Source organism: Triticum aestivum, chromosome 7B (genome assembly GCF_018294505.1).
Source record: "Triticum aestivum cultivar Chinese Spring chromosome 7B, IWGSC CS RefSeq v2.1, whole genome shotgun sequence".
Classification (NCBI taxonomy): domain Eukaryota; kingdom Viridiplantae; phylum Streptophyta; class Magnoliopsida; order Poales; family Poaceae; genus Triticum; species Triticum aestivum.
In genome coordinates this window covers 668,486,496-668,558,584 of record NC_057813.1, presented here as the reverse complement: position 1 = coordinate 668,558,584, position 72,089 = coordinate 668,486,496, and the positions used below count along the sequence as shown (strand labels likewise).

Below are 72,089 nucleotides of genomic sequence, written 5' to 3'. Positions count from 1 at the left end.
ATCATGTGGTGCTTCGAAACGACGAACTTTCGCAACGGTGCACAGTTAGGGGGAACACTTTCTTGAAATTTTAATGAGGGATCATCTTATTTACTACCGTCGTTCTAAGCAAATAAGATGCATAAACATGATAAACATCACATGCAATCAAAAATAGTGACATGATATGGCCAATATCATTTTGCTCCTTTTGATCTCCATCTTCGGGGCTCCATGATCATCATCGTCACCGGCATGACACCATGATCTCCATCATCGTGTCTTCATGAAGTTGTCTCGCCAACTATTACTTCTACTACTATGGCTACCGGTTAGCAATAAATTAAAGTAATTACATGGCGTTGTTTAATGACACGAAGGTCATACAATAAATTAAGACAACTCCTATGGCTCCTGCCGGTTGTCATACTCATCGACATGCAAGTCGTGATTCCTATTACAAGAACATGATCAATCTCATACATCACATTCATCATTCTTGGCCATATCACATCACATAGCATACCCTGCAAAAACAAGTTAGACGTCCTCTAATTGTTGTTTGCATGTTTTACGTGGCTGCTATGGGTTTCTAGCAAGAACGTTTCTTACCTACGCAAAACCACAACATGATATGCCAATTGCTATTTACCCTTCATAAGGACCCTTTTCATCGAATCCGTTCCGACTAAAGTGGGAGAGACTGGCACCCGCTAGCCACCTTATGCACCAAGTGCATGTCAGTCGGTGGAACCTGTCTCACGTAAGAGTACGTGTAAGGTCGGTCCGGGCCGCTTCATCCCACAATACCGTCGAAACAAGATTGGACTAGTAACGGTAAGCATATTGAACAAAATCAACACCCACAACTACTTTGTGTTCTACTCGTGCAAAGAATCTACGGAATAGACCTAGCTCATGATGCCACTGTTGGGGAACGTAGCAGAAATTCAAAAATTTCCTACGTGTCACCAAGATCTATCTATGGAGAAACCAGCAACGAGGGGAAGGAGAGTGCATCTACATACCCTTGTAGATCGCTAAGCGGAAGCGTTCAAGAGAACGGGGTTGAAGGAGTCGTACTCGTCGTGATCCAAATCACCGGAGATCCTAGTGCCGAACGGACGGCACCTCCGCGTTCAACACACGTACAGCCCGGTGACGTCTCCCATGCCTTGATCCAGCAAGGAGAGAGGGAGAGGTTGAGGAAGACTCCATCCAGCAGCAGCACAATGGCGTGGTGGTGGTGGAGGAGCGTGGCAATCCTGTAGGGCTTCGCCAAGCACCGCGGGAGAGGAGAAGGGAGAGAGGTAGGGCTGCGCCAGGGAGAGGTCAAAACTCATGTGTTGGCAGCCCTCAAGACCTCAACTATATATAGGGGAGAGGGAGGGGGGTGCGCCCCCTCTAGGGTTTCCACCCCAAGGGGTGCGGCAGCCCCAATCCCATCTAAGGGTGGCGGCCAAGGGGGGGGAGAGGGGAAACTTGCCCCCCAAGTTAGGTGGAAGCACCCCCTCCCCAAACCCTAGGCGCCTTGGGCCGTTGTGGGGGGGGGGGGGCGCACCAGCCCACCTGGGGCTGGTCCCCTCCCACACTTGGCCCATGCAGCCCTCCGGGGATGGTGGCCCCACTTGGTGGACCCCCGAGACCCTCCCGGTGGTCCCGGTACGTTACCGATAAAACCCGAAACTTTTCCGGTGACCAAAACAAGACTTCCCATATAAAAATCTTTACCTCCGGACCATTCCGGAACTCCTCGTGACGTCCGGGATCTCATCCGGGACTCCGAACAACATTCAGTAACCACATACAAACTTCCTTTATAACCCTAGCATCATCGAACCTTAAGTGTGTAGACCCTACGGGTTCGGGAACCATGCAGACATGACCGAGACGTTCTTCGGTCAATAACCAACAGCGGGATCTGGATACCCATGTTGGCTCCCACATGTTCCACGATGATCTCATCGGATGAACCACGATGTCAAGGACTCAATCAATCCCGTATACAATTCCCTTTGTCTAGCGGTATTGTACTTGCCCGAGATTCGATCGTCGGTATGCCGATACCTTGTTCAATCTCATTACCGGCAAGTCTCTTTACTCGTTCTGTAACACATCATCCCGCGATCAACTCTTTGATCACATTGTGCACATTATGATGATATCCTACCGAGTGGGCCCAGAGATACCTCTCCGTTTACACGGAGTGACAAATCCCAGTCTCGATTTGTGCCAACCCAACAGACACTTTCGGAGATACCTGTAATGCACCTTTATAGCCACCCAGTTACGTTGTGACGTTTGGTACACCCAAAGCATTCCTACGGTATCCGGGAGTTCCACAATCTCATGGTCTAAGGAAAAGATACTTGACATTAGAAAAGCTTTAGCATACGAACTACACAATCTTTTGTGCTAGGCTTAGGATTGGGTCTTGTCCATCACATCATTCTCCTAATGATGTGATCCCGTTATCAATGACATCCAATGTCCATGGTCAGGAAACCGTAACCATCTATTGATCAACGAGCTAGTCAACTAGAGGCTTACTAGGGACATGGTGTTGTCTATGTATCCACACATGTATCTGAGTTTCCTATCAATACAATTATAGCATGGATAATAAACGATTATCATGAACAAGGAAATATAATAATAACTTATTTATTATTGCCTCTAGGGCATATTTCCAACATAGTCTTCTATAATTGCTAACACCCACGTAGTACTTGTGGTTATGGAGTTTTAGACGGACACTGAGAAAGATAGGGGCTTATTGTGTTGCCTCCCTACGTATTCACCTTTAGGTGATGTCAACAATAATAGCCCATGCTAACGAACATCCAATTGGATATGTATATCATGATCTTTCAAACACGAAGAGCTTGCCAAAGGATAAAATGAAAAAGGGAAAGGTGGAGACCACCTTGACTCAAGCGCAAAAGAAAAGCATAAAGTAAGAACATGAAGTAAAATATAGGCCCTTCGCAGAGGGAATCAGAGGTTGTTATGCGCTTTTAGGGTTGATGCATAAAATCTTAATGCAAAAGAACGTCACTTTATATTGCCCCTTGTATGTGGACCTTTATTATGCAGTCCGTCGCTTTTATTACTTCCACAACAAGTTCGTACAAAGCTTATTTTCTCCGCACTAATAAGTCATACATAATTTAGAGAACAATTTTTATTGCTTGCACCGATGACAACTTACTTGAAGGATCTTACTCAATCCATAGGTAGGTATGGTGGACTCTCATGGCAAAACTGGGTTTAAGGGTAATTGGAAGCACAGGTAGTATCTCTACTTGCTGCAAGGAATTTGGTTAGCATGAGGGGGAAAGGCAAGCTCAACATGTTCGGTAGGTCAATGACAACATACTTTAACTGAGATGTGAGAAAACATAAACTATTACGTTGTCTTCCTTGTCCATCGTCAACTCTTTTAGCATGTCATACTTAATGAGTGCTCACAATAATAAAAGATGTCCAAGATAGTGTATTTATATGTGAACCTCTCTTCCCTTATCACTTCCTATTAATTGCAACGATGACCAAGGCTACGTTCATCAACTCCCAACAATTTTTATGCCTCATAATTTCTATGTGTGAAGTTATCACTATCCATAATATCAATATGAACTCTTTTATTCTTTTTATTCTTTCTATTTTTTCTCAAAATCATGGCAACAAAGCAAAGCCCTTAACTTCAACACTAAAATTTATTATAGATAACTCGCGGACTCGAATACAAAAAGAGATCACAATGCAGAACTCAAACTACTTGATAACAAAACTTCAATCTACTAGATCAAGATACTACTAAAAGGATCGAACTAAATAAAGCGGTAAAGATAGGAGTGTGATGGTGATACGATACCGGGGCACCTCCCCCAAGCTTGGCAGTTGCCAAGGGGAGTGCACATACCCATGTGATTATGTCCTCGGAGGTGGTGAAGTAGGAGTTGTTGATGATGTAGGCTTGTCCTCCGTCTTCCAAGGCATAGGCTCTCCATCATAAAAGGATGATCGAGTCTCCGGGATCCTTAAATCTGCAGCCAAACTCATCCTCTTGAATCTATATTCATACTCACAGTTCTGGTTCTGCAGGTCATAGATCTGGGCTTGGAGGTGCTCGATTTTCTCTTGAAGCTTGAAGATGGTATCCCCAATGACTTTGGCATCCAGCTTGTGGTTATTGGTGAACTCCGTGATCATCATCTGGTTAGCGTTGAGTCCACGCTCCACCATCCCTTGGCACTTGAAAACTTGCTGCTTCACGGCTTCGAGCTTTGTCTCCACACTCCCGATACGCCTTGGTCCCTCCACATCGTGGATGTGCAGCACCCCCTCACGCATCTCAATGGTTTGAGGGTGTTGCAGCACCTCCGCAAGATAGGGGTTGATAACCCTCTCGAAAAACTTGTCCTTGGGAGCGCTTGGAGATGACATGATGCTCTTAGATCTGAAACAGAAACAACTCGAAACGAAAACAGAGGATATTTGCGTGATACGGTGGTCAAAACCTTTGGGAGTATATATAATGAATTTTTACCGACCAAAATACGTAACGTGCAAGAAAACAGAGTCCGGGAGGCACACGAGGTGCTCACGAGACAGGCAGGCGCGCCCTACAGGGGGGGGGGGTGTAACACCCTCAGTGTCATGCTACAGTAATCCCCTGTTAATGGTGCCATGTCACCATGCTTACTGAGCTAATTATCACTTGATGAAAATCAAAGTCAAATTCAAATTCAAATTATGAGGGGAATTCAAAATTTCTCAAACATGAAAACAAAAATGTTCATCATGTGCCAAATATTCCACAAGTAATATTGGTGGTGAACCAACATTTTTGCAAAGGGTTTAAGTGGCCTAAACTACTTAAAACAGTGACCTAAGCAATAAATTAAATGCCCTTTTTAATTTATAAAATTGGCAACTATTCCAAAAGCCTCCCAACCTTTTTGAGGCAGTGCACTTTAATTCTTTGAAATTGTTTTGGCCAGTGGCATAATTTTGCAAAGTCAATTGTGGCTAAAAGAAAATGCAAAAGCTGCTGGAAAAGAAAAAGAAAAACAACAAAAAGAAAAAAAAGAAAAGGAGAAGTAGAGGGGAGAGTGTAACGCCCCAGATTCAATGCGCCAGGTGTCTGCCAGTTATTCGCCGTCGTTGACATGTCATTTGCTTGCGTGTTGCATTTTATCATGTTATCATGTGCATTTCATTTTGCATACGTGTTCGTCTCATGCATCCGAGCCTTTTCCCCGTTGTCCGTTTTGCAATCCGGTACTCCTATGCCCTCCGGCGTTCCCCTTTTGTCTCCTGTTGTGTGTGGGTGCTAAACGTTCTCGGAATGGACCGAGTCTTGCCAAGCGTCCTTGGTATAGCACCGGTAGACCGTCTGTCAAGTTTCGTGCCATTTGGAGGTCGTTTGGTACTCCAACGGTTAATCGGGTAACCGTAAAGCCCCTCTCTCTTTGCAGCCCAACACCTCTTCCAAACTGGCCCAAAACCCATCTAACTCCCCTCCATGCTCTCGGTCGTTCGATCACAATCGTGTGGGCGAAAACCGCTCCTCATTTGGACTCTCCTAGCTCCCTCTACCTATAAATATGTGGCCTCCCCCGAAAATCCGCGCAGATCAAACCCTACCCTAATTTCCCTCCGCGCGCACCGGACATGTCCGTCCCTGGCCGGACGCGTCCGCCGCCGCGCCCCGTCCAATCGGAGGCCGCCACGTGGCGCGCCGCCGCTTCCCCCGCCGCGTCCCGCCCCACCGCCGCCTCGGCCCTGCCGGCCGCTGCCGGTCCGGTCCTCACCGAGCGCCGCCTCGCCTCCAGCCGGCCTCCTCGCCACCGGCCACCGCATCGCCGTGCCGCACCCGACCTCCGGTCGGCCTCCCCGGCCATCTCCCATGCCTCCTCCGACCTCCTCCTCGCCGGAGATCCTCGCCGGAACCGCCCCGCCTCACCGGAGAGAAGATGGATCAGATCCACCAGGAGATGAAGCAAACGGGATCCGTGCCGTTCCGGATCCCTCCGTCCCGGGTTGACATTTCCCGGAGGTAAAAACGTCTTAAGTCCCCAGATCTGTCTTATTTTCATGCCATGTTCGACCTGTTGTATCTCTGCATCCGTAGCTCGGTTTCATGCGTGTAATATGTCAAATTGTTCGTCTCGACGAGTACATCATTTCATTCCATTGCATCATTTGCATTTGAGTTCATCTAGATGCCCGAATCATCGTTGTAAGAGTGCTTCATGATGTTTTCTGCTGTCTGTTAACAGAACGAGCTCTTTTGTCATTTTTGCCATGATTGATGTGTGCATCCTATGAGGTTGATGTCTACATGTGTTTTGAACTATGCCATGTCTTCTTTACAGAGGTGCTTACCATGTATTTTTCTGATCAATGTGGTGACTAGCACAAGCATGCAAACTAGGCATTGTGATGTTACTGATTTTAGTCCCTGTTCTGCTGTTATTTTCATGCCATGTAAACATGTTGCTACAGAGAGATCCATGCATATTTTGAGATACTTCAGTAAGGGTGTTTTGAACATATGGTTATTGTCTATCCATTCATGCCCTTTGTTGCAATTATGGAGTAGCCTAGCATGTCATTTGCATGCTCTACTTTTGCTTCAAAATGTTTCCTGGCAGATTGTTTACATGTTATTCAATTTGGCCAAGCTTGTTGTAGTTGATCCTTGCATGCTATGGACTTGTTCTTGCCTTGGTTGGTTACACAAACATGTCTTCTTGATGATGATATGCTTATATTGTCATGCAATGACTTGTGGTGAGTGAATCGAGCTTGTTAAGTAGGGTACTTGATGTTGCTGCTTTGCTAGGCTGAATCTATTATTTCGTGATGCTATGTAAACATGTTGCTACTAATCATTCTATGCATAATCTGGAGATGTCCACTAAATATGTTTTGTTCTACATGTCATCCCCTATCCATCCATGCCCCTGGTTTCAATTATAGGTTGCTGTAGCTTGTTGTAATCTTGCTCTAAAGTTGCTTCATAATGTTGCTGTCAGCCTGTTTACATTAAGTTCAGTTGTTTCCATGTGTTTTCCTAGTGATCCATGCACCCTATGAACTTGATCTTGCCATGATTAGCTTCACAAATATGCCTTCTTACTGTTGGTTGCCTTGACATGCCATGTTTTTCTCCGTAGTGAGTGGTACAAGGTCATCTACATGCCTTCATAATTCTGTTTCTGCCATGTTTGAATCTGTATTATAACTTGCTATGTTTACGTGGGTGCCATCATATTTTCTGATCCTTTTTGGCTTATGGTCAGTAAGGGACTTTTGATCTATGCAATTAGTAGATTCATGGCATGCCTTTGTTTGCCATGTTAAGTTCCTGTAACATGTTGTTTGATAGCTCTAAACATTGCATCGTGATGTTATTTTCTGCAAAGTCTGAAATTGTTATAACTTGCAATCTTACCATGTGTGTTTGAGCATGTTCTAGTGATTTCTGGAGATAGTTCAGTGTTCATGTTTTGACATGCTTTACCTGTATATCATGTCCATGCCTTTTGTTATTATGTTGAGATGCTGTAGCATGTTATTTTGGTGCTTGCAATATGCCTAGTTGCTGTTTTGGACAGCTTGTCCTTTAAACTTGTTTCATGTGTGTGTGTTGAACCGTTGCTCCGTTTTGAGTATGCTCTATATGAAACTTGCTTGGAATTGCATGTAGTTTCATATTATCATGTTGCATCCTTGTTTTGAGGTGTTTGCTTGATGTTTGGGTGCATTTTGCATCTATGCCATGTTTGACTTGTTTTGCTCATATCTTCTAGGCCGTAGCTCCGAACTAAATGAACTTTATATGTAACTTGACTAGAATCTCGTGTAGATCATCTTTGTGCATCTTAACTTGCTATTTAACTACTTGAACATAAGGTTTATTCAGATCTGGACCAATTTCGAAATATGCATATGAGGACTTACCGGAATTGTTATATGTTGTTCCCAGCCTCATTTAAACTTGTCTTGATGTGTTGCTCTGGTTTGCATCATCTCTTGCCATGAGTAGCTTCATGTAGCATTGTCATGCATCATGCTTGTTGTGCATCATGTCTTGTTCATGTGTGGTGTGTTTACCATGTTGTGTGCTTCTTCTTGTTATTTCCTGTTTCGTTGCGATCGTGAGGATTCGTTCGTCTACGCTTGGTTCAGCTTCATCCGTTCGTCTTCTTCATGGACTCGTTCTTCTTCCTTGCGGGATTTCAGGCAAGATGACCGCTACCCTGGATCTCACTACTATCATTGCTATGCTAGTTGCTTCGTTCTATCGCTATGCTGCGTTACCTATCTGTTGCTCTTCAAGCCATCCCAAATTGCCATGAACCTCTAACCTTTGACACCTTTCCTACGCAAACCATTGTTTGGCTATGTTACCGCTTTGCTCAGCCCCTCTTATAGCGTTGCTAGTTGCAGGTGAAGTTGAAGATTTCTCCATGGCGGACATGATTTTGTTGGGATATCACAATATCTCTTATATTATTAATGCATCTATATACTTGGTAAAGGGTGGAAGACTCGGCCTTTTGCCTAGTGTTTTGTTCCACTCTTGCCACCCTAGTTTCCGTCATACCGGTGTTATATTCCCGGATTTTTGTGTTCCTTACGCGGTCGGGTGATTTATGGGACCCCCTCGACAGTTCGCTTTGAATAAAACTCCTCCAGCAAGGCCCAACCTTGGTTTTACCATTTGCCTCACCACCACCTACCCTTTCCCTTGGGTCGGCCAACCCGAGGGTCATCTTTATTTTAGCCCCCCCGGGCCAGTGCTTGTCTAAGTGTTGGTCTGAACTGAGCAGCCTACGGGGCCACCTCGGGGCAACTCGAGGGCTGGTTTTACTCGTAGCTTGACTTATCCGGTGTTGCCCTGAGAACGAGATATGTGCAGCTCCTATCGGGATTGTCGGCGCATCGGGCGGCTTTGCTGGTCTTGTTTTACTATTGTCGAAATGTCTTGTAAACCGGGATTCTGAGTCTGACCGGGTCTTCCTGGGAGAAGGTCTATTCCTTCGTTGATCGCGAGAGCTTGTCATGGGCTAAGTTGGGACACCCCTGCAGGGTATAATCTTTCGAAAGCCGTGCCTGCGGTTATAGGCAGATGGGAATTTTGTTAATGTCCGGTTGTAGATAACTTGACACCAGATCCGAATTAAAACGCATCAACCGCGTGTGTAGCCGTGATGGTCTCTTCTCGGCGGAGTCCGGGAAGTGAACACGGTTTTCTGGGTTATGTTTGATGTAAGTAGGAGTTCAGGATCACTTCTTGATCATTGCTAGCTTCACGACCGTTCCGTTTGCTCTTTTCTCGCTCTTATTTACGTATGTTAGCCACCATACTTGCTTAGTCGCTGCTGCAGCCTTACCACTTTACCCTTCCTTTCCCTTTAAGCTTTGCTAGTCTTGATACCCATGGTAATGGGATTGCTGAGTCCTCGTGGCTCACAGATTACTACAACAATAGTTGCAGGTACAGGTTATGCGATGATCATGACGCGAGAGCGATGCTTGCTTGCGTTGAGTTCTTCTTCTGCTTCTTCAATCAGGGGATAGGTTCCAGGTCGGCAGCCTGGGCTAGCAGGGTGGATGTCGTTTGAGTTTCTGTTTGTGTTTCATCCGTAGTCGGATGATGCTCTGATGTATTGTGATGTTGTATTCATGTGGCATTGTATGCCTCTTGTATGTATCCCTACCTATTATGTAATGTTGATGTAATGATATCCACCTTGCAAAAGCATTTCAATATGCGGGTCTATCCTTGGTGGGATCATCGAGTTCCTTTTGGATAGGGTCGCATATTGGGCGTGACAGAGAGAGAGGCCCTCTGCCTCACTCAGGCTTCAGCTCACCCGAGCCAGCTGGCCCAACAGGCCGGCTCACACCCCCTGGGTCGTCTCTCTCCCCTCCCCCTGTTCAACCGACCGAGGGCGCGCGCCCGTGCGTCGCCGCCGGACCACCTCGCCGTCGACGGGAGAGGATAAGGCCGCCCCGACGCTTCGGCCCCCTCGCCTCCCACTCGCCCACTTGCCCCCCTCTCTCTCTCTCGCCCACGCGCTCGCTCCGCCCCTCCTCTCCTCCAGATCCGTAGCCCGAGCGCAGTCGCCGCTGCCCTCCGTTGTTGTCGCGGCCACCGGCAGCCCCGCGTCCGCTGACCCTGTTGGTGAGCTCTGCCGGGGTCGACTACATCGACTGGTGGCCTCAGCTGGAGCGGGGAGGCACCGCAACCGCCATTCGTCCTCGTCCCCATCTCCAGCCACCGCGACGTCATCGTTGCTCCACCAACACCCCTGCTGCTCCTAAGCCGTCAAGGGCCTATGTGTGAGCCGCGCGGTGAGCTCCTCCGTCTCCTGCTCCCCTCCTTTCAGCCTCTTCGCGCGCCATAGCTAGCTGTCGCCGCATCCGTGGTCTGCTCGCCCCCGATGAGCTTGTGGCCGTCACTGTGGTCGACGTCGCCGTCGCCTGAGCCCACTGTCGAACTCCTGGAGTTCCTAGGAGCCCAACACGCATGCGCACGCTCCCTCCTGTGCCTCCTAGCGCCATCCCTGATGAGCGCCCGAACGCATCGCCGCGGAGCTCGCCGCCGGCAAGACTCCGGAGACCAAATAGTCACGGGCCAGTGCCCAGCACGCTCACCGCACCGCGTAGGCCTTGTCTAGCCGATTGGTTTGCCCGCAAACGCACCCCAGCCCCGGTCCCGACAATGACCGAAGTCCTGCGTCCGCCCCGCTCGACGCCGTCGTCGTTGCAGCCCGCCCCCGCCCGAGCTAAGGTCGTAGTTGGATGCGCCGCTCCTCCCTCGTCCGAACGAGCCCGACCGCGCTCGAAATGTCCCCCTGTGGCATTTTTCCGGCGAAGTCCGGTGAGCCCCGCCACTGTTTTGGTCGCCGACAGTGATACCCCGCCGCCGCCGATGTGGCACACCTGGGGCCCGCCTCTGGGTCACTGCCTGTGGGCCCCCTGGCCCCAGTTGACCATGTTGACCGTGGTCAACTGTGCTGACTGGGCACACAGTGTCACTGACACGCGGGCCCCACCGCATATTTTGTTAAATAAACGTTTTTACAAATAAAAATAATTAGTTAAGCTAAATAGTCACTGACATGTGGGGCCCAGCAGCTAATTAACCAGGTTTAATTAAAATAACCCACTGTTAGCCCTCTGTGTATGAAAGGTAGGACCCACTGGTCAGTTTGACCAGTCAGCCAGTCTGTTGACCTGCTGATGTCATGTTCACACTCTGCTGACGTCATAATTCATTTTCTGTTAATTTAAATAATTCCAAAAAATGGTTTAATCTTTGAAAATTCATAACAAATAAACCGTAACTCGGATGAAAATGTTTTCTACATGAAAGTTGCTCAGAAAAACGTGACGAATCCGGATACGCGGTCCGTTTACCTGTCAGATACCTCTAACTATCTGAACATGGAACATTCCCCCTCCGGTCATCGGTCTGACACAGCTTCGGAACCGGGAAAATATTCCCGGTTGAATTCCCCCTTCACCTTTATCGTGTAGCCATACGTTAGGTCACACCCGACACATCATTTTGCCACGTTATGCTTTGTGATGCTATGTTTGCTTTATATTTACTGTTTCTTCCCCCTCTTCTCTCCGATAGACCCCGAGACCGATGCTGCCCCTGTGATCGACTACGTCGACGATGACCCCTCCGTGCCAGAGCAACCAGGCAAGCCCCCCCTTTGATCATCCCGATATCGCCCATTCCATTCTCTTATGCTTGCATTAGATTTTACTACTGTTATTGATTGCTCCTATTCTGATGCATAGCCTGCTTTTGTACCGACTTATTGTTACCTTACCTGCTTATCCTAAACTGCTTAGTATAGGTTGGTTAGTGAGCCATCAGTGACCCCCCACCTTATCCTTGTTGCCCTTGCTTCATCATTGAAGACCCGATCAACGGGATCGAAGACCAGGCCCCGGCACCGCACATCACTTTCCCCTTAGTTGCTCGACACTACTGGGTTACTATCGAGTGCCGAGGGTGAGACCTCTACAGCACTTCTGATGTTAACCCTGTAGTGTAGCTATTCGGTCTTGGTCATCGAGGGTGATTTCCTCTTTAACCACTTTTGATACGACTCTGTCGTGCAACCACTCAAGTGTGAACCTCGAGGGTGGTCCCTCTTACGTTCACCTTGATGATTACATCGAGTAGAATTCACCGGGGGTGATTCCTCGGGTTTTCCCCTTGATGTTTGGACACACGGTTACTATGGTTACTATGACTTTACACTAAACCATGTTACTAAAGACGGGTTGACCCTGAGGGGTACCCGCGCGAGCATAATTGCGAGTGATGTGGAGTCGGGTTGACCTGGAAGGTGCCCAAGAGATAATTACGAGGCATTCTTAGCCCTTGCCACAAGTCCTCGAGATGGGGCAACGGGGTCACATCTTTCGTGAGTCTCTGCTTGTTACCGTGCGTTCCTAATCCACTACGATTTGGATATTTGATCCAAGGGGCCTCTGGCCTGATAGCACTAACCATCACGTGGGCATAGTATGGGCGTTCTGCGTCGTATACATCAGCCGAAGCTTAATAGACGTTAGCGACTGAGCGGCGCGCGCCGGGTTGGACTGTGTAAGCACCTGCCTTGTTGAAGGAGGTAGCTAGGTCTGCTCACCGGCCGCCCACGCAACGTGCAGGAGTTCCCGGGGAGATGGCCCATGACCTCTGGGGGCATAGGTTTAGTCCAGCGTGGTGACCTCTCTATTATGCCTAGGTCGGGTTGCGTCGTATTGTTTGGCCGAGGCCGGGCATGACCCAGGAAAGTGTGTCCGGCCGGAGTTAATCGAGCGTGGTGGGTAAGTTGGTGCACCCCTGCAGGGAAGAAAACATCTATCGATAGCCTGTCCTATGGTAACGGACACTTGGAGTTGTATCCTGATTGATACAACTAGAACTAGATACTTGTGATGAGAATTGGATGGTGATGAGAATTGGATTGTGATGACAATTGGATAGTATGGCTCTGGGATTGCTTTCTCGCAGGGAGTCGAGAAAGGATCTCTGGCCGAGGTTGATAACACTACTACTACTTTACCTTATGCTACTCTACTCCCTCCTGTTTGCTGCAAGATGGTGGTTTCCAGAAGATGCTAGCCTTCGATAGGACTAGGCCTTCTCTCTATTCGGGCATTTCTGCAGCCCAGTCCACATATACAACCTTTCTTTGATAATGTTGCATATGTAGTGTAGATCCTTGCTTGCGAGTACTTTGGATGAGTACTCATGGTTGCTTTGCTACCCCTTTTCCCCTTTCTTTCTTCTTCCTGGTTGTTGCAACCAGATGGTGGAGTCCAGGAGCCAGATGCCACCTTTGACGACTGCTACTACACCGAGGGCGTCTACTACCACGTGACGGAGGCCGCCGATGACCAGGAGTAGTTAGGAGGCTCCCAGGCAGGAGGCCTTGCCTTTTCGATCGTAGATGCTTTTGTGCTAGCCTTCTTAAGGCAAACTTGTTTAACTTATGTCTGTACTTAGATATTGTTGCTTCCGCTGACTCGTTTGTATTCAAGCTGATGTATTCGAGCTCTCGAGGCCCCTGGCTTGTAATATAAAGCTTGTATTATTTTAATTTGTGTCTAGAGTTGTGTTGTGATATCTTCCCATGAGTCCTTGATCTTGATCGTACACATTTGCGTGTATGATTAGTGTATGATTGAATCGAGGGCCTCACAGGGGGGCGCCCTCCACTCTCGTGGGAGCCTTGTGTCCCTTTCGGACTACTTCTTTCTTCCTAAAATTCTTAAGTATTCCAAAACTGATAAAAAATGCCATTGGAGTTGTTTTGGAGTCGGTTTACTTACCGTACCAGATACCTATGCCTTTTCGGAGTTTGGAACATTCTGGAAAGTGTCCCTTATGTATTCCTTAGGGGTTACGGTTTCAATAATATTAGTTTCAACATTGATAGGATTACCTGAAATATAGTGTTTAATTCTTTGACCGTTTACCACACTCGGATTTGTGCCTTCGAAGTTGTTGATTTTTATGGCACCAGAACGATAGACCTCCTTGATAACGTAGGGACCTTCCCATTTTGAGAGAAGTTTTCCTGCAAAAAATCTTAAGCAAGAGTTGAATAATAACACATAATATCCTACGTTAAACTCACGCTTTTGTAACCTCTTATCATGCCAGCGTTTGACTTTTTTCTTTGAAAAGCTTGGCATTCTCATAGGCTTGGGTTCTCCACTCATCAAGTGAGCTAATATCAAACAACCTCTTCTCACCGGCAAGCTTGAAGTCATGATTGAGCTCTTTAATAGCCCAATATGCTTTATGTTCAAGTTCAAGAGGCAAATGACATGCTTTTCCATAAACCATCTTATACGGAGACATACCCATAGGATTTTTGTATGCAGTTCTATAGGCCCATAATGCATCATCAAGTTTTTTGGACCAACTCTTTCGAGATCTATTAACAATCTTTTGCAAAATTAATTTGAGCTCTCTATTTCTCAACTCTACTTGACCACTAGACTGTGGATGATAAGGAGATGCTATTCTATGGTTGACATCATACTTAGCAAGCATCTTACGGAAAGCACCATGAATAAAATGTGAACCACCATCAGTCATAAGATATCTAGGGACTCCAAACCTCGGAAAAATAACTTCTTTAAGCATTTTAATAGAAGTTTTATGATCAGCACTACTAGTTGGAATAGCTTCTACCCACTTAGTAACATAATCAACATCAACTAAAATATGTGTATAACCATTAGAGGCAGGAAAAGGTCCCATGTAATCAAAGCCCCAAACATCAACTGGTTCAATAACAAGAGAATAATTCATAGGCATTTCTTGACGTCTACTAATGTTACCTATTCTTTGACATTCATCACAAGATAAGGCAAACTTACAAGCATCTTTGAAGAGAGTAGGACAATAAAAACCAGATTGTAGTACCTTGTGTGCAGTTCTATCTCCAGTGTGGTGTCCTCCATATGATTCAGAGTGACACTTATGTAGAGTCTGTTCCTGTTCATGCTCAGGCACACAACGTCTAATAACACCATCTACTCCTTCTTTATAAAGGTGTGGATCATCCTAGAAGTAATGTCTTAAATCATAAAAGAACTTTTTCTTTTGCTGGTATGTGAAACTAGGCGGTAAATATTTAGCAACAATGTAATTAGCATAATCAGCATACCAAGGAGCAGTACGAGAAGCATTGACGACTGCTAATTGTTCATCAGGAAAGCTATCATTAATAGGCAGTGGGTCATCAAGAAAATTCTCTAACCTAGACAAGTTATCAGCAACGGGGTTCTCAGCTCCTTTTCTATCAATAATATGCAAGTCAAATTCTTGGAGCAAGAGAACCCATCTAATGAGTCTAGGCTTAGCATCTTTCTTTTCCATAAGATATTTAATAGCAGCATGATCAGTGTGAATAGTAACTTTGGAATCAACAATATAAGGTCTAAACTTATCACATGCAAACACAACTACTAAGAATTCTTTTTTAGTGGTAGCATAATCTCTCTAGGCAGTATCAAGAGTCTTACTAGCATACTGGATAACATTCAATTTCTTATCAACTCTTTGCCCTAAAACAACACCTACAACACAGTCACTAGCATCGCACATAATTTCAAAAGGTAAATTCCAATCAGGTGGCCGAACAATAGGTGCAGTGATCAAAGCTTTCTTAAGCACTTCAAACGCTTCTACACAATCATCATCAAAGACAAAAGGAATATCTTTTTGCAATAAATTAGTCAGAGGCCTAGAGATTTTAGAAAAGTCCCTAATGAACCTCCTATAAAAACCTACATGACCAAGGAAACTTATTATATCTTTTATGTCCTTGGGATAGCATCAACTTTGGCTTTATCAACTTCAATACCTCTCTCGGAGATCTTGTGCCCCAAGACAATGCCTTCATTAACCATAAAGTGACACTTTTCCCAATTCAGGACGAGACTAGTGTCTTCGCATCTCTACAAAACTCGATCAAGGTTGCTCAAACAATCATCAAAAGAGGATCCATAGACAGAGAAGTCATCCATGAATACCTCACAAATCTTTTCAAAAAAAATCAGAGAATATAGCCATCATGCATCTTTGAAAGGTAGCAGGTGCATTACATAAACCAAAAGGCATACGTCTATAAGCAAAAGTACCAAAAGGGCAAGTAAAAGTAGTTTTAGATTGATCCTTCGCTGACACAGGTATATGAGAGAAACCAGAATAACCATCTAGAAAGCAAAAATGTGTGTGTTTGGATAGCCTTTCTAGCATTTGATCAATGAAAGGTAAAGGGTAATGATCTTTCTTGGTAGCTTTATTTAACTTATGGAAATCAATTACCATCCTATAACCTATAATAATTCTTTGCGGGATCAACTCATCTTTATCATTAGGAACGACGGTAATACCTCCCTTTTTAGGGACACAATGGACAGGGCTTATCCATTCACTATCAGCAACGGGATAAATAATACATGCCTCAAGGAGCTTTAGCTCCTTTCTTACCACTTCCTTCATCTTGGGATTTAATCGTCTTTGAGGATCTCTAACTGGTTTGGCATCTTTCTCCACTAAAATCTTGTGTTGACATAATGTGGGACTAATGCCCTTAAGATCATCCAGAGTATATCCAATAGCTGCTCGGTGCTTCTTCAGAGTTTTCAATAATCTTCCTTCTTCTTTCTATGAAAGGTTAGCACTAATAATAACAGGATATATTTCTTTTTCATGAAGATAAGCATACTTAAGATTATCAGGTAATGGTTTGAGTTCAAACACGGGATCACCCATGGGTGGAGGGGGATCCCCAATAATTTCAACGTGAAGGTTATGTTTCAGCATAGGTTCCTGTTTAAGGAACACCTCATCTATTTCTTCCCTTTCCTTCATAAACATATCGTTTTCATGGTCTAGTAAATATTGTTCTAACGGATCAGTTGGAGGAACAACAATGGAAGCAAGACCAATAATCTCATCCTTGCTAGGTGGTTCCCTTTCACGAGGTTGTCTACTAAACTTACGAAATTAAACTCATGAGACATACCATTTATGCCAACAGTGACAATATTCTTTTCGCAATTAATCTTAGCACTAGCAGTATTCAAGAAGGGTCTACCAAAAATAATGGGACAAAAATCATCTTGTGGGGAACCAAGAACAAGGAAATCAGCAGGGTATTTAACCTTCCCACACAAAACTTCAACATCTCTAACAATCCCAATAGGTTTAATGGTGTCCCTATTAGCAAGCTTAATAGTAACATCAATGTCTTCTAATTCAACGGGTGCAATGTCGTGCATAATTTCTTTATAAAGAACATAAGGTATCGCACTAGCACTAGCACCCATATCGCATAAGCCATGATAACAATGATCTCCTATTTTAACAGAAATAACAGGCATGCCTACGACATGTCTATGTGTCTTAGTATCAGGTCTAGCAATATTAGCAGTCTCACCCAAGAAAGAAATGACATGCCCATCTAAGTCCTCATCCAAGAGATCTTTAACCATAGCAATACTAGGTTCAACATTAATTTGCTCAGGAGGTGTATAAGTCCTAGTATTACTCTTACGAACAACAGTCGAAGCTTTAGCATGATCCTTTATCCTAACAGGGAAAGGAGGTTTTTCAACATAAGAAGTAGGAACAATAGGATCACTATAGGTAATAGTCTTTTCTTCGACTGTAATAGGTGCAACTACTTTCAATTCAACAGGAGGATTATATTTAAACCACTTCTCTTTAGGGAGATCAACCTGAGTAGCAAAAGATTCACAAAAAGTAGCTACTATCTCAGAGTCAAGTCCATACTTAGTGCTAAATCCACGAAAAGCATTGGTATCCATAAAAGATTTAACACAATCGAACTTAGGTGTCATACCTGACTCCTTACCATCGTCAGAACCCCAATCTTCAGAGTTGCGTTTAATCTTTTCCAATAAGTCCCATTTGAAATCAATAGTCTTCAGCATATAAGAACCAGCACAGGAAGTATCGAGCAGGTTGCGATTATCAAGAGAAAGCCGAGCATAAAAATTCTGAATAATCATTTCCCGAGAGAGCTCATGATTGGGGCATGAATATAACATTGACTTAAGCCTCCCCCAAGCTTGAGCGATGCTTTCTCCTTCGCGAGGCCAGAAATTATATATGTAATTGCAATCACGATGAACAAGATGCATAGGATAGAACTTCTGGTGAAATTCCAACTTCAATTGCTTATAATTCCAAGATCTCGTATCATCACATAGCTTATACCATGTCGATGCATCTCCCTTAAAAGATAAAGGGAAGACCTTCCTTTTGACAACATCATCGGGAATACCTGCAAGCTTAAATAATCCACAAACTTCATCCACAAAGATAAGGTGTAAATCGGGATGCAATGTTCCATCTCCTGCAAATGGATTAGCTAGCAGTTTCTCTATCATACCCGAAGGAATCTCAAAGTAAATATTTTCATAAAGTTCAGTAGGTTGAGGAGCAACTCTTTGCTCTTCTGGTTGGGGTGAAGATACCTCAAACAAGACCTTCAAAGGATTAGTTTCCATAGTGACAAGTAACAGAAAATTTCAGCACACTATATAAATGTTTCCTTACCAAGTTCCACTCACCAAAAGCGCCACACTCCCCAGCAACGGCGCCAGAAAAGAGTCTTCATGACCCACAAGTGTAGGGGATCTATCACAGTCCTTTCGATAAGTAAGAGTGTCGAACCCAACGAGGAGCAGAAGGAAATGATAAGCGGTTTTCAGTAAGGTTTTCTGCAAGCACTAAAATTGTAGGTGATAGATAGTTTTATGATAAGATAAATAGTAACGAGTAACAAGTAAATAAAGTAAATAAGGTGCAGCAAGGTGGGCCAATCTTTTATGTAGCAAAGGATAAGCCTGGACAACTTCTAATAATGAGAAAGGAGCTCCCGAGGACACATGGGAATTATCGTCAAGCTAGTTTTCATCACGCTCATATGATTCGCGTTCGGTACTTTGATAATTTGATATGTGGGTGGACCGGTGCTTGGGTACTGCCCTTACTTGGACAATCATCCCACTTATGATTAACCCCTATTGCAAGCATCCACAACTACAACAAAAGTATTAAGGTAAACCTAACCATAGCATGAAACATGTGGATCCAAATTAGCCCCTAACGAAGCAACGCATAAACTAGGGTTTAAGCTTCTGTCACTCTAGCAACCCATCATCTACTTATTACTTCCCTGTGCCCTCCTCTAGACCAAATAATGGTGAAGTGTCATGTAGTCGACGTTCACATGACACCACTAGAGGATAAGACAACATACATATCATCAAAATATCAAACGAATACCAAATTCACATGACTACTAATAGCAAGACTTCACCCATGTCCTCAGGAACAAACGTAACTACTCACAAAACATATTCATGTTCATAATCAGAGGTGTAATAATATGCATTAAGGATATGAACATATGATCTTCCACCAAGTAAACCAATAAGTATCAACTACAAGGAGTAATCAACACTACTAGCAACCCACAGGTACCAATTTGTGGTTTTGGATACAAGATTGGATACAAGAGATGAACTAGGGTTTGAGAGGAGATGGTGCTAGTGAAGATGTTGATGGATATTGACCCCCTCCCTATGAGAGGATCGTTGGTGATGATGTTGGTGATGATTTCCCCCTCCCGGAGGGAAGTGTCCCCGGCAGGACAACTCTGCTAGAGCCCTAGATTGGTTCCGCCAAGGTTCCGCCTCGTGGCGGCGGAGTTTCGTCCCGTAAGCTTGCCCACGATTTTTTCCAGGGTAAAAGTGATGATATAGTAGAAGATGGATTCCAGAGGCCCACCAGGGGGCCCAGGAGATAGGGGGCGCGCCCTATAGGGGGGGCGCGCCCCCTGTCTTCTGGACATGGTGTGGGCCCCTGGCCTATTTCTTTCGCTCAGAAATTCTTATAAATTCCAAAAAGTTGTTTCGTGGAGTTTCAGGACTTTTGGAGTTGTGCAGAATAGGTTTCCAACGTTTTCTCCTTTTCCAGCCAGAATTCCAGCTGCCGGCATTCCCCCTCTTCATGGTAAACCTTGTGAAATAAGAGAGAATAGCCATAAGTAATGAGATATAATGTGTAATAACAGCCCATAATGCAATAAATATTGAATAAAAGCATGATGCAAAATGGACGTATCAAACATCAATGGAGATAGCATGGTAAGATTTTCTACTATTACAACATTCATGCATCTTTTGCATAAATTTTTCTAAAACTAAACTACATTGCTAACTACAAAGTTATTTCTATGTTTTTGAACAATAAATCCCGATGGATTGTGTGCCTCGTCTGATATTGCCAAGAGGTCGCGTTGATGTTATGAGCTTACGGCCACCACGGCCAGGTCAGCCGCAGTATCTACATCACTCATGTCCATACCGTCTAAAAGCGAGGAAGCCATGATAATAAATGATTGGAAAAAATGTTTCAACCATCGTAGAGAGCTACTTGGAAGCAACATTGTGCGTAGGCCAAGACTTGGAGACAGGATGATCTCCGTTCTTCATTATGGAGAGTCCAGTTTCCTTAATGAAGAGTCAATGCCTATCTTGTTTTATGATATTTTACCTAAGAGAGGGTAGAGTAGGTCCTATGAGAGGAGTAGGTCCTAGGTAGAATGTGTTATTATATGCTATAATGTGTTAGAGTTGATGAGGAGGATGAGGAGTTGTGATTATGACTAGTGACCAACTTGTTATATATATGATGTCTCATTGACGAACATTGTTTGGTGGTGATGACTACTGGTAATGAATATGCTATTTAAACAGACTAGTTCATGATGAGTTGTTATTGTATAAAAGATATATCTGTTTAAACATGTACAATGCCAAAATATTTAAAAAACATAAATGTTAGCAGTAGCGCTGGCCTAAAAATGTGCTACTAGTACTTGAACTTACGAGTAGCGCTGGTCTAGAAACGCGCTACTACTACAAAATAGTTGTAGCGCCGTAGCAGTAGCGCTGGTTCCCGCGCTACTGGTAGCACAAAAACCAGCGCTACTGGTAAGCTTTTCTCTAGTAGTGTTGGGGGGCGCACTAGCCCATTAGGGGCTGGTTCCCTCCCATATTCAGCCCATTAAGTCGCCCGGGGCAGGTGGCCCCACCCGGTGGACCTTCGGACACCTTTCAATGGTCCCGGTACAATACCGATATCCCCCAAAACCATTCCGGCGACTGAAACTAGACTTCTCATATATAAATCTTCACCTCCGGACCATTCCGGAACTCCTCGTGACGTCCGGGATCTTATCCGGGACTCTGAATAACCTTCGGTAACCACATACAATTTCCCATAACAACTCTAACGTCACCGAACCTTAAGTGTGTAGACCCTACGGGTTCGGGAACCATGCAGACATGACCGAGACGTTCTCCGGCCAATAACCAACAGCGGGATCTGGATACCCATGTTGGCTCCCACATGTTCCACGATGATCTCATCGGATGAACAACGATGTCAGGGATTCAATCAATCCCATATACAATTCCCTTTGTCCATCGGTATGTTACTTGCCCGAGATTCGATCGTCGATATACATATACCTTGTTCAATCTCGTTACCGACAAATCTCTTTACTCATTCTGCAATGCATGATCCGGTGGTTAACTCATTAGTCACATTGAGCTCATTATGATGATGCATTACCGAGTGTGCCCAGAGATACCTCTCCATCATACGGAGTGACAAATCCCAGTATCGATTCATGCCAACCCAACAGACACTTTCGAAGATACCTGTAGTGCACCTTTATAGCCACCCAGTTACGTTGTGACGTTTGATACACCCAAAGCATTCCTACAGTATCCGGGAGTTGCACAATCTCATGGTCTAAGGAAATGATACTTGACATTAGAAAAGCTCTAGCAAACGAACTATGCGATCTTGTGCTATGCTTAGGATTGGGTCTTGTCCATCACATCATTCTCCTAATGATGTGATCCCGTTATCAATGACATCCTATGTCCATGGTCAAAAAACCATAACCATCTATTGATCAACGAGCTAGTCAACTAGAGGCTCACTAGGGACATGTTGTGGTCTATGTATTCACACATGTATTACGGTTTCCAGTTAATACAATTATAGCATGAACAATAGACATTATCATGAGAAAGGAAATATAATAATAACCATTTTATTATTGCCTCTAGGGCATATTTCCAATAGTATCCCACTTGCACTAGAGTCAATAATCTAGTTCACATCACTATGTGATTGTAATGAATCCAACACCCATGGGGTTTGATCATATGTCGCTTGTGAGAGAGGTTATTACTCAACGGGTCTGAACCTTTCAGATCCGTGTGTGCTTTACAAATCTCTATGTCATCTTTTAGATGCAGCCCACACGCTTTTTGGAGCTATTCCAAATAACTGCTCTACTATATGAATCCGGTTTACTACTCATAGTCATCCAGATTAGTGACAAAGTTTGCATCGACGTAACCTTTACGACAAACACTTTTACCACCTCCATAATCGAGAAAATTCCTTAGTCCACTAGTTACTAAGGATAACTTTGACCACTGTCCTGCGTTCCATTCCTGGATCACTCTTGTACTCCTTGACTGACTCATGGCAATGACACACTTTAGGTGTGGTACACAGCATAGCATATTGTAGAGCCTACGTCTAAAGCATAGGGGACGACCTTCATCCTTTCTCTCTCTTCTACCGTGGTCAGGTCTTGAGTCTTACTCAATACTCACACCTTATAACATAGCCAAGAACTCCTTCTTTGCCGATCTATTTTGAACTCCTTCAAAATCTTGTCACGGTATGTATTCATTTGAAAGTACTACTAAGCATTTTTGATCTATCCTTATAGATCTTGATGCTCAATGTTCAAGTAGGTTAATCCAGGTTTTCCATTGAAAAACACTTTTCAAACAACCCTATATGCTTTCCAGAAATTCTACATCATTTTCGATCAACAATATGTCAACAACATATGCTCATCAGAAATTCTATAGTGCTCCCACTCACTTCTTTGGTAATACAAGTTTCTCATAAACCTTGTATAAACCCAAAATCTTTGATCATCTCATCAAAGCGTATATTCCAACTCCGAGATGCTTACTCCAATCCTTAGAAGGATTGCTGGAGTTTTGCATACTTGTTAGCATCTTTTAGGATTGACAAAACCTTCTGGTTGTATCACATACAACCTTTCCTCAAGAAACACGTCGAGGAAACAATGTTTTGACATCCTATCTGCAGAATTTCATAAATAATGCAGTAACTACTAATATAATTCCAATAGACTCTTAGCATCACTACGAGTGAGAAAATCTCATCGCATTCAACTCCTTGAACTTGTCGAAAAACATCTTAGTGACAAGTCGAGCTTTCTTAATGGTGACACTTACCATCATTGTCTGTCTTACTTATAAAATCCGTTTGTACCCAACAGCCTTACGACCATTAAGTAGTTCTTACAAAGTCTACAGTTTGTTTTCATACATGGATCCTCTTAGATTTTATGGCCTCGAGCCATTCATCAGAATCCGGGCCCACCATCGCTTCTCTATAGCTCATAGGTTCATTATTGTCTAGCAACATGACTTCCAAGACAGGATTACCGTACCACTCTGAAGTAGTACACATCCTTGTCGACCTACGAGGTTTGGTAGTGACTTGATCTGAAGTTTCATGATCACTATCATCAACTTCCACTTCAATTGGTGTAGGTGCCACATGAACAACTTCCCTTGCCTTGCTACACACTGGTTGACGTGATGGTTCAATAACCTCATCAAGTCTCCACCATCCTCCCACTCAATTCTTTCGAGAGAAACTTTTCCCCGAGAAAGGACCCGTTTCTAGAAACAATCACTTTTGCTTCCGGAGGTATACCTGATGAGGATACAGACTTGGGGTAGGGTCATAGGCCTGACCTATAGGCCCTACCCAAGGTCACTACCCTGGAAGGTAAAAGGACCAAGAGACAACAGGACGACTCCGGTTGTACACGTCGAGTGCAATCCACTTGACGGCCACATCACTCGGAGGTCCTCCTCCCTACCGTCATTCGACCATATGGAGAGTCACTCGACCATACTGAAGACCAGGAGTCACTCAGCGCTGTAACGGTCAGGGATTCACTCCGTAGTCTTTAAGATCATTAATAGCACTTAAGGCAGACGTTACCAGTAACGCCCATACTTTATGTACATTAAGCCCTTTGTAATGGATGTCTGCGAGGGTCCTGGCGCACTCTATATAAGCCACCCTCCTCCTCTGGCACAAGGGTTCGCGCCCCCTATAATATCACACACATAATCCAATCGACCGCACCAGGGCACCGAGACGTAGAGCTGTTACTTCCACCGTGAAGGGCCTGAACTCGTAAACCTCATGTGTACACCTTCACCATAGCTGAGATCTTGCCTCTCCATACCTACCCCCCTTTCTACTGTCAGTCTTAGGACCACGACAGTTGGCGCCCACCATGGGGCAGGTATCATAGTGACTTGCTGGTGAAGTTGCAAGTTTTTCCGATCATCATCGTCATGGTTTCCGGCGGCGGATTGGCTGAGGGCCGCGAGATCCGTCTCGGCGCGCTCGTGTTCGTCGCCGACGACTCTGCGTGGCTTCAAGAAGCTCCCCTGGATGTTGAGGCACTCCCCGTCCGAGGGGCAACGCACTTCCGAGCGTGCGTTCACGACGTTCTCCTTCGGCAGCCATCGACTCAGTATCAGTCGACCCCGACGGTGTTTTCACTCCCCGTTGTTCGTCGCCGCAAGCAATCCGGTCGATCGCGGCTTCAGCGGTGGATGAAGCACGTGGTGGCTTGAAGTTCGACCACCCATCAAGTCACGACAATTGAGCCTGACGAAACTCTCCACGGCCTGTTCGACTGGCTCCGCGGAGACCGCATCCGAGTGTGATAGCAGCGACCCTGCGGCTGAAGTCTTGATGGTCAACGGACCTCACAGCCCACACGGTTTCCGCCGCGAAGGCAGCGGAGACGGAGGCGGCGATCCGTCGCGCGGCCACGAGGAATACCGACCCAAACCCCTCTCTTCGCAGCAGAGGGAAGAACTTCGTCGCTACAACATGGATGCACTCCACACGCCTATCGTTGGAGAAACCCTCGAGGCTCGAGCCTTGGAGGAGGTGCGCCTAGCTAACTTGGCTGAGCGCACTCGATTGGATAACCTTCACCATGCTCTCGACGAGCACGCTCAGGAGCAGATCCATGAGTCCAGTCGGCGACAGCTTTTTCCGCCTCCACCTAAGGTATACCGCACCCCGATTCAGAATCTCACAGCTGCGGCCTGAATAGCAGAGTCGATCCAACCTTCCCAGTCAGAAGCTGGCAGAGGGTTGATGCAGATCCGGGCCTTGCTCCGGGCAGCGGGAGAGCAAAACACAGCAGTATCTCAGTCGCGGAATAGGATTCATAGCAGACCTGTTGCAGCGGACACGGTTCAGTCGGCTCACAGCCCAAGATTGCCTCCACGGCGTGAAGGCCGTGGGCAGTATGATTATCCACTCGACCGTGACAATTGTCGTCGAGGACCCATGCCTCCTCCAGGAGTGCGTCGTATGTGCCTCGGTGAAACAATGACAGGCGCCGTCACAGTGGCGAGCGTAGAGCCTCAGTTGACCCAAGGGAACCGGGCTTCGATGCGAGGTCTATCCTCGTTCAAGGCCTGGTCGACCGGAATAGAGCACACAGAGAAGACCCTCGCAGAGATCGTCTAAGTGGCAGTAGAGTGCATGTTTCCGGTCCCGAGTGTTTTAGCAGGGCCATCAGGGCAGCAGTGATTCCTCCTAACTTCAGGTTGGCGTCCGGGGTTAGTAAGTTCACCGGCAAATCCAAGCCTAAAACCTGGCTTGAAGATTACCGAGTGGCTGTGCAGATTGGAGGCGGAAACGATGAGATAGCGATGAAGCATCTCCCTCTTATGTTGGAAGGGTCGGCCCGAGCATGGTTGACTCAGTTGACTCCGGGCAGTATACACAGTTGGGAGGAGCTATCTCGAGTGTTCGTAAGAACTTTTGAGGGCACGTGCAAGCGACCAGCAGGGTTGCCCGAGTTGCAGCATTGTGTGCAGAAGCCGAATGAGACTTTGAGGGAATTCATTCAGAGATGGACCACTTTGCATCACACCGTTGAGAATGTATCAGAGCATCAAGCAGTATGCACTTTCAAGGAAGGCGTCAAATACAGAGAGTTGGTCTTGAAATTCGGTCAGACTGGGGATATGACTCTGACTCGGATGATGGAGATAGCAACCCGGTACGCGAACAGAGAAGAAGAGGATTGACTCCGTAGCAGGAAGAGTAAACCACTCGGCCAAGAGGCCGGTGGAGGTAACTCCAGTCGGAAATAGAAGCGTAAGGCCGAACCAGCTGCACCTGGAGAGATTGCGGCAGTGAATCAAGGAAAGTTTAAGGGAAAACCTAAGGGGCCCTGGCCCCCTAAGAAGGTAAAGGATCAAGCAGGAAATGATGTGCTGGATTTGCCATGTCACATCCACACGAAGAAGGATGAGGAAGGTAATCTGATTTACTAGAAACATACCACTCGGCAATGTCGACTCATGATCCAGCAGTTCTGAGAGAAACAACCCAATGGGAAGGAGAAAGAGTCAGACAAAGATGAGGATGAAGAGGAAGATGATGGTTATCCCAAAGTCAACTCAACTCTGATGATTTTCGCTGATGTTGAGAGCAAGAGTCGATTGAAGGTCATCAACAAAGAAGTGAATATGGCCGCTCCGGCGGCAACGACCACATACCTGAGATGGTCTCAAACAGCCATCACGTTCGACCAGTCTGACCATCCTGCTCGTATAGCCACCCCTGGAAGGCAAGCACTGGTGGTCGACCCCGTGGTCGGGGGCACTCGACTGACCAAAGTACTGATGGACGGTGGCAGTGGTTTGAACATTCTTTACGCTGAAACCTTGAAGGGGATGGGCATTACTTAGCGAGAGCAACATGAGTTTTCATGGTGTTGTCCCTGGAAAGAAAGCCGAATCACTCGGCCAGATCGTCCTTGATGTGGTTTTCGGTTATTCCAAGCATTACCGTAAGGAGAAGTTGACATTTGAAGTTGTGGATTTCCAGAGTGCCTATCATGCCATCCTGGGTAGGCCAGCCTACGCACGTTTTATGCCTCAACCATGTTATGTGTGTCTCAAGCTGAAGATGCCTGGCCCCAAAGGTGTGATCACAGTTACTGGCAATTGGCAGAAGGCAGAGGAATGTTTCCAGAAAGGTTCCAAAATCGCCGGTGCATAGATGGCAGCGGTTGAATTGCAAGAGTATCAGAAGAGTGCAGATCTGAGTGATTTGCTCTGAGCCAAGAAGCCTGCTACAGACTCATTACGCCTACCTCAAGATGAAGATGCCGAGTACCAAGGGAATCCTGACAGTAGTCGGAGACTACAAGAGATCGATCGCTTGCGCGGCAGATAGCAGCCGGCTGGCCGAGTCCCTCGTGATTGCTATCGAGAAGCGGCTCCTTGACCGGGTGGTGGCACTGGCAGGCAAGAAGCCGGAAATGTCACCCACCCCCAGGAGTCGGAGGCTGAGGGCTCATTCAAGCCGGCCAAGGAAACAAAGAAAATACCCTTGGACTTGGAGCACCCGGAGAGGCACGCTGTCGTAGGCACATGCCTTGACAGCAAATAGGAAAGCGAGCTCGTCGATTTTCTCCGTGAGAATCGGGATATCTTTGCATGGTCTCCCAAAGACATGCCAGGTGTTCTGACAGATTTCGCCGAGCAAAAGCTACATGTCCGACCTGACGTCAAGCCGGTCAGGCAGCCCTTGCGCCGCCTGTCAGAAGAGAAGAGAAGAGTTGTCGGAGAAGAGATAGCCCGGCTCCTAGCAGCCGGATTCATTATGGAAGTATTCTTTCCAAAGTGGCTGGCCAACCCAGTCCTAGTGTTGAAAAAGAACAAGCAGTGGCGCATGTGCATTGACTACACCAGCCTCAACAAAGCCTGCCCCAAAGATCCCTTTGCTCTGCCAAGGATTGATCAAGTAATAGACTCCACGGCCGGATGCAAGCTATTGAGTTTCTTGGATGCATACTCCGGGTATCACCAGATAAAACTGAACCCAGCCGATAGGCTGAAGACCGCCTTCATCACGCCATTTGGAGCCTTCTGCTACCTGACCATGACGTTCGGCTTGAGAAACACCGGCGCCACATTCCAGTGTTGCATGCAGAAGTGCCTCCTCTAGGAACTCGGCAGGAATGCCCACGTATATGTGGATGATGTGGTGGTGAAGATGGAGAAGCATGGCACGCTGCTGGAGGACCTCAAGGAAACCTTTGAGAACCTACGCCGATTCCAGATCAAGCTCAACCCGGAGAAATCTGTCTTTGGAGTACCAGCTGGCCAGCTCCTCGGTTTCCTGGTCTCAGAGCGCGGCATAGAGTGCAACCCCATGAAGATCAAAGCAATTGAGATGATGAAAGTGCCCACCCGACTGCTGGACATGCAGAAATTCACCGGCTGCTTGGCGTCAGTCAGCCGTTTCATCAGTCGGTAGGGTGAGAAGGCCCTTCCCCTGTACCAACTCATGAAGAAGACCACTTTTTTCGAGTGGAACGACAAGACAGACGAAGCTTTTCTCCAGCTCAAGAAGATGTTGGCAACCCCGCCTATCCTGGCGGCTCCGACTGAGAAGGAGCCCATGCTCCTCTACATTGCAGCCACCAGCCGGGTTGTCAGCATAGTCATGGTGGTAGAGCGCAAGGAGAAGGACAAAGCATTGCCGGTCCAGAGACCGGTGTATTACTTGAGTGAAGTATTGTCCACCTCCAAACAAAACTACCCCCACTACCAGAAGATGTGTTACGGCGTGCACTTTGCCGCCAAGAAACTGAAGCCCTACTTTCAAGAGCACCCAATAACTGTTGTCTGCACAGCTCCACTTGCTGAGATCATTGGGAGCCGAGATGCTTCCGGCCGAGTGGCCAAGTGGGCTATTGACCTGGCCCCCTACACCATCTACTACCAGCCTCGCACCGCCATCAAATCACAAGTGTTGGCCGACTTCCTCGTCGATTGGGCCGAGACCCAATATTTGCCGCCTGCGCCAGACTCCACTCATTGGCGGATGCATTTCGATGGCTCCAAAATGTGCACTGGCCTGGGAGCCGGCATCATCCTCACCTCTCCTAAAGGCGACAAGCTCAAATACTGTTGCAAGTCCACTTTGTCGCCTCCAACAACGTAGCAGAGTATGAGGCACTCATACATGGGCTCCGGCTTGCCAAGGAACTCGGCATCCGCCGGATCCTGTGCTATGGTGACTCCGACTTGGTGGTCCAATAGTCGTCAGGCGACTGGGATGCCAAGGATGCAAACATGGAAAGTTGCCGCTTCCTCATGCAGCAACTCAGCGGATACTTTGATGGGTGCGAGTTCCTTCACGTGCCAAGAAATGACAACGAGCAAGCAGATGCTCTGGCACGGATTGGCTTCACCTGACAAGCAATACCAGCCGGCGTCGCCCTACGCCGCCTTCTGAAGCCATCTGTCAAGCCGTCTCCTGATTCAGACTCCATCTTTGTGCCGGCCCCACCTGAAGCAGTCGGATCCGACTTGAGGGCCCCAGAAGCCGGCACGGGGATCTTGACAGGCGGCCCGGGGACTGCTACAGTCGCGCCTGGCCCAGGGACTTCAGAACCCGGCCCGGGGACTTCAGCAGTCGGCCCGGGGACTTCTCCAACACAACAGGCGGAAGCAGCTGCCAACCCGCCGCCTCCCCTCCCAGCCGCCCTCATTCAAGTTGCAGTAGTCGCAATCGAAGAAATTGCGGCGCCCTCATGGGCCCAGCCAATCCTCAAGTTCTTGGTGAATAAAGAGCTGCCAACCGATGAAGTCTCAGCCCGACAGGTGTAGAGGCGAGCTGCAGCTTACACCACAGTCAACAGAGAGCTGGTGCGACAAAGTGTAACAGGGGTTTATCAGTGGTGTGTGGAGTCGGATCAAGGCCAAGCAATACTCAGAGATATCCACCAAGGCGAGTGCGGCCACCATGCGGCTTCAAGATCACTTGTGGCCAAGGCTTTCCGTCACGGGTTCTTCTGGCCGACCACCTTGGAAGAGGCAAAAGAGCTAGTTCAGAAGTGTCAAGGGTGCCAGAGGTTCCGCTCCAAGCCACACCTGCCGGCTTCTGCACTCAAGACCATTCCCATAGCCTGGCCCTTTGCTATATGGGGACTAGATATGGTGGGACCATTCAAGACGGCCCGCAGTGGCATGACTCACTTGCTTGTTGTTGTGGACAAGTTTACCAAGTTGATAGAGGCAAAACCAATCAAGAAGCTGAATGGGCCGACTGCCGTGACTTTCATCGCCGACATCACCACGCGATACGACATCCCACACAGCATCATCACCGACAACGGCACCAACTTCGCCAAGGGGGCCTTGGCCCATTTCTGTGCAACACAGGGCATCCGCCTGGACTTAGCGTCCGTTGCCCACCCACAGTCAAACGGCCAAGTGGAACATGCAAACGGCCTCATTTTATCCGGCCTCAAGCCCCGACTGGTCGAGCCTCTGGAGCGCTCGGCCGGCTGCTGGCTCGACGAGCTGCTGGCCGTCCTCTGGAGCCTGCGCACAACTCCAAACAAGTCAACAGGCTTCACACCTTTCTTCCTCGTCTATGGTGCCGAAGCCGTCATCCCAACGGATATTGAGTTCGACTCCCCAAGAGTCACCATGTACACTGAGGTGGATGCCAAGGAGGCACGAGAAGACGACGTTGACTTGCTGGAGGAAGGCCGGCTGTTGGCACTCAGCCGGTCGGCCATCTACCAGCAGAGTCTGCGCCGATACTACAACCGCAAGGTGAAGCCAAGGTCCTTCCTGGAGGGAGACCTTGTGCTCCGGCTGATCCAGCGAACAGCCGGACTGCACAAGCTCTTGGCACCTTGGGAAGGCCCTTTTATCGTCAGTAAGGTGTTGGGCAATGATGCCTACTATCTGATCGATGCCCAGAAGCCCAGAGCGCGCAAGAGGGATGATTCAGGCAAGGAGACGGAGAGGCCATGGAACACAAACCTCCTTTGAAGGTTTTACAGTTGAATGCAGTATGTATCACGCTACCTTTTGTACTATGTATAAAGACTCCGGGTCCCCCGAGAAGAGCTCGGGGACTGCCCCCCTTTTATCTATATGATATGCGTCATATGCATGAGAATATGTAGTCTATCCTTTCCGCCTGGCACCGGGTCCGACCAGTCGGCCTGGAGCCTCGCCGCCTTCTACAATATGCCGCCTCCTGCAGCCGAACAAGTAGTGTGCCGGCACCAAAAACTCCCTTTGTCAGACGCCACAGCTCGCAGAGCGACTGCATGGCGGGCAAAGGTTGCAAAGAGGTGCCCCACGCAAAAGAACGACTAAGGGAAAGCACGCATATAGTAGAGGGCGGCATCGCACTTAGCCGCCTGGCTGCTTGGCAGCCATATGGCCGGCCTTCGCCTCTATTACCAAAAAACTCCGAATGGCTAAGCCCTAGCCCCCTCACCAATGGCTAGAACGCTCAAATCAGCCACGGTCCGCAGAGCAGCCGGCCGGCTAGTGAAAGCAAAGCCAAAGGGTTGGCGGCAAAGGAAAATAGCCAAGGAGAAAAAGGGAAAAAGACTGGAGGTCGGCACAGCAAGCACGAGCAATGATAAATATTTACACGGATAAAGGCCTCCGGCCAGCATTCAAACAGAGTTTTGACATACACCCCGAGGGTGGAATTGCGCGAATTTAACAAAAAAGTTCAGAACGACAAGCGGAAAGCAGATAAGCCCTAAGGAGCAGCAGAAGACTCCGGCTGGGCGGTGCTAGTTGGCGCAGCAAAAGACTCCGACTGGGTGGTGCCGGTTGGCGCAGTAGAAGACTCCGGATGGACGGTGCCGGCTGGCGGGGCAGAAGGCTACGGCTGGGCGGTGCCTGCCGATGGGGCAGAAGGATCCAGCTGGATAGTGCCGACTGGCATGGCCAAGGACTCTGGCTGGACGCTGGAGTCGGCCGCACCACCTGGCGCGGCAGGCGGCTCCGTCTGGACGGAGGGATCGCCAGCAGCAGGCAGGGTGGCGGAGGTCTGGAGGACGGAGTCACCAGCATCTGCCGGAGGAACGGGTGGCTGGTCAGTCCCCGCCTGGCCACCTCCAGTAGAGCGCGGCACCTCGACGCGCGGCTCGTTGCTTGAGGCCTTGTCGGGCTGGGGCTGACCGTCCGGCCCGACTTCCGGCATGTCGACGTCGCTCTCCTCATCTTCCTCCTCCTCTTCCTCTCCGTCCTCCTCCTCGTCCTCCCCTTCATCGCTGGAGTCAATGACTTCAGCCGAATCCTCGCTATCCTCCGGGTTTAGCCCGAGCCACTCATGCGGAGCTTCACCGCCTTCCTCGACCACCTCCGGGACAAACACACTGGTGTCGGTGAAGTCGGCGGTCGCCGCTGCCCTATTGATAAGCTCGGCTTCCACCGCCACAAGCTCCTCCTGCGCCTCCAGTCGAAACATGGCTAGCTGGGCTAGATCTAGCCCAGGGACCATGCCTTGACGAATTCCAAGGCCCGGTGCACCCCTGCCCGGGCTGGTGAGCCTTTCCAGGCTTCCAGGTGGCCGGCCGCCACCTCCAGCCAGTCGGCAGTCCGACTTGGGGTGCACAAGAGCCGGCAAGCCTGGCCAGAGGGCGGAGACCGCCTGGGCTCCGATGCGCTGGACGCAGCGCAGCAAGCGGTGAGCAGGCCAAAGCCGGGCCTGAATGTTGAGGACTTGTTCGCCAAGAGTCTGCGGGGCATCCGCGGCGATCTGCACCCCCTCCACCCTTCGCTCCTCGCGCTGGGCCTCGATCATTTGGATCACGGCCACAACATGGCCCGGGAAGAAATCTGTCCAGGCAGAAGAAGGAAAAGGCCAAGACAATAAGCAAAGGCCGACAGCTCAAAACAAAAAACCAAGAAAAGAAGGCTTACCATCAATCAAGTCTTCGATGCTGCTGAAGCAGGCCATCACCTGGACGTCCTTGTCGGCCCAGGCGGAGCGCTCGACCTCAAACTCGGCGAGGAGACTGGACTCCACTGTCTCCGCCTTTAGTTGGGCCGCCTTGATGGTTTCCGCCTGCTCGGCAAGTTGGGCGACCAGGCGGTCCCGCTCCTCCGCCAGCTTGCTGCACTCCGCCTCCTTGCCACGCAGGGCGGTGTTGGCTTCGCCCAGCTGCTGCTGCAGGGCGGCATTGGCCTCTGAAGAAAGAAAAAGAAGGAAAAAACATCAGTCAAGCAGACGAGGCAAAGGAAAGAAACAACCAAGGATATTCGGCCCGACTGCTCAGCAGTCGGCCCGAACCTCGGGGACTATAGCCCGCGGGTGCGCCAGCGTGCCCCCGCGGAAAAGAAGCAGTTTGCAAAGGAAAAAAACTCGAGGAGATTCGGCCCGACTGCTCAGCAGTCGGCCCGAACCTCGGGGACTACAGCCCGCGGGTGCGCCAGCGAGCCCCCGCGAAGAAGGAAGAAGGAAACTTACGCCGGCTTTTGGCCAGATGGGCCGTCTGCGCCTCCAGCTCGCGGACCTTGGAGTTGTAGGCAGTCGTGTGGAAGTTGTGATAATCCTGCAGAAGAGACATTAAAAGAAGTCAGCAGTCGACAATCGCAAGACGAAGTTCTGACCCGCCTGCTCAGCAGCCGGCCCGGAACTTGGGGACTACACCCAGTGGGTGCGCTTGCGCGCCCCCACAAGAGAAGCAAAAAAGATCATTCGAAGAAAAAGAGCCAAGGAAACTTACGCGGATGGCAGTGCGCGACTCCAAGTAGGCCTCGTTGCAGCGCCTAAGGGCCTCCCCCTCCGCCCGGAGCTTGGCCTGGACGTCAAGTGATGCCTGGTTCAGGGCACCAGTCTCGCCCCCGTGTATCTAGCCTACGAGCGCGGCGCTGGTCGCCTCGGTATGAGGGGCCGACGAGCTTGCGGCGCCAACCGCCTGTGGCCGCGGCGCTGAGTCCGCCTTCTCCAGACGGCGGCGCGCGGGTTGACGGATTGCAGGGATCAGGTCCGTCACCACCGTACTTACGACCGGTGGCGCCACCGGCTGCTCGTCCCGTGGCTTGCTGGCTGGCAGGGGCGGCGGGGGCGGGGGTGGCGGCACAAAGACGTCCGGCATGGCCACGTCGCCGCCTTCCCTCTCCTAGATTGGGTAGTCGCCGCCTGCTCCTCCGGCCATCGCCTCGAATTTAGGCGGAGGCGGCGCGGTATTCAGGGGCGCCACAAGCAACAGCTCTTGGCGGCGTGCAGCCTCCGCGAGCTGCTCCCTCTCCGCGGCCTGAGCTTCTGCCTGCGCCAGCACCCTCTCGGCGGATGCGGCGGACAAGGCCGCCTGCTCCCTGGCCAGGCGGTCGGCCTCTTCTTCACGCGCCTCCCGCATGTTCTGCTTTGTCGCCTCCTGGAGGTTGGCAGCCGGGTCGATGCACCGACTGGTCGAGGAGGTCGTTGCCGACCTGAGGACCGAGGCAGCGCTCAACTTCTTGAGGGTCAGCGGGGCCCTGAAACAAGAAAAGAAGTCGGAAGGCTTTCACACCAGAATGACAAAAATACAAGGAGTGAAGGGAGGATACTTACGCCGACACCATAACAGGCACCTTCGGCCGCCTCTGATACTGGGCCGCCTTGGCCGTGGTTTCTTTCCGCCTGGTCGTCGCGGCCGAGTTCTTGGGCTTCTTTGGAGCGCTGCTGAACAGGTCGCACCCTGTTTCCGCTTGTGCTTGCCGCCTTGAGCGGGTGGTCCAGAAGAGGGGCTGGCGCCGGTGGTGGCGGAGCTTCGGGCAGGGCGCGGCTCGTCTTCATCTTCGTCGTCGTCAGGCCAAGCCTCCATGTCGCCACCTCCCTTGGAGCCGCCTGCTCCACTACTGTCGTCCGTTCTGCCCCCGCCGCCTGTCGCGTCGTCAACCAGGGCGGCTGCCCCCAAGTCGGGGTCATCCAGATCGCTCTCCGCCCTGTCCGCCTGGAGGGCATCACCCGGCCCCAGGAGGGCGGCCGTTGCCTCGGACATATAAATCTGTAATCAAGGAGGGTGGCGCCATAAAGAGAAACGAAGCTGAAGGAAACGGTTCCAAAGACCAAGTGAAGAGACTTACAGTCGGGGGAGGGTTGTGGCGGGAGTATGGCCGCTTCCTATACCGCCACTCCACCTCCGACACCTTGAGGTCCGAGATCTCGTTCACCATCCGTGAAACTTCAGCAGGCGGCATCCCCTTCGTGCACAGCCGGCACGGATCGCGATGTCCGCCCATCCGGAAGATCGGATGAGGGCGGCTCTGGAGCGGGAGGACCCGGCGCTCGACGAAGGCAATGAGGAGGTGGGAGGCTACGAGGTCCTCCACCTCCTGGAGCACTCGGAGTCGGCCGATGGCGGCCGCCGCGTCTGCCGACACCGGCTTCGGCTTGTACTTCCAGGAAGTGAGAGCTCCGGTGGGAGGGCCGGCCTCGTAGGCCGGCAGGTTGAGGAAGTCGGCAGCCGGGTCCACGTTCTCGACGTAGAAATAGGACTGCCGCCACATCTTCATCGACTACGCCAGCTTGATGACGGGGAAGGCGTTTCGCTTCGCCGGCCGGCGCACGGCGACGAAGCCCCGCACTCGGCCGCCGTCTCCTTGGCGGAGGTGCTGAGCTTTCCATAGAAGAATGCTCCCCACAGCTCGATTGTGGGGAGGATGCGAGGTAGCCCTCGCACGTCGTGACGAAGGCGGAAAGCAGAGTCACGGCGTTGGGCGTGAGGTGGTGAGGTTGAAGATTATAGAAGTTGAGGAAGGAGCGGAAGAAGTCACTCACTGGGAGGCCGAAGCCGCGCAGGAAATGCGAGCGGAAGACGACCCGCTCGCCTTCCTGCGGCACCGGCGAGATCCCCGTCTGCGGCGGCACCCGCGTCTTGATGAAGGCCGCGCTGGGCATCCGGCACGCGTCGCGGAGGAAGGAGATGTGATCCTCCATCACCGTCGATCTGTCCCAGTCGCCCATGGCTCCGGCTGGCGGCACGGATAGGAGAAACGCGCCGGCGGTGGGCAACGGCGGCGGCGATGCGGCAGCAGCAGCAGCGGAGGATGAGAAGAGGAAGAAGATGAGTGGGAGGGGCGCGAGAGCTCTGCCGCACCTTCCCCCTCCCTACTTATAGCGCCCGGGCTGTGAAGCCGAGGGGACGGGACGTGGGGTCGTGGGATTAACCGTGCCCACGTCCCCTCGACCCCCGTTTCCCGCACGCATTTACCACGTCGTAAAAGATGGTGGGAAAAGCAACCACCCCCTTCGGCGCAGTGGATCCGCCTGGTCGCCGAGGCACGGTACTAGCGGGCCCGGCCCTGTGTCATGTCTTGTCCGAAACGTGGGGTGGCAGGCTGACCCGGCTGACGCGCGCCGCGTGGCGCGTCCGTGGCGGGTGGCGGCCTGGGAAGCTTAGCAGGCACGCCATGTAGACTCCCGCCCTAAAGTTCAAAAAACCAATAGTACAAATTCCGCCTGCTAGGCTGGCGGCATAGCAGGCCGGCACCTTCCCGGAGCCTGATGAGGGTGGAAGCCGCTGAGGCTTCGCAGCCCCTCGACCGCGGCGCCTCATCGGCTTCGGGGACTACTGTCGGAGTAATGGGCCATGGGTAGGCTCACCCGAGTCCCATCATTTATCAAGACTTTTGGGCCAGCTCCGCCTAGCTAGGCCCCAAGCAGAAGCTCCGCCCTTTGAGGCCGGCTGGCTCAGCGGCCGACTGCCAGAGGGCGGTCGACCCAAGACTACGATGCTCCGAGTGACCGGCTCCTGGCGGCCGCCCTCCAGAGAGGGCGGCTACAGGCAGGCGGCTACCTCACGACTACGGGGCGGCCGAGCTCCCATCAAGAGTACAAGGCAAAGCATGGCTACAGTGAAGCACGTCGCCTCCCACGCTCGAGACGGGCGTGGCTACAGTGCTCCGTACAGACGGAGATCTCCGCACGATGAAGCACTGTGCCGTATCTACTCTGACGTTGCGCCGAGCAGGCGGAGCCCTGTTCCCCATGATGGCCTGTCGGTACGGACCGCCAGAGGCGGGCCCTATCGAACAGTGACCCGAAGGAAGACAGCGGAAGCTCGACCAGGCGGATCAGAGAGGGGCCGTCCTCTAGCAGGCGGCCGTCCCTTGTCCCGAGGCGAGCGTGCCGTTATGCTGATAAGACCAGGTGTGGCTACAGTGTCCTCCCGCCAGGCGGTGGGACTGTAGCCACGCTAAGATGACCCAGCCCCCGTCACTGAAGACACGGCTACAATGAACAGCCACCAACCAGTCGGCAGGGCCCACTAGGCGGTGGGCCCCAGGGGTCGGCGGAGAAGCCGGAGGCTGGAGACACTGACAGTCGGGCCCAGCAGTCGGCCAGATTACCATTGTACCCCTGGGGGTAGGCCTATATAAACCCCCCAGGCCACCCATGCAAAGGGTTCCCACTCCATTAGAACTAGCCACCCCCTAGAGCAGGAAGAGAGCGAGCCTTGCCTCCTTCTACCTCTAGCGCATAGCTTGAGGAGCACCATTGTATCACTTGTGCCTTAGTGATCATGTGGAGACCCCGCAGAGAAGGACTAGGGGTGTTATCTCCTAGGAGAGCCCCGAACCTGGGTAAAGTACGCCAGCGTTCGTGTCTACACCTTATCCTGCTTCCAGGCACCGGCGACGTTCTACTCGCTCCCACCATGATAAGCCATCCTTTGGCATATGTCGCATCCAACCCCCGACAGGAGGTAGAGCTAAGGCGGTTTCGAACGAAGATATACCTGAAGGTCGTCGGGATGTGGATAGGTGGGCGGCGGGAGACCAGATCCGCCCACAGGCAACGATGAAGGGATCGGAGGACCTCCCGCGCCGGCGCTCGGCCAGAGATAACGGTGCGGCCGACAGTGGGTCTCCTCCCTCGCTGTCGACGACGGCCTAAACGCTACCCCTCCTCCCCTTCACCGGCGGAGGGGGATACGTCCGGATCTGTAACGAGCGGTGAGGATAGAAAGACAGTGTTTTTTGAAGGGAGAAAGACAGTGTTACTACCCCTATCTTGTTTAGATCTGGAGAGGGTGAGAGTGTGTGAATAGAGCAACCCTAGCAAGCAAGTGCGGAGGCTCCGGCCTATATATACGTAGTGGGGTAGTTTTCCTTTTTCACTCCATCAAAACAATCGTTTAAAATTGTGTACTACTATATGCCAGGTCGCAGTTTTTTTTTGGTTGTTGATTGTTTTTTGAGATAGCTACCCACTTGTTCCAAGTGGTGTTACGGTGTGCCAGGTCGCACTTTGTGTCATTCAAGTCTGGTACTACAAGTCCCTCCATTAAATGAAGAACCACCCCCTCGTAAAAATTGTGAACAAGCCCACAGCTAAAATTAGCGGAAACGTGGGTTGCCCCAACATGCATTATTATTTATATTTTCTACTCCACATGTCATAGACACAAAAATAATGTGTCATAGACACAAAAATTGTGGCAAGATTCCCTTAGGCAAGCCAAAGTGTGTCTAACAATTTGAGCAACTCAGGTTAGGCAAGTGTGGCAAGTGTGGGAAAAATAATGTGGCAACATAAGACAAACATAGTCACAATCAAACAGCCCCGTAATTTTTTGTGACATGCATGAAAATTTGGTTAGTTAAATTTATAGTCAAGATTTGGCAAGGTGCATCAAATCAACATATGCAAGTATCAAAAGGAAAGTCACGGCATGCATGCATGCGTTGTACTCCCTCCGTTTCCAAATATAAGTCTTTTTAGAGATTGCAGCAGGTGACTACATACAAAGAAGAATATGTCTATGAAATGTGTAAAAAGACTTAGGCTGGCCATAGTGGGGGTAACATAAGTAGTATCATGCACTTGGGACTCGCAAACATGCTTATGTGGCAGGCAATTAAAGAAGAGAGAGATGGTTATAGTAACATAGGTAGATAGCGTAACAAAATAAATGTGATGCTACTATGTGTCATGCATGTCAATAAATGAGACCACCTATGATACTAATCTATGATACTATGCACTATAGAGATAGTAACATAGACTAGTAACATATGCATGTTACTAGTCTAAGTTACTCTCCACTATGACCAGCCTTATATCGAGTGCAGTGCTTTGATGTGTCGCGTCAACTCGTAAAAGACCGAGAAATTTGATTACTACAACGCCATCTCCCTCGCGGACTGAGCTCCGGTGCCTTAAGTGCACCTGCCTTTGGCTGCATGACAGGAGGGCTAACCACCTGTTGGGCCCACCAGTCATAGATGCAAAGGCAGGAGCAGTAAGTAGAAGCTTTCGCTACATGCTATTCCTCCCGCACGAGGTGGACGGACATGCAGCAGTGGATTCGATACTGTAGAAGTAGGAGTAACATCATTGTTTGTCTTCTCGAAGAGGCGAAGAACCAAGCGCAACCCGAACGTGGCAGTTGCGAACGCTCGCGTAGTGCGGTGCCTTGGAGCACGCATATAGTAGCCAGGCTCTTGCATGAGACAAAATTGCTATTGTTTAACAATTAAACTCCATCATCGATTGGTTGATACTCATTCTGCATAGGTCCACGCGCTTAGCACTGTTTCCTCCTGGGGTCACGAATGTTTATTTGCTAATTAATAGCATTGCTTGCAATGAACTAGCCATTGCAAGTCATTAAAAGCATGCACACCTCTCATCTCTTATTGGTTGATATGTCAAGAAACAAGAAACAAGAAACAAGGTAGAAGTCAATGCACCACACCTAAGTGTTTTGGGACTATTTGGTTTTCGTAAGATGACTTACACACCTAGACGGATGGAGTAGTATAGCCCTATAAACCAGAAAGGAGTATTTGCCTTTCTAGAGATTTCAACAAGTGACTAGACTGCGCGTGCAGCCATGCAATACTCCCTCCCTTCCGGTTTATAGGGCTCAAATCTCAAATCTCATGAACCAAGGCATTTTGCAATTGGAGGAATGTATCTCGTACTACTTTACAAAACTACCCTAATTAAAATCATGCATTAATTACGTAGTTCTCTCATTTTCCTCTCCGTCTTGGTCCGGTGCACAATATTGAGCACTCCTATATGACTAGCAGCTCTATCTACATGCGGGACATTTCAAAGCATCCGGGCCCGCGTGCCATCCACCAAATCACAGCGAGGTGCTACAGTCGAGACTCACCTGTCACCCCGGTGTGGCCGTCATGACCCGTCATATCACAAAAACCACACCTTTACCAGCAGTGGTAAGGTGGCCTCCAAGTTGGACTGGACGAAGCAACCATCATTTCACTGGAACGCTCGTTCAAGCCGTTTCTTCCCTTTCTTGAAGAAAACCTCACTCCAGGCTACTCACTTCTGCCATTTTTCTTCTGTACCGACGAAGGAAAGGTGGGAGAATCAGTTATGCTGCTATATTTTCATTCCAAGAATCTTCTTTTTGCGAAGCACCGACCGATTCTCACATCCTATTCTTTTCTTGTTTTCATTGCGATTGTGGTTTCCTTTCGATTGCTTTTTGTTTGTCAGTTCATTGATGGATCCTGGAGCACTAGGCAAAGAGTTACCGGCGGACAACCCACTGGAGATAACGATCTCCAGGAAGCGAGCACTGACCAACGAGTTGACCATGTTGGTGGGCCAACCCATGGAGACGAAGAACTCCAAGAAACAAGCACTGGCCAAAGGGTTGAGGATGTTGGCGGACGAACTCCTCAAAGAAAGTTGGAAGAACAACAAGGGCCCCACTATGCCTACCCCACAAACTCGGATTGCCACCTATGTGAGGCTCAAGACCGAGTTTGAGGAGATAGTCGCCGTTGAGAAGCAGTATTCCCCTGGAAAGGTGATGGCCCCCATCAAGGACAAGGAGATGGCCCGCGGAGGGATGAGATCCCCCGGTGAGCTGCACAAGGTAAAAAATAATGGCTTATTACCATAGTTGTGGTTTTTGATTATTTGCAATGTGCTTGATAATATGTTAGGGTTGTGCAGGTGCCCGTGGACGTCCTTGATGATTCCGATGTCGTGTCCCGTCCTGTTGGCATCGCCCCGGAGATCGATTCCGATGTCGCTGTCCATCCTGTGGACATCGCCCCAGAGATCGATTCCGATGTCGCGGTCAGTCCTGTGGACATTGCCCCAAAAATCGATTCCCATGCCGTTGTCCGTGCTGTGGTCATTGCCCGAGAGATCGATGACAAGAAATAGTTGGTCGCGCTAATCCTTCAGGGTAGTTTGCATTGCCCTGTGTTTAGTTACCAAAACGATGCGTGTTATCAAACCGTCTTAGGGCTAGTGCACTGTCTTGTGTGGGCGGATCTTGCTACTTTTGTTTGATAGTGAATCATGCGAACCCTCTCCGAGTTATGGAAACAGATGTATCCTCACCAGCTTTTGATGTAATATATGGCATGCTTAGATGTAAGTTTGAACTGTTTATCATATCAGCCGGGCTTGTTTGATGATTCTTGGTGTTAGTAGGCTATCTACTATGCGAGCTATAGTACTTGCAAAACACTCACCAAAGAGAAACGTTGGGGCTGATGAGCTCGTGGTACGCTTATACTTATCCCTCGTTGATCGACCAATAGCCCTAGCTCCTAAAATTGTAGGCTTAGCGATCGATCAGACAATAGTCGACACGGATACATTCAGGCCTCATTTGGTTCATAGGGTAGGAAAATTGTAGCAAAAGTACAGAGAACGTGCAACACAAAATCATAGCAGTTCAGAGACATACTCCCTCCGCTCCAAAATAGATGACCTAGGCGGGCTAGTTTGGCCTAGTGGGTTTCAGTGATATGACGTGGTACAGTGCCATCCAGTCTTCGCGTGTGGTAGCAGTATTGCGGGTATAGTAAGTTTTCTTGAAGAAGTAGAATCCAACAAAGTCATGATGGTTCCTTCGTCCGAACAACTTACAGTGGGAAAGGTTGGGCCTGCGGTATGACCGGGGTAGACCAGGATAATTTTGTGCATGGCAGGTGGACCAGGATGGTCGACGTCCCACATGTCGGCGAGTGAAAGTATTCTTACCTTTATAGAGGACGAGCAACGAGTATTCATTGTTTCCACTGTTACTCCTTGACTTTGTCAATGCCTCTCTCTCCTCCACGTAAGGGGGGACTACTTGCTATGCATGCGACGGGCAGCTGGCATCTTGAGGGGCCAGAGCGGGCTCCAGAAGCGGTCCGGACTCCAGCATGGCCCACCTCACATTATCACCATATATTTCTTGGAGTCCGTGCACGGCGGGCGGGCGATCTCTTCTCCCTCCCCCGTTTCTCTCTTCTCAGCCGACACCCGCCGAGCGATTAGATTTCGTCTATCGACGGTTTATTCAATTACAGTCCCACATGTCAGTGAAATTGCAAGACAACGCGTGTCCCCTTTGGTGAGCGGCGTGCGAGCCGGACTGTCGGGGGTGCGACGCGTACGAGTCGTAAGTGTGCCGCCTTTTCCTTTAGAACTTGCGAAGCGTAACATTTTCGCGTGATCGATCGATAAATTGACGAGGGCGGTGCTTTCCCACTTGTTAGGCGGGCTAGTTCGAGTGATATGACGTGCTACAGTGCTGTCCACTTGCTCCGTTTTTATGTAAGCAAGATAAAAATGGAGGACTGTTAGCGATTATAGCATGATAGTTAGGGCATCTCCAGCGCTGGCCCACAAATTTACACCGGCATCTAATGAACTACTCGGACGAAATTCGTGCAAACAAAGCAAATTTCAAATTAACCGGATGAAATTCATTACATTTCAAAAACTTTTCCTACAAACTGGACGAAATTTATTACATTTTTCACACAAACCGTACTAAAACCTACTGTAAACCTAATCTAAATGATCGCCGGCGCCCGACCTCCATGTCCGGCCATGAACCCGAGAAAGACGGCCATTGCCTTTGCCTCCTCCTCATCCGCCTCGATAACCTCCTCCTCTGGAGCACAAGGTTCTGAAGATTTCCGCCTCCATGTCGCCGTCAAGCGGCTAATCGGCCGCCGATGTTTACCCCACCAAGCTTGGCGTCGACTGAGTGGAGTAGCGGTGGCCTTCCCGGGACCAGAGCGGTGGCGAACTACCGTTTACTACTCTTCCTCGCTGCCGGTTGCGCCCGCGCACGCGTGCCGGCTTCGTGGTCGTGGCGGCGGAGGGCGGCCCGGGGCGGGGTGCCGGCGATCTCCTTCATTTGCTCCCGCGACAGTACGTCGAAGAGAGCTTTGGAGCACGCCCGGAGCGGAGCCACCGATGTCCCTCGTCTGCTACTGCGACAGTACGTCCAAGAGAGCTTCGGAGCGCCAAGAAGCCATGGTTGGAGTGGTTCCGACATAAGGAAGGGACCGGAGGAGAATAAGTGTGGGTCTTTGGCTATGGATGGGAGTTGGGGCTCAAGTTAATATAGCGGGCGAATGGCAATGAGCCGCGGCAGACGGATGGACAACTGGCATCGGAGTAGGTTCATCGGGCGTGAATGCGGATGCTGCTTCAGTGACTTAACGGCAGATGCGTTGGGTTACTGACATGTGGGCCCAACGGGCATCTGGCCCGCATGTCAGTGACACACCAATTGCACCTGCAGTTAAGTCTGGTGAATGCGGCATTGACATTCTGGAGAGACGGTGACCGTTTCAGGCGGGAAGCACGAGCTAGCGATGGAAGGGGTTTCGGTGTGCAGTGGCACTAAGATCGGCCGCTCACGATAGTACATACACCGTACCATACTACCATAGTACCTTCTCTAGCTAGGCTGTTTTATAGATTGTCGTTGTGATGGACGATATACATGAGCAAGGCGGTCCGAGTATGACCGTTGGTGTTGAGCCAGGTGAATACATGCTCGGTGTTCGCGTAGCCTCCATCAAACGTCTAAACAGTAATGTCAGGCACCGCCGGGGCGCGCAGGTGATGGGCTCGCCGTTTGCGTTGCACCATGAGCAGGACTTTGATTTAGAGGGCGACGTGCATGCATTAGCATGCTTTGACAATGTGAGCGTGAGTGTCTGACGCGAAGTATTTCATTTTCATTTGGCTGACCAGGGTGCGTTGCAGCGACGAGTCCGTGGTTTGATTCCCCACATACGCATAATTTTGGTTTTTACAGTATTTCTTTCTCCATTGACAGGTAGGCCCATGTAGATAGATAAAGAACAAGAGCTGTTGAGGAGCATGCGGACTGTTTGAATGGTCAACCAGACAAATACGGAGCTATACGCTGAGTCAGTGACCGTATAATCACCATATCTCATATACAATGATCAAAGTGAGCTATCAAGACAAGTTCGATGACCGCCAATGCATTTTACTCGGTAATAAATGACCAGGATTGAAGGGGAATCCAAATTTGCTTCGTCTTATCTCCTTGAGCTCTTGACAAACCAATGCACTATACGGTTGTCCGGCCACTCCACCCCAGAGCTCTCACCAAGCGTCGTTCATGCCACCACGCCGCACACTAACCGGTAAGGCGGCGATGGCATCCCGCCGCGCCGAGTTCCTCGCCGCCCATGACCACACACAAAATGGTAGGGAAGCGATGGCATCCCGCCGTGCCGAGTTCATCGCTGCTCGCGACCTCACAACTATGTGGGAGGAACTTGAAGATGCCAAGGCTGAATGGGCGGTAGAGCAAGAGGCGGCCAAAGCCGCACAGAGGGAGCGGAAAAGTCAGAAAACACTCAAGAAAAGAGAGGCCCGCCGCCGCAAGAAAGAAAAGGACGCACGCGCTGCCGCGGAGAGGTCGGCGGAGATCCAAGCACGGTGGGGTGTCGCCGACAAAGCCAGGAAGGAGAACAACGATGTCTGGCCAGCATGTGAGAAGTAGTAGTACTATAGTAGTATTTAGTGTGTGTGTCTGTGTCTGAGTACGAGCATGTACCAGTACTACTAGTTACTATTGTAGTTTTTAGAGCAAATTACCAGTACATTAGCCTAGACTAAATGGAAAAATTCCTATCCTATGCATCAAATGGCATCTCTTTCTCTATAGGAATTGAGATGCATGTCATCTCACTTCCTATGATTTTCATATTCCTATAAAATTCCTATCCTATAAATGAAAGGAGGCCTCTGTTGGAGTAACTACTGTAGCTAGCAGTAGTGCTGGTACAATAGTTTTCTTCAAGAAGCGGAATTCAACGAAGTCATGATGGTTCCTTCGTCCGAGCAACTTCAAAGTGGGAAGTGGGCCTGTGATTTGACCGCTCATTAGTCATTGTTAGTGTGGCGCGACGACCTGGGTGACTCTCCCTTGGAGTTGTGCGTGCATGGCAAGTGGACCAGGATGGTCGATGTCCCACATGTTGGCGAACAGAAGTATTCTTTCCGATATCGAGGAGCAATGAAACCGCGTGGTATAGTATCACTGGTGATTGGTTCGCAAAAAAATAGTATCACTGCTGATTTATAATTATTTTTTATTTCTGATGAATGCTAGCATTTCAACTCTTACGACGAAGGGTGCCAAACACGGCACGTGCTGGATGTCCCATAGGTCAGCGTAAGGAGTGGGACATGAACAGCATGGTAGAGCCCAGTGTAAAAAACAGCATGGTAGAGCGTCTCCACTTCTTCCACTTCTGAGTCGGAGACCACACGTAGTAGTACTTAGTGGTATGAACGATACAAAGTGCGACCTGGAGAGAAAGACACGTCTAGTTGGAAGGTCTCGGGGCATACACATAAACAAATATAAAAGTTAATATGTGCCTCCAACTAATATAGTAGTAGTCGAGTACTTAGGCACGTACTCCATAACATCACCGTGCATTGCACGTACAACATTTAGTGGTAGTACGTAGTAAGAGACATATGCCGCTCAAGAGTTCCCTTCTCGACCCACTTTTGGGTGTTTGGTAGAGTGTATGGAGGCTGCATGAGTCCACACTAGTTTAGCACAAATACACTAGAAGCATGCATGAAGAGAGCATGCATGAAGAGGGGTGTTGAGTTGAGCATGCATGAATAGGGGTGTTGAGTTGAGCATGCATGAAGAGGGAACAACTATGCTGAGACGAGAACGCAACCAAACACACCCTATATGCCATGCATGTTCATACCATTTGTGCCTTTCTACTTCACTTACTGCGCTACATTACTCAGGTTCGTATGTCCACTCCTGGGTACATGTCTGTCTCGTAGTTCCAGTCCCACTTGTTCTTCGTATAGATGGAACGATCCTTGCAAAACACGTGCACCTTGATGTTAGATGTCTCGCGTGTTGGAAAAAGGATGAACAAAGCTCACGTAAAAAAATAGAGTGGAAGAACATAGATTCCGGACGACCGAGAAGGAGCAAGGAACCTCGTGGTGGAGCGTCTGCACTCATAATATTTAATATTATTCAACAATATAAAATTAACCAATCATCTCCATAGTGGACTGGAAGAGTACGAAACACGGCAGCCCAGTGTAGTTACATCATACTAGTACATGGCTAACCCACGCTATCACCGTCTTTCTTGGCTTTCGTGCGACACCTACCTCTAGTAGTCCAGCAGCCTGTATCGCTTCTCCCTCCTCGTCTCTATCATAGTGCGGTGGGCTGGCATTTTTGCCGTCTATTGAGGTCGGTTAACTCATCACATGTTAGCGACATGCCAAGAGCATTCTAAAAAATTCCTTTCATGTTCCGTTTTCAAAAAGAAAAAAATTCTTTCACGTACGAATTTGCCTGTATGCTTTGAGCAACTTGCATGTCCTATACTGCTCCTGTTTGATACTCTAACTTAGCTAGAGGTTAGACTAACTCATGACTAACCCTGAACTAACTGTAGCCAAAGAGGTGTTTGGGTGACAGGGTTACATTGACAATAAATGCACTTAATGGAGGGAGAAAAGTGATTTTTCAGTGGTCCCAATGAGAACTATCTCCAGTTAGCACCTCTTGGGTGGGATAGTTTCTTTTTGTGGGTTCGGTGCAACTTGCTCCAATTTAAACCCTCATGCTTGCATACTTTAGGGATATTTGAGCCCCAACTAGCTCAAACTAACTCTAACCCATGCATCCAAACAAGGCCTATGGCCAGTCTCGACGTGGAGCAGTCGCGTGCACCGGGAAGCGGCGCTCTCTCGGCCGTTGTGCCACTTCAAAGCCGGCGTCAGTGAGAGGTCGCCTCCGCTATGGCCGGGCATTAATGCGACACTGACGCTCCAGGGCTACGCTGACCGTTTCACGTGGGAAGCACGCGCTGGCAAGGGAGTATAGGTTTTGAACCGTTTCAGGTGTAGTACTGGTAGTTTGCAAAACTACTCAATTATTGCACTCAGTTTCCTAAGAAATTATGGTAAAAGACATTACTCCACAGCCCGCTTCCCTTCTCCTTTCTCTTCCACCACTCGCGCACGTCCGCGGGAAGCAACCGGTCAACCCTTATATAGGAGTGCTAGCACAAAAAGATGCATGCATGACCACTAAAATTTCCATATTAATAAAGCGCCGCTCCGGCGGGAGTATGGAGTATGTTGTTACCTTCGGTCGGGCCATGGCTACCGGGCGACGGCGACCAGAGAAGAGGTGGCAAGAGGGGAATGGATGCAGCTACTGTTTGGGTTCGCCTTCCGGCTAAAATAAATGCACAGCATCACATGTACCCGCGGGTGCACAAATTGTAACATACGTGTCTGCTTAAGTGGGCGTCACGTAACTGGTGTGTGTGTGAGAGAGATTCTGAGAGACAGAGTGCGTGTGTGCGACTCTACTCTTCGAACATGTACTCAACCTTTTGCATCGGGATATAAGTATAATGGTATTTACTTTAGCTAGTGGTTTACGTGGCCATGTTAACGTGGTCGTGTCAAAAAATGTCACTTCCTGCTCATGATTTGCGTTATATAATTGCAAGCAAGATTCTCATGCATTGCACGGAACATAAATATGCATTTTTTTACAAAACACCTGTTGTGATTGACCCATGCAGGAGTAATCCCATGTGTAAAAACTAATGATATCTCGAGAATTTTATCGGAAAACTAGTATCTCGAGAATGTCATCGAAAAAAATGAAAGATGGGAGATAAGGCGAGGAGGAGTGGAGCGTCGTGGTGACTGGTGGTCGGAATGGGCAGAGGCATGGGGATGGACGGCGCCGGCAGGCGGCAGCGGACACCATGCATGCTAGATTGTTCTAGAGACTTATTCCTTTTTTAATTGCTGAGCAATGAGGTTGTGGGAGATAATGACGTGGAGAGAGGTGTGGGTATCTTTGGTAAAATTATCATAGTTTGCTTTCTATCCATCAGATATAGATCATACGGTGTGTATTACAAGATGGCAGGCACACCATCATTGCCAACTCGTTTTTTATAAGGGTACAGATGATAAGTTTGCTGACTACTAAAGTAAAGTGGAATTTGTCCATGTTATGCAATTAAATAAAGGTGATTGTCTATCATACGGGTAAGGTTGGATGAAGGGTGGTAGGAACAAATGCTCCGCCTAGAGCATGTGTGTGTGAGATGGAGTCTTAGTGTGTGTGTGGGGTGTGTGTGTGTGTGAGAGAGAGAGAGATGGAGTCTTAGTGTGTAGAGGGGTGCGTGCATGTGTGTGTGTGTGTCGCGGGGTCCTCTATGGCAGATGTAATTTAAGTGTGCATGGCTTCATCATAGAGAGGTGATGTGTATGGCAGAGGCCACCAACGATGGGGTGCGAGAGAGAAAATGCCCGTAGAGAGGGAAGAGAAGGTGTGTGCGCGTGAGAGGAGTCGATATCTAGATAATGTGTTTGTTCGAGAGACACCGAGGAAGACTACTATATATCGATGGTGCATGTAGGCGGGAATTAAACAAAGGGATGGTCTTATTGGTTTTGGGGATATAGGGGAAGAGTGAGAGGCGGCGCGGGGGGGGGGGAGGGGGGGGTAGCTAGAAGGAGATTGTTAAGTGTGAGTGTGTATTTTACCCATCCAGACGGAAGTTATGTGCACAAAAGAGGAGAACGATTCGATGTGGCGTTAGGAGGGTAATTAACTACATATGGAGACATAGAGACCTTGAACGTGCATGTGTGAGAGGTATACATGTATACGTGGGATGTGTGTGTGTGCGCGCGCATGATCGAGATAAAAGAAAGAAGACATAAGGCATAAGATCAACGACATGGCAGAGACGGATCGATATGACAATATGCATGCATGTGAGAATGGAGGGAAGAAAGCCCGACAATTGAGCATGTGTTTTTGTCTTTAAGAGATAGTGGCGTGGGCTGGAGAATGCATCTATGGCGAGCAGAGGGAGTGAGGCACAACGATTGTGCAAAAGAGATCAACCTATAAATGCATATGTATGGACATGCATATATAGTGTGGGTGATAGGAAGCAAGACTCCGTGCGAGAAAGAAATGTTGACGAAGAAACTACAGATAGATACAGAGATGGAGATGCTAGTTAGAGGGACATCCGCTAGTTTGGGTGTTGGAGATGACCGCCGTGTGGTTCAGAGGGTGAAGTTATATATGTGTGTGAGAGGGCACTTGACTGCATGTAGAGAGAAACATATGTAGTGTGCATGATAGGAATCAAGAGTGAGGGCGAGAAAGAAGGTTGATGGAGAAACAGATAAACAGAAAGATAAACATGCTAGCTAGTGTGCGTTAGAGATAGGAGTCGAGTGGATCAGAAGGCTGAGTTATGCGTGTGGGTGTGAGAGAGATAGAGAGAGGGTGCATGTGAGTCACATACAAACAGATATCAGAGAGAAATGAGATCCCGAGAGACGGAGTTTTGTGTCTGCGAGAGAGAAAGATATTTCACAACGAGAGTGATAGCTAGAGAGACATATGAGGGAACACAAGATATATCTAGGGAGAGAGAGTGTGTGTGAGTGGCATACAAGAGAACAATGGAGAAATATAAGACCGTGGGAGACAGAGTTTGTGTTTGTGTGTGAGAAAGAGATATTTAAGAGGAAGAGTCGTAGGTTCTCATATCTAAGGAGCGAAAGACATATCTGTATGAGGGGTGTGCGAGTGGCACACATGGGAATAGTAGAGAGAAATGAGACCCCGGGAGATAAAGTTTTGTGTTTGTGTGAGAGAAAGAGATTCCACATGGAGAATTATAGTTAGAGACACATAGCAGGGAGCGAGATATACTTAGAGAGAGATAGAGTGATGAAGGTCCAGGGAGAGAGTACCGTCAGTGTGTTACAAAGATAAAAGATCATTGTCGACATACAGGTAGCACGAGAGATACCTAAGAGACAATGAACACATATAGGTCCAGAGAGATAGTCCTATATAAGCATGAATGATAGCTATATGAGACGAATATCTGGATTAAAGGGGATTCAAATATTTAAACTGGAGATCACGACATCGATAATATCATAACGCAAATTGGTGTATCAAACATGCATATTGATTTGAATTTGGGCACACGTGTAATGTTATATAGTTTATCAATATTGTTGATCCATAGATTCTTTAATTACAAACAATGCATGGTTTATATGCAATTAATGTCTAAACGGGATTACACTATATGTTGCATGTGTGAAACACATTATACATGTTTGAGAATTATAAAAAAACCGCATGAAACACACATTAATTGGAGACGGGTAGCAAGGAATGCATACTTTGGATTTCAACATAAAGTGGTTTCAAATATTTGAAAATCTATTGATGGATACAACCTTATGAATCTGAGATCATGCCATTTGTACACCATATTTATGTATAAATGGTGTTGTGCTTTTGAAAGTATATATAAAAATGATGTATATAGAATGTAATTCCAATTGAAAATGGATCCCGCCCGAAAAAAATAGAATACAAACGGGATTCGAATTGAGTTGGCACGAGCGTAAACATGCACTCTGCAAAATTTGAACGAAGCGGGGAAAGTCACAGTAACCGCCCGAAACCAAAATCTGCGAGATGGAAATTACTACTGCCTATCCCTGCCACGCAAAGCCTATCTGCTGGATTTCTATAGGTTTCGATAGGGGTAGTTTGGAATTTCACCCAAATGTGACGTAACCGCCTCTCACCCGGATTCATACACAGTGGGTGCCAAAATACAGTGTGTCCTCGGCCGAAATCGACTCCCTCCCTGATTCATATTCATATACCGTCTCTGGATGAAGAAACACATGAAGAAACACATGAAGAAACACGACGCCGCACCAGAGACGGTACTCTTTCGTATCTGCTCAACTTATTTATCGCAGCAAGAAAATAGATCGCCACTGCTTTACTCTGATTTCTTGTCTTGGTTGCGAAGTTGCCTTTGTCCGGTTTGCACCTTCAGATCCGCCATGGCACGCTCAACACTATACTCCCAATGCTTATGGTTTTTCCCTTTTATATTCCACACTAGTTAAATCACAGTAGACTAAATTTTTTAGAGCTCGCCGGAGTTCGCCGGTGCGAACAGAGGGGCTCGGGTGGTTGTGGGGCCTCGCTGAACGAAGAAAACTCGACACAGCGGGGGTTGGGGCGGGGGTGGGGGTGGGGGTGGTGGAGGAACACCGGCGGTGGGGGCCGGTGGTCCGGCGGGCGGCCCGTGTGGTGTTCTGTATGGGAAGAATCAGAGACGAGGAAGAAGATGGGTTAGGAGACGTAGGATCTTCATCCAACCGCCTGAAATGGTCGAGAGACAGTTGGGAGTTGCATTCTTAATGCGCTCTGGTTCATCATGTGTGGGCACTGCGCAACCAACATTTTATTATCCAAAATCTGTTTGCTCTTCTTTACCATGTTCCTCTTCCGTTCTTCTTTAATATGTACTCTCTCCGTTCCTAAATACAAGTCTTTGTATAGATTCCACCATGGACTACATATGGAGCAAAATGAGTGAATCTACACTCTAAAATGTATCTGGATACATCTGTATGTGATCCATAGTGGAAATCTCTACCAAGACTTATATTTTGGAACGGAGGGAGTTTGATAGTAGTACATTATGTTCCTTGTACTGAAGATGAGTAGGGACATTTGCAGTGTAGAGGTCCATACGGTCGGTTGTGATGGACACTTTGAGCCTCTTTGATTCGTAGGATCTTGTAAACATAGGAATAGGATTTGTAGTGGCCTGCCCACTTGAATCCTATAAGAACAGCAAGGAAATACGGGGAGCTGTGTCGCCTTTGAGAGTTACACTGATATTAATAGTACCACACCTTCACTTGAAGAGAGCTGGTATCTGAAGCCTTTCTAGCCGTACCGGCAAACTAGCACATATATTCCAGCAAGTTCCACTTTGCTGATTTTACTCTGATGCTTAAGGTTTTCCCGTTATATCTGCACTATGATCTGTGTAGCTGCTTTGTGTCGCACTAGCAGCAGTTCACTCTTGAAGCTAAACACTACAATGACTCACAAAATTGGCACCAAGGCATTGGGTGCCATTCTGGATGCAATGAAACGCATACGCTCCCCACCTGTTGACTCTTATTCAGAATATGATCCTAATGACTCTTTTTCAAAATTGCCACATATAGAGAGACAACATGGAATTGCATGTCTTTGGGCGCTGTGATTCATCATGAGTGGGCAACCAACATTGTATGCAATGAAGCGGAACCTCAAGAGTATGCTTCCTCTTCTGTTCTTTAACATGTTCCTCTTTGTTTATTCTGTATTTAGTACGTACAGTATGTTCCTTGTCAGGAAGGGGCGCAGGCACATCTGCAGTCAACAGCTGATAGAGCTGGCCTGTACGTGATCGATAGGCTTTCAATTACCGACAGCAATACAACACAGTATTTTCAAGCCAGTTCCACTTTCCCGATTTATATATCGTGGTTATGGTGTACCCCTGTTATGTACACTATGATCTGCCTAGTTGTTGTGTGCTCTTGTTATCATGGTTTGGCAATAAACTCTCTATACAGTATATTATGAACCTGTCATCTGCCAGCTATCCTTACTTCTGGAGCCTATTTTTTTGTGTACTTGTGCCAGATTATATAAATGCACGCACCATATTACAGCACACATGAGCTCTCTCATCAGAATCCAGTGATAGCACACAAGTGTTTATAGGGGTGCCCCTATATTAGAATATCATCTACATTACAAAGATAATCTCACAACTATTTATGTTTTCATGGTTCTCAGATATTATATGCAATTACAGTGAATATCAGAATCCGTGCATCAGAAGAATATTGTGCAACACTGCAATGACTTACAAAATTGGCACCAAGGCATTGAGTGCTATTCTGGAAGCAATGAAACTCATACGCTCCCCACCTGTTGATTCTTGTTCAGAATGTCATCCTAATGACTATTCTAACCTCGAGGAGTCAAAGGCAGATGGCCTGTCCTGTTCACCCATCAAGGTGCCTGTTCTAATTTGGCAAGGTTTTATTGATTGTGCGTATCTTGCATATGTTGTCTTGCATTTCTTATACTTTGTTGCACCACCATCTGCTTAGTTTACTCATCATATAACTCGAGATGCCATGCCCATCCATTATCAATACATATTCCATCTGTCATCATACCATGTTTTTTCACTCAAATGTTGTTCTTGTGCATCAGACATAAAAAAGGAAGAGGGTGATTGCCGAACCCGAAGGAGCACCAGCAAAGTCCTTGAAAAACGTGGTGGTGCCGGAGAAATCAGACAGCGCCCCACATATATTGGATGTACAACCAGTGACACAAAACGTAGGACCGACTCCAGTAGACTGTACCCATACTTCACTAGCCACACCACTAGCCCCACCACATAGGACCTGCACTCTAGCAAAAGGTATATCGATTTCATTTGCCATAGCACTAGTCGTACCACAGAAAAATCCCACTCCAGCAAAAAGTACAGCAAGTCCACCGGCCGAAGACCTATCCCAACTGCAGAGACGGCCAATTCCAGCAGATTGGAACCCCATTCCATTTATTCCCAGTATAAAAGACAATGCTTTCAATGTTGTTAGGGACTACGTGCATATATTCTCATCATGTGAAGATTATAGTGAAGACAAACACCATTTTCACATCTTCCTGTCCAACTTACGTGTAAGTGCTATTATTCATGGTTATTATTTTCCTATTTCCTGCTGATCGAACACATCAATGATTTACATTACATTGTTGTAACTAGACGAGGGTCAATCTGGATAGTCATGACGAGCAAAGCTTGCTTGTGCTTTTCAAGGAAGCATTGCAGCAGTATTGGTGTTACCTGAGGAAATCACACTTTGATGGCAAGTCTATAGACGAATTTCCGGTGAAGTCTCCTGTGCTAAATTTAGAAGACATTGAATGGAAAAACCTTGTTATGCACTGGTCTCGTTCCCAGGATGAGGTACTGTTTATGAAATCACATGACAATTTGAACTTCTACTTTTCTGCATGTGCCTTACGGATCTTTTTTGCAGGAAATCTGCTCGAAGAAGAATTTCGGTTTGAAAAGAACGATAGGATATCGCAAATATGTTGCCCTCTGCTTCGCTCTTGTTAGTACCTGTTGTCCTGTATCACTGTACTTGCATACGTACCTGGTTCATTATGTGACAGCAGTATGCATGATAGCTTGCTTATCAATTGTTCGCTCCAAATTATCTGATCTGTATGAATGGTTACATTAGTGTAGAATATATCCAATGCCAATGAATTTTTTTAGCTCTGCATTGTTCTTGTAAGTACATGATGTTCTTTATCAGTGTACTTATATTGACAGGTAGTTGTTCATGTACCATCACTCTACAGCTTATTTTCCTTTGCCCTCCATTTTCAACACATCAGATCTATATTTACTCTTACCATAAGGTTGGTACTGAAGAAGTTTAGCTGTGCATTGCTCTTGGCTATGCCTTTTGCCTGTGTCGCTGCACATACATTTATAGCTACTTGGTTATGTAGCATCACTCTTCATCTTATCTTAAATATTCTCCATTTTTCGTATATTATCACATCTATATATACTCTTAACAAAATGTAGAATAAAGGCAATGCTTATGAAGAAGATTATGTGGTAAACTTCTTGAATTGCCCCCCCCATCAGCATGGACAAGGGCTTTATAGAGCCTGTCTTCACTAGTAATGTAAGTTTGTCCTTCTCAAGCCTTCAAACTTTGTTGTGTCTATTTGGTTAGGCATGACTGCAACAGCTGTTTATTTTTGGTGTTTGCATCAAATTGCATGTTTAAAGTTTATTATGTAGTTCATAAACAAAAGTTTGTCCTTCTCAATTTAAGTTTTCAGTTATACAAGCAAGTTCCTTCTTCATACCATGTAAATTAAACTATACAGAGCAAGTGATCTTCTTTTGCACTGCATGTATGCTTCTGTTCTTCATCCGTAATCCAGTGGTGTGGTGAACCTACCCACTACAGCACAATGTCATATTCTGCAATGTCTTAACTATGAACAATGTCATATCATTCTACTATTATTTAAACCATCTCTTTATTTGCCAATCTGAAATGGGATAAATTGACAACACACTAACCATTGATACTTATGAGTTCTTGATCTATAATCCAGTGGTGTCGTGAAGCTGCCAACTCCTTCACAATGTCATTTCCTGTCATGTCTTGACCTGAACAATACCATATTGTGTTAATGCATTTTTAAACTGTGTCACTTTATTCGTTAGTAAGAAATGTGATGAATTGTCAGCACTGATACTTTTATGTGCAAAACATGTCATCTATCTACTTGTTTATCTTTCAGAGTGAGGAAGATATAAGTGTTGAACAAGTGCAGTCTCATCATCTTGCTCAGGTGCTTGCGCTGCAGCTCGCCAGCAGGGCTAACCTTTCTTGAACTCTATTGCAGTGCTGTCGGTTTTGTATATTATTTTGTCGGTGTGTTTATTTGCACTGGTGGCGATCTTTGATGCCCAGTGTATGTAATCTGTTGTCTGCTTGTGCTTTATTATCGTAGTGGCGAACTTTGATGCCCAGTGGATGTAATATGTCGTAATTTCTTTATTGGATAGTCTAGGTTTTTTCTTATTCATGATGCTGCAGTTATTTTCCTGTATATATATCCTATCTTCGTAGTAAAGCGGCCAAACCATAAAATGACGATACATAATCAAGCCGTCATGCAATCACGATGTATGATCTGCATCATGGTTCCCGTCAAACTGGCCCACTAGTAGATTTGGGCCTTTAATAGGCCGAGTAACCCCCGGCCCTCTTTTCGCAAGAGAGCTCAATGGGCTTTTAGGAGGCTGAGAAGTAGGTTGGGCCTGAAACATGTCAAACAGCAGCCCGAATTGGACCCTGGCCCATGATTGTGCGAATCAAATCACGGGCTTTTAACAGGCCAAAATTTTCTCGGTCCTTGTTTGGCCCAATCAGATATCGGCTGCGAGCAGGCCGGATGCAAACCGGGCCGTAGTTAGGCCCAACTGTATGACGGGCTTTTAACAGGCTGAAATTAATATAGGGCCGAAATGTTAAACGGGCCCTTAACAGGCCGAAACTAATATCAGGCCGAATTACTAAATGGGCCTTTAGCAAGTGGGCCCAAAAGCATAGCGTCAACTTAACGGGCCAAATCTGATATGGGCCATAATTGAGGCCGAAGCCTCTTAAAGGGTCGGACCTGATCTGGGCCGTGATTTGGCCCAGAACGTGGGAGGCTTTTAACGGGCCGGATCTCATATGGGCCATTATTAGGCCCGGAACGTGGCAGGCCATTAATGGACCGGATCAAATATGGGCTGGCATTTGGCCCAAAACATGGCAGCCAGTTATGGGCCAGCCTACTAGGGTCCTCAAAATCTTGTGGGCCTATAGCTGGGCTGGCCCATTAGTGTCGGTGAAATCTCGTGGGCCTTTAGCTGGGCCAGCCCATTATGATCCGCAAGAATTTTGTGGGCCTTTACCTGGGCCGGCCCATTATGGCACAGAAAAATATTGTGGGCCTTTACTTGGGCCGTCCCATTATGGGCCGCGAAATCTTGTGGGCCTTTAGCTGGGCCAGCCCATTATGGTCCGCAAAATCTCGTGGGCGTTTAGCTAGGCCAGCCCATTATGGTCCGCAAAATCTTGTGGGCCTTTAGTTGGGCTGGCCCATTTAAACTTGATGGGTCGTGCCACGTGTCGACGTATCATAGGCGCCTTCTGTCCAATGAGTGGATGACATCTATCCCAACGATGAGCCGACACATGTTTCCTCCAGCCAATGATGATTTTACACGTGGAAAATCCCCATTGGTCAGGGCTGTTAACGGGTTATCGGATCCAAAACCCGACCTGATAGCTTAACGGCGTTCCGTTACGGTGGATGCCACGTGTCGGTCACCCTTGACGAAAGCACTTCTGTGATGTGCGATTTATCGTCATGGAAGTGGACACTTCCGTGATGATAATTTTGGTAATGTCACGGAACACTTCTACAACAGCACAGGTATGACTATCTTGATTCTGTCATAAAATTGTCATGGATGTACATGCATGACAAAAAACGTGACCTACTGTGACAAACACGTATCATCACGGAAGTGTCTTTTTTTGTAGTGCCTCTTGGAGCAAGCGGCTATCTCATAGGCGCACTGTACTTTATTAGGAATGGTGTTTGAGAGGATTTCATCCGCCAAAAGCGGGTTGAATGAAGCTTTTACGAGCCAGCTCAAAGGCTTTGAGGTACACCAAGTAATATACAAACTTTCGGCTGTACCGCACATGCTAGGTGTGCTCTGTGTATATAGTAGCCCCTGAGACTCTGGTTGCCAGCCCAAGGCGGCAAACGGAGGATCGTACTCCCAAGTAATGATCGTGTCGTGTTATGTGCAGATGGATAAGGGTCCGGCGGTTGACCGGACTGCTGGATTTGCCGAACTGAGGCGACAGCTTGATGTGGCGGATGCCGACATCGTGCTTGTGAACAAGCGGCTTGACGAGGCACATGATATGTGCTGCTTTGTGTTTTTTGTATTGTTAATGAATATTAAGAGGAGCATGATGCTAGTATCTATAATATGTTGTGGCTGCAGATGGTGCTGCTGCCATGGAGGGCCTTCAGGCGGAACTTGCCCTAGCCAAGGAACAAGCCAGGATAAGTGATGCGGCTGCCCTAAAGGCAGCCGAAGAGTTAAGAGCCGAACAGGCTGCTCATCGTCGGAGCAAAGATAAAATAGCCAAGATGGCTGTTGAGCTGAGAGATGTCGCCGACCGATATGAGCTCCTTGAAAAGGAGAGTCAAGCAAAAGCAGCTGACCTGAAGAAGGCCTTGGGGGGCAGCCAAGGAAACGCGCTCTTAAATCAGAGCTGCACGGGAGGAGCTTCGACAAGCCGGAGATATCACGGCTGGGAAGCCCTTTTTGTTGCGGATGAAGTTCAGAGATCCAAAGTACGCTCCTCTGGATCAGTTATGGAGTGCTGCAGACGCGTATGCGGACCTGTCAAAGAGTACTGCTGATGTGACTGAGTTTTTCAAAGATCGGAAAGATCATGAGGTAGAAAGGTTATTCTGGTCACAGTTCAGTTCCCCGACGCGTCCGCTGCCGCTGAATGAAAGGATGGCCGCATGGGCCGATCTCCATAGGTTGTCCGGACTTGCCATGAGGTCTGTCGTAGACCATCTTTGGCCAAAGGGACCAAGGCCGGACAATTATTTTGGTTTAGTGCAACAATTCCTTGGTGTTGCGTCACGCATCAACGCTGTGAAGAGGTCAATGTGCATAGAGGGTGCGCGGATCGCTCTTTCCCGTGTTAAAACATATTGGGCAGATATGGAGGCCACCGGTATTGCAACCTGGGGTCCGACGGGAGGCCAGGACCCGGCCGAGCACTATTTCAAGCAAGTCCTAGAAGGCGCCCATTTAATAGAGGCTCAGTGCTCGAAGAGTATCATGTTCGAGTGACATATATCTCGATTGTAAAGACAATGCTATTTTGATTATATAGGTTGTTTTTATACTTTCACCCAAAAGTATTGTAGTGCCTCTTGTGCGGCCGTTTATTTATGTATATAACCTGAAAGTTTGCAGTCGTTGGCTTCAGCCCCCATGCATATAATGCGGGGGTGTTCGTAAAATGCACGTAATCACACTTGATCCAACGTCTTGGTCCATTAAGGAGGTGATCGCATGTCGAACTAGGCAATCCGGACTATATAGCTTTAACACTTTCACTTAGCTATAGGATTTTGACGGTGGGGCTACTATATAGCCCCTGGTACTTCCGCGTTCATCTGAAGACGGTGCACGTGTGTACGTGACCGGGAAATGGTCCTTCGTTAATGCGGAGGAATCCCGAAGATTCCGCTAAGTCATCGAGTGGTTGACCAGTCTCTCGCTGTATCATGACAGTTAGTTTTTGGCTTTCTCTACTGAGGTGCTCATCCAGAATAACCAGGGCACAATCGCAGTAGTTCTCCTTTGGGCGCCTTAGCCGATAAAACGGAATGTAAGGTAGCAAACCCAGGAGCCGGCCAAACCCAACATTTGACCAAAGACATGATTCGGAGCTAATGCATATAAGGCCAAACTCGTGACGCCGAACACTCCCAAAGGTGTTCGGACTTTGATAACATATACTGGGCTGAGTAACGCCCCCGACAATGAACCCCAAATTTCCATGTACGTGCATTCATCTATCGTGGCAAAATGCCAATAACGCCAGTATCCCTTGTGGGTGTATTAAGTACCCGGGGGATGTCAAACAACAAGAGACATTAAAGAAGGTTTACACAGGGGCTTAATCTAAAGAGAAACATTTGAGCGGGGCCCTGATGCACGTCTGCGCCTTTGTCCCCGTTGTGCCGTATCCTGGAAGGGTGTAGCACGATTTTCATCTGTAAAAAAGGAAATCTCAGGTAAAATAGTCTAGTGTAATCATGCGAGAAGTTGGTTATTCTCAGTTAATCATGAAAACGCAATATATTTTTATATTAATAGGGTCAAGCCGAACTGTGGGCATTGTTACATGTTTGCAGCCCCTGGCACCGCCTATGGGGGTATATCTATAGACCCCAGCTCAGGTTTATCTGGGCTATTACCACCGGTGGTGCACCGGGCTCGTCTAGCCGTGTCCGTGGTCTTGACGACCGATCATGTATTCTGGTTGGAGAGGCCGCTTAGTGTTCGGCTGCTAGAGCCGCCACATATTCTTCCGCACGTAAGGAACGCTCTGTGTTTCCTTTAACTGTGATGACGCCACGTGGACCGGGCATCTTGAGTTTTAGGTAGGCGTAGTGCGGGATTGCGTTGAAACGGGCGAAGGCCGCTCTTCCGAGTAGTGCATGATAGACGCTTCGGAATGGAGCAATGTCGAAGATTAATTCTTCACTTCTAAAGTTGTCGGGAGAATCGAATATAACTTCTAATACTAGAGAGCCCGTGCAACGGGCCTCAACACCTGGTATTACTCCTTTAAAGGTAGTATTACTTTGGTTGATTCTTGCTGGATCTATCCCCATTTTGCGGTCAGTGTCCTGATATATCAGATTAAGACTACTGCTGCCATCCATAAGGACTTGGGTGAGATGGTATTCGTCAATTATTGGGTCGAGCACCAAGGCAGTCGATCCACCGTGTCGGATACTAGTCGGATGATCCCTGCGATCAAAAGTGATCGAGCAGGCCGACCAAGGGTTGAATATGGGGGCAACGGGATCTACAGCATACACGTCTCAGAGTGCGCGCTTGCGCCTTCTCTTGGGTATATGAGTTGCGTAGATCATATTCACTGTTTTGACTTTTGGTGGGAACTTTTTCTGTCCCCCAGTGTTTGGCTGGCGAGGCTCATCCTCGTCTTCACTTGGTGTCTCCCTTCCTTTGTGTTCGGCATTTAGCTTGTCGGCCTACTTGAAGACCCGGCATTCTCTGCGAGTGTGATTTGCAGGTTTTTCGGGAGTGCCATGGATTTGACATAATCTGTCCAAAACCTTGTTCAAGTTGGACGGTCCATCTTTTCTGCCTTTAAACGGCTTCTTCCGTTGACCGGGTCGAGAGCCCCTGAATTCGGCGTTGACCGCTGTGTTATCTGGGTTGTCTTCATTGTTTCGACGCTTGTTTTTATTGCGTCGCGGCTTCTTGTTGCCATCCCTGAGTTCGAATGTGCCTGGGTCGTTGGTACCTCTATGAGCCAACCAGCTGTCCTCTCCCGTGCAAAAGCGGGTCATAAGGCTTGTTAGGGCTGCCATTGTCCTTGGCTTTTCTTGGCCGAGGTGTCTAGCGAGCGATTTGTCTCGGATACTGTGCTTGAAGGCCGCTAAGGCTTCGGTATCCGGACAATCGACGATTTGATTCTTCTTAGTGAGAAATTTGTTCCAAAGCTTACGGGCTGATTCTCCGGGTTGTTGGATTATGTGACTTAAATCGTCTACATCCGGAGGTCGGACATAGGTCCCTTGAAAATTGGCCCTGAAAGCATCCTCAAGTTCCTCCCAACTTCCAATTGAGTTTTCGAGGAGGCTTTTCAACCAATGCCAAGCTGGTCCTTTCAACATGAGGGGCAGGTATTTAATGGCATGGAGATCATCTCTGCGAGCCATGTGGATATGAAGGATAAAGTCCTCAATCCAGACCCCAGGGTCTGTCGTTCCGTCATATGCCTCTATATTTACGGGTTTGAATCCCTGTGGAAGTTCATGATCCAGCACTTCATTAGTGAAGCACAGGGGGTGTGCAGCACCCCTGTAATTGGATGTGTCGTGGCATGTTGTCGATGGTTGTTGTGTGCGGGGTTGATTCCGAACTGGTATTCGATCAATATGATCATTTTGGTGGCTATGATCTTGCGCTGGAGCACGTCCTCTAGATCCATAGATGGACCTGGTCGCACCAGCCTTTTTGTCCAGGAGCTCACGTAAATTGTGTGCTGGCTTGTGTGTGGCGTCAGTAGCTGCTCTGTCGCGGCCACGAGGTGGTCGGTCCAGCTGATCGGCCTTATTATTCTTCGGCGGGATGGGCTCTATGGCCTCGTCGTCGAATTCGCGCAGCAGCTTGCGCTTTGGGTAGCTCTTTGTGTGGCGATTATCGCCATATTTTTTTTCAGTCTCTAGCACTTTGTTCCATCTGCAGTTGAGCGTATCCTAAGCGGCCTTAAGCCTTTGCTTCTGCTTCTTGAGGCTCCTTGCGGTGGCCATAAGCCTTCTGTGGAGGTTCTCTTGTTCCAAGTGTTTTTTCGGGATGAATGCATCGTCGTCCGGACTGTCCTCCTCTCCGGATGTAGGTTGATGAGTTTTACCCTCGGGGTCACCGTGATCGGGTGTCTGCTCCGGACTATGTTTGGCGTGCCCTGGCTCATCCTGCTCCATCGCTGGGTCCATGGGGTCGTCGTTTCCTTTGGAGTCGACCTGGGTGTCAATTTTTCTTGCGCTGTTATCGCTATTTTTACTGTGGCTGGACTTAGAGCGGCGCCTGCACCGTCGCTTTGGTTTCTGCCCGGGGGGATTATCCTCTATGGCGTCCTTTTTGTCGTCGTTGTTCTCCTTGGGTGTGTCCACCATGTATATATCATATGATGAGGTGGTTTTCCAGCGCCCCGAGGCGGTGGTTCTAGATCATCTCCCTCATCGACGTACATACCGTCGATGTCTTCGGAGCCGAAGTCAAGCGTGTCGGTTAAGTCATCGACAGTGGCTATTAAATGGGTGGTGGGTGGGTAGCGAATTTCTTCGTCGTCCATACCCCACTCGAGCCGGACATAGTTAGGCCAGGAGTCTCCTGATAAAGAGAGAGACCTTAACGAATTTAGCACGTCACCCAAGGGTGAGTGTTGAAAGATATCCGCGGAGGTGAACTCCATGATCGGTGCCCGATCAGATTCGATGGGCACGGACGTGCGCGGTTCGGACCCTGAAGCTGGAGGCGAGTCCGGGGGTCCGGTTACACAGATCTCTTTGGAGGCGGAGTCTGTGTTCGGCTCCAGCGCCGATGAGGGTGCGGCCTCCGTGGCGGGGTCCATCCACCCGCCTTCGGATGGCGCGATCTGCTCCGGATTAAGGGCCGGGGCAGCTATAGGTGCGATAGTCTGAACACCGTCTGAGGGCAGATCTAAGTCATGCTCATCGTGGCGGTTCGGCGCTCCTGACATAGGCCCGAATCCGTCGAAGATCAAGTCCCCACGGATGTCGACCGTGTAGCTCAAGTTTCCGAACCTGACCTGATGGCCACGGGCGTAGCTGTCAATCTGCTCCAGATGGCCAAGCAAGTTGGCCCGCAGTGCGAAGCCGCCAAGTACGAAGATCTGTCCAGGATGGAAAACCTCACCCTGGACTGTAGCGTTGTTGATGATTGAAGGAGCCATCAAGCCTTATCGTGACCACACAGTGGAACTCTCAATGAAAGCACCAATGTCGGTGTCAAAACCGGCGGATCTTGGGTAGGGGGTCCCGAACTGTGCGTCTAAGGCTAATGGTAACAGGAGGCTGGGGACACGATGTTTACCCAGGTTTGGGCCCTCTCGATGGAGGTAATACCCTACTTCCTGCTTGATTGATCTTGATGATATGAGTATTACAAGAGTTGATCTACCACGAGATCATAGAGGCTAAACCCTAGAAGCTAGCTGATGATCATGATTGTTGTCCTACGAACTAAACCCTCTGGTTTATATAGACACCAGAGGGGGCTAGGGTTACACAGAGTCGGTTACAGAGAGGATATCTACATATCCGAATCGCCAAGCTTGCCTTCCACGCAAAGGAGAGTCCCATCCGGACACGGGACGAAGTCTTCAATTTTGTATCTTCATAGTCCAATAGTCCGGCCAAAGGATATAGTCCGGCTGTCCGAATACCCCCTAATCCAGGACTCCCTCAGCTGGCCCCTCTAGATCCCATCTAGAGGGGTGAGGCGGCCATGAGGGGGAGACTTGCCCCCCAAGCAAGGTGGAGGCGCCCCCCTCCCCTAGGGTTTCCAAACCCTAGGCGCCTTGGGCCCTTGGGGGCGCACCGACCCACTAGGGAGCTAGTTCCCTCCCATATTCATCCCAATTAAGTCCCCCGAGGCAGGTGGCCCCACCCGTTGGACCTCCGGACACCTTTTGATGGTCCCGGTACATTGCCGATATCCCCCGAAACCATTCCGGCGACTGAAATTGGACTTCCCATATATAAATATTCACCTCTGGACCATTCCGGAACTCCTTGTGACATCCGGGATCTCATCCGGGTCTCTGAAAAACCTTCGGTAACCACATACAATTTCCCATAACAACTCTAACGTCACTGAACCTTAAGTGTGTAGACCCTACGGGTTCGGGAACCATGCAGATATGACCGAGACGTTCTCCGGCCAATAACCAACAGCGGGATCTGGATACCCATATTGGCTCCCACATGTTCCACGATGATCTCATCGGATGAACCACGATGTCAGGGATTCAATCAATCCCATATACAATTCCCTTTGTCCATTGGTATGTTACTTGCCCGAGATTCGATCGTCAGTATCCTTATACCTTGTTCAATCTCGTTACCGGGAAGTCTCTTTACTCGTTCCGCAACACATGATCCCATGGCTAACTCATTAGTCACATTGAGCTCATTATCATGATGCATTACCGAGTGGGCCCAGAGATACCTCTCCGTCATACGGAGTGACAAATCCTAGTATCGATTCGTGCCAACCCAACAGACACTTTCGGGGATACCTGTAGTGCACCTTTATAGCCACCCAGTTACGTTGTGACGTTTGATACACCCAAAGCATTCCTACGGTATCCGGGAGTTGCACAATCTCATGGTCTAAGGAAATACTTGATATTAGAAAAAGCTCTAGCAAACGAACTACGTGATCTTGTGCTATGCTTAGGATTGGGTCTTGTCCATCACATCATTCTCCTAATGATGTGATCCTGTTATCACTGACATCCTATGTCCATGGTCAAGAAACCATAACCATCTATTGATCAACGATCTAGTCAACTAGAGGCTCACTAGGGACATGTTGTGGTCTACGTATTCACACATGTATTACGGTTTCCAGTTGATACAATTATAGCATGAACAATAGACAATTATCATGAGCAAGGAAATATAATAATAACCATTTTATTATTGCCTCTAGGGCATATTTCCAACAGCAGGTTCTATATGTGCATGCACTGGCTCCGTGCATGGTTTACTCTTTAGATACAACCAACAATTGTTTATGGTGGTGTGTGCGCGATAGAGGCGGGTGACTAGGGATATTTTGGCCCCACATGGGCGGCGACACGGTTCATAGATAGCTCTCCTCCAACGCCTTAGCAAATTTTTGGTCTTATATGACTTGCTTTTTTGCTTCTCGATATACTTCTATTTGTGTATGTTGGTGTCAGTCGTGTGCATCTTAGTTATGCATATGTCGTGTGTGTGCTCATTATGATTGTACTGTCTTGATGCTATGTTTTGAGTCAATAAATAAGGCTCTTTATTGGAGAGAAAAAATCAAAGACATAGAGCGATAAGCATCGCTCCCGCCGTATCATTATTGAATGATTGTAACCCTAAATAGCCTCACACATCACTTGATTGTATGTCGTCTACCTTAGCCTATGGAGCTAGGAAATGCGACCACCACACCACGTCAATTTGTTCTATGTCGGGATATGTCCTTCAATGGTCACCGCACTAGTGCCAATGACGATGAGGAGAAGATGTATGTGAACGCCCATTTGCTTGTGTTCATCAGAGCAGGAGGTCAGCTCAGACAAGAGGGAAGCCTAGGTCTCCATTGCAGTGTTGCGTCATGTCGCTCTCAAGTATGCTAGTTCTATGACCAACACACACACCTAGCTAAGAATCCATCTCCAGTTGAGCAAAATTGTGATTTTGCTTCATGTACATACACGAGTTGATGCAATCATAAATCTTGATGCTTCCAAGTCCTAGGATGTGTATGGGTCTTTAATGACATTGCAAAAAGAGGGTAAAACCTCTATGCATTGTGTATGCTAGCCACGACTGCGCTCTACTCCTTGTTCTGCTTCAGCTGCAAAGAATGGCTTCTTTGTGAATAATGATCTTCTTCCATCTCTCTCCCTCTTATTGCCTTTAAAGAGGGCTACACATATAGGAGTACTATTACATTAAATTTTATGTGATAATGCAACAACCATTTTGCTTCTATGCATTTCAATCCCGCAAAAGGAGCACATGGGCACCTACTATCCTGAGATCTTCATAGTAATTGCTTTAAGCTTCTTTAGATGATCATCGAATGACCTTGCTTTGAATTTCTTTGGGTGGTAACATTTAAGATAGCTTTCATGTTGTCATTAGTTGCTTGATAAAAGGTTGGAACTCACATGAGCAGAGAGAGAGACACACACACAAAGAGAAAGAGAGGGAGGGAGAGAGAGAGCGAGAGGGAGGGAGGGAGGGAGAGAGAAAGATATGGTAGTTGGTTTTAAGTGCAATATATACAAGGGTAACATTTTTCTAGAGAATTTGACAAACTTGACCTCTACAAATCACCATTCTTTCAGTACTAGTGTACAGTAATACTACTCATTGTCCAGAATGCGTAAGCCGAAGCCCTAGTCGCCGGGGATAAACCTCTCGACCTCTCGCCTCCTGTTGCCATCTTGGGATTAAGAGCTGATGGGTGCTCAGGTCTTCAAGAACTTAGTAGTTTGCGTCAACATCTAATGACACTCGTGTTGTTTTTATGCATAAGATTACTTTGATTCGTTGTACCGGTGCCATGGAGCCAGACAAGCATGTGTCCTTGTAGACCTGATTATACAGTTCTGATGGATTCATGTGTCATGTTGCATTTTTTCATTTTGATTCTTCATGGAGTTGGAATCTTTCCTTGACGTTATGGTGAATATTTTGTGGTTCCAGCTTCCCATATTTTCGGATAGGCGACTGAAGGGCCTTTCAGAAATCTTTACCGGTAATCAAACTCCTGTAGGTGAACTAAGGATTGTAACAATATGCTCCAGTCCAATTGTAGTTTACTAACGTCTTGGGAGATTTTCGTCTTGCAAAGAGTGATACTACGGAGAAGATGTCTCCAAAGATTTTATTGTAAATATTAGTTGTAGGAGTTACTCTCTAATATCTTGTCAAAAGAAGCATTATTATAGATTAGATCTAGATTCCCCTCAGCTTCATGGTGTTGGTCCACGAGTTGTAAGGTGTTTCTACTTCGGTACGCATGGATACCTTGGAGGCGTCCAAGAACTTTGTAAGGGAAAACTCTCACGGGTGGGAGGTATAACCTATCTGTGGGAGTTGGAGGACTTCACGACATTGTCAACATCTCCACAAAGCTGACAGATCTTCGAGGGCATGATCCCGTTACATGCACCTTGATAGTAATCTTGGTTGGTTCGTGCGTCGTTAAAAAAAGTGTGCCACGTTCCCCTACATTATGTTAACCATCTCAAGCTATAAATTCTCTCTTTCTACACCCATGAAAACATAGATTTATTTGAGGAAAAGAAAGAGGGCCCTAGATTTGTCACTAAACTAATCTTGAATACCCCTTGAGTAGTCGTCAACATGGCATGATATAACCATGTCATCCTACCCAAAGGTTTCGAGGTTATTACGGCCATTCATGCCACGGAGGAGGAAGTCGTCACCTCCTTCATTGTCAAGGAAGGAATTGACACCACTTTCGTCGTCACACTCGATGAAGGAGTCATGGTAACATGGTGGTGGTGTTGGAGGGAAGGAACTGAATGGGAAAGACAAGTGGATGAAAGAGAGAATGGATGGAGTAGAGTGGAGAGTGAGAGGAATGGGTGATGGAACAAATGTTGATTGTTCCTGCAGGAATGCAACATCTCACACCTTCTCCTGTGTGCCTAGCATCGATCATTTTGCACTCCTAGTGGGACTGGATCGCTTAAAATCGGTTGAATTAAGCATTTTCTCTTGAGCATGGTTGAACGGTGATTTAAGCAATAGTGGGCCTAGCCCAATCTCTTATACATGAAACCAATCAACCCAATCTCGTGCATTGTCACCAGTAGAGGGCCTGCTAGCGAATCATGAGCATGCACCAATTAAGGTGGTGACAGGGCACTTCGTTTCGGTAGAGGTCAGCTTGGATGGTGCATGGAGGTGTGGAGGCGATGACGATTCTTGTCACACAGAGGTGTGGTATGGAAGGTGGAGTTGGGACGCGTGCTGGTGTCCTGCGACAATAGTCATGTTGTGCATGTGCTCGGAGGCTTGGAGCTTGCGTAGCAGCGGTAGTGTTGCGTGCGGTTTGGATGTGGGCTGTGAGGAATGGATCTCTCGTGTACTAGAGGTCAAGGTGTGTGCGGCTGCTACGTGAGTCCCTGCTCGGGCATCGGAGCGGGACTCCGTACTGGAGGTGTCGTGGCGCTGTTTGTCATGCCTGGTTCGATTATGTGGACGGTGGAATCAAAAAGAGCGTTTAGCTCTAGAAGAAGGGCAGATAGCGGAACCATCAACAAACGAACAACAGATGTGGAATGCTCTCTGGAAGCTAAAAGTGGTCCCTGGCTGGCTGGACTCCACTCCTAGCTTCCTGGTCAGTAGCCTTCTGGCTGACTGCCCAGCGAATGCCTTCGTTTAATAATGCTCTCTAAAGTTCCCCGCAAAAAATAAAAAGGATAACGAGCGCGGTTCTTTAAGGTTGGATGGCGGTGAGTGGTGGTCAGGCAACAGCTATTTCCGAGGAGGGTCTCATATCTGGCAGGATATGGACCGTACGGGCCTGCGATCTCTGCTTTGGTGGCGGCGCGGCCGGTTTTGTTGGTCGTGGCACAGTTGTGCGGGGTGGTGTTGCCTTTGTTGCGGCACGGACGCACGGTGTTGGGTGAATGTGATGTTTTTATTTCTGTGATCCGTCGTTGATGAATATGAAAACAACCGCGACTCAGTCTCATAGATTTGCATTAGTTGGGCCCCATACCCAGGGTCTGTTAAGGTGGCGAGGAATAAGACGTTGGGCAAAAGGTTTCATCCAGGATAGTCCTGGCCATCTCAGGCCCGGCCCTATCGGCCCACCCAGGCCCGGCCCTAAATTCCAGGGCTTAGGCCTGATGGGCTTGCTCGTGGGCCGGGCTTGGGCCTAAGTTTTGAGCCCACCAGCAGGGCCTGGACGGGCTTGGGCTTGGCATATTGGCATTTTAAGGAAGAGGCCGGCCCATGGCCCTAAGCCCTAAGGGCTTTTGAGGGCTTTTTACCAGATGGGCCGGGCTTGGGCTTGAAAAGTAGGCCTGATGGTAGGGCCTGGGAGGACCTGGGCCTCAGTTTTTTGCCGTGGGCTTTTTAGGCCTGGCCCAAGCCCAGCCCGGCCCAGCCCATGGCCAGATATAATCCAGGAGGGTCGTTACCGACGATGATGGCCCTCGAGAGCGTCCTTTCTCCTTGTGTTGTGTTTTTTTTTCTATTTCCTTGTTTATGATATATAGTTTTCAGCATTGTCCCTTTCTTATATATATATAAACCGGACCATTATATATTTTCTCCGCTGTTTCTATCTATATACAATACGCAAGAGTACCTTGCCTTTGACGGGGTTCCCTAAAAAAACACTGCAATTGGAACACGAAGAGAAATCCAACACCACTCGTACATTCCTGAACCGGCGGCAGTGCTCGTGGATTCTGACTGTCAAGTGCAAGCAGCCAAGCAACCTTTCGGGATCGTGGAAAAATACTATCCTGGAGTGACTGTAGCTGCTTAGCTGTTGCACAAGAGCAGCTATATTGCAGTGGAGAAGTGCTGAAAACCGGGGCGCGTCTGTCTTGAGCTATATTGCAGTGCAAAATTACTGAAAATCGTGTCAGTCTGAAATCACGGCCGCTTGCGGAGGTAAAATCACTTGCCTAAACAGTTCCAGACCCATGTCGCGCTCAGTCTGAAAAATTAGACGCTTTGTGCTGCAACAACAGCAAAATGATACCAGGAATGTAGCTTAAGTCCTGATTGAAACGCCCTCTTTTCCCTCATAATATGTGTGGACAATTGAACTATTCGTTGTGGATTTCCTGAACATATGAACTATGGCACAGATGCGTCGCCACATCAGCTACAGTGGTATGCACTTTTACTAAAGAATCGCTTGTTCTCCCATGACGATTTACTGAAAATCAACAGGGACGATCATGGTAAGGATTGAGCATGAAACAGATCAAAGCAACACCATTACTGCTTCTCCGGATCCTGAAACATTGTGTCCCTACAAATTACAAGATGGTGCATCCTGAACATCTAACTACATTCTGAACAACCCAGCCTAATTAAGAGGAAGTGAACCTAAATTTATGTCTGAAGAAATCGACATTCTCGTCACACGCCGTCACTTCTGCCTGAAGCCCCAGCCGCCGCAACGTCGCCCTGTACATGTACTCGCCTGCAATCCAAACGGCCACTAGCCTCATCAACCCATAGTTGAAAAGTGAAATTCAGAAATGAAACAAAGAAGCATCTGCACATGTTCAGAGCCGTTGTCTGAAGAGATTTACTAAATAAATCAGAACAAACCATGAAACAGAATAAATCAGCACTGTTACTATTCCTCCAGATCATGAAACAGTATGTGATCCCACACAAGTTACAAGATGAAATGGTACGAACCACTACCTACAGCTACAGAGCAACATCGATCCACCAGGACGACAGAGAACAAAATATCTAAGCCGAGGTGAACTTGGTGACAGCCTTGGTGCCCTCAGAGACGGCGTGCTTGGCGAGCTCGCCGGGGAGGACGAGGCGGACGGAGGTCTGGATCTCCCGGGACGTGATGGTGGGCTTCTTGTTGTACCTCGCGAGCTTGGCGGACTCGCCGGCGAGCTTCTCGAAGATGTCGTTGATGAAGGAGTTCATGATGGACATGGCCTTCGAGGAGATGCCGATGTCCGGGTGCACCTGCTTCAGCACCTTGAAGATGTAGATCTTGTACGTCTCCACGCTCTTCTTGGACTTCTTCTTGCCCTTCTTCTCGCCGCCCTCCTTGGACGCCGGCGGCCGCTTCTCGGCCTTGGTCTTCTTCGCCGCCGTGCAGTGGCGGAGCTTGGGCTGAAATCTAGGGGGGGCAATGGGCTGGGGGGCAAACAATATGTATTTTGGGCTGATTTTGCTTGAGATATGGGCCAAATACTAAGGGGTATTTCAGAAAAAATTCATGGGCTGGGGGGGCAACGGCCCAGGTTGGCCCCTGAGAAGCTCCGCCACTGCCGCCGTGGTCTTCTCGGCCTTCTCCGCCACCGGCTTCTTCTCCGCCTTGGGGGCCATGGATGCCGCTGCTGCTTCGACGGGAGACTTGTGAGGTGGGGTTCGCTGGGGGGTTGGGGGATTGGTGGGGAATCGGCGGCGGCCGCGCGGCGAGTTTATAGGAGGGGGGAGCAGGCTCTGTGATTGGTGGAGGGTGAGTGCCACGGATCGGTGGCCTCGATTGATTTGATAGGATCCCAGCCGTTCGCTGCTGTATGCGATGGACGGTTGGATGCACCTCGGCGCGGATCGCTGACGTGGTGGGCGTGGAGAAGACAGGTTTTTTTTAGGGAGTGCGGAAGACAGATGGGTCTCGGCCCACGCACGCATACGGAATTATCAATTGGGCTTTCTACAACGCATCCGTCCGAGAACACGAGACCATTCCACGGACACGGCAGCCTGCCATTCAGTGCTATCGCATACATTTCAAAGCATACATTTCAAAGTAGATTTAAAATAATCGGATGACATCGGATAAAATATCAAACACAATGAATTTTATTAAAATTCGGACATAATTTACGGATCGGTGGTGATGGAGCGGTAGAGGCCACGTGGCGGCGAGGTCCGGGTTGTTGCGGACCCATTTCGGCGTTGCGTCGGACTTGGGGAACGCAGACTCCCGGCAGGCGGTGCGCATGTCGTACCTCGCCGGCTGCCTCGTCGCACGCTCCACACAATAAAAATGCATGGCAATCCAATTACAATTGCTTCTTTTTTGGGGTCCAAAAAATGCTTCAACAATACACCAATATATGCAAGGCAATCATTTTTTTATCATAACCAAAATTCCACAAGTGATAAATTTGGGGCAGCACTAGCTGCCGGTCAAAAACCAAAACCGCGACCGCGCAAACCCCAAGCGCCCGATCAAAAACTTCTCACCGCCAAATAGTCTCCAGCCATGATTGCAGCCCGGCACAGGGTCACAATGGAAGGCATCCCAAATGCTAGGCACAAAAAGGGATGCATCTTTATGAAACTGGATATTTTCTGCAGACATTTATGGCC

The 72,089-nt window shown here is 48.3% G+C and overlaps 1 protein-coding gene across 1 annotated transcript; it reads right to left on the bottom strand.

The window, feature by feature from the left end:
* Window positions 1–70,348: 70,348 nt before the first annotated feature.
* On the bottom strand, window positions 70,349–71,158 carry LOC123158216 (histone H2B.3). The gene is made up of 2 exons (XM_044576294.1): window positions 71,047–71,158; window positions 70,349–70,863 (listed from the first exon to the last, which is right to left on the bottom strand). Exons 1-2 carry the CDS (start codon window positions 71,094–71,096, stop codon window positions 70,497–70,499), a joined length of 417 nt encoding a protein of 138 aa, XP_044432229.1. The 5' UTR covers window positions 71,097–71,158; the 3' UTR covers window positions 70,349–70,496.
* Between the last annotated feature and the right edge of the window lie 931 nt (window positions 71,159–72,089).

Excerpts from the sequence above, each read along its gene's own strand:
- LOC123158216 (XM_044576294.1), bottom strand. The coding sequence starts at position 71,096 with ATGGCCCCCAAGGCGGAGAAGAAGCCGGTGGCGGAGAAGGCCGAGAAG. Across the intron at positions 70,864-71,046 it reads GCGGAGAAGGCCGAGAAGAC|CACGGCGGCGAAGAAGACCA; the intron begins CACGGCGGCAGT and ends GCTCCGCCACTG.